Raw genomic sequence first — 72,089 nt, 5'->3', positions numbered from 1 at the left:
GCTTCGCCTTTCAAAAAAAAATAGTCATAAATTTTTGGACTAGGGGAGAGAATGAATCTGGTTTTGATACCTTAATTATAAAATGGGATAGAATAATAATCTAGAAGCATAAGCTATAGATTAATTGAAATGGTTCCTGGCCATATTATATGAAGTGTTCACTCGTTTCATGCCCCGTGGATTTTGGATTGTATTCCTTAAAAGGATTCTCTTCATGTCCTTAATTTTGGTCCGGATGATTCTTTCTGGCACTTGGAGCCCACCTTCATCACAATAGTTCTCAGATCAAGAGCAGTAGGCGTAGACTTTTCTCTATATATATATATATATATATAGACACACACCAAACCAAAGAAAAACGCGTGATTGAAATTTGAAACTGGAGAAGACTTATGGGGATTTCAATTCTTTGTGTTTTGAAATCAACTCGGTCGTCCAAATTGAGTGGTGTGTCTCAATACCTCAACCACGTACCATACGACTAGATATGTACGGGGACGGGGCTATTTGATGAGCTGACCTTGAACATGCATATTGCCATAGTTTTTTTTTGACAAGGTATCCGAACTAATTTACGTGCATCTCGATTAATCTGATAGACTAATCCCACCATTACTAACGAGGACCCCATTTATAGTCCGAAAAGTCTATGAGTACATACATTCATGTACGTACACCAAGCATATACGTATGCATTTTGGATCCGCTTCAGGTCTCACAAAAGTGATCCGAGTTGTTCATTTTGTTTAAAATAGTTTGTTTTTTTTTTTTTTTGCTCGGAAAATAGTTTGTTTTTTTTTGTTTAAAATAGTTTGTTTGCGGACCATATTAACAAATTAACTCAATTCGATATCGGTAAAGACCTTTACAAAATATCTAACTTTGCTATAGAATTCAGGCATGAATTCTAAAGTAAAGTACTTGGATGTTTCCTTATTAATACACCAAAAGCACTACTGCCACATCACATTTTGCTAATACACACTAAATTTCATAAATGACACACTAAAATTTACTTATGTCACACACCATCTTTTTTGGTTAGAAATGCATAGAAGAAATTAAATAGGCAATGTCCTATCAAAAAACTTATTTAGGTGTTCATCGATCCTAGTGATTTTGAATACTTATGTTCCCATGCTGACTAAAACTTACTTCAATGTCCGGATGATTCACCTTAATCATAATAGTACACAGATCAGTGTTTAGATTAAAACTTACAATAATTCAATAATTGTAGCCCTCCAATTTTAAAGATAAATATGATTAGATCGTGGGTATATGATCATATCGGAGTAGTCGTAGTTTTCTTGAAAAATATTTATTTTCGATTTGCAAGATGAACTGGATTTTCAGATTCAAATAAGGGAATGTACCACTCTTGACCCAAAACAAATTGAAAGAGAAGTCCAAGAAGAGATCATTTACCTTCAACCATGATGCACTTATCTTAAAATATATATTTAGTCATGCCAAAGTTCATACTGATAAGATTTTCATAGATGCATGATCAGAACAAATTTATCTTCTATGTGAGTTAGTTTTTTCTTGTTCTAATAATTTATTTATCGACATTCTATTAAGCATGGGTTTTGATATCATTATTTTTGACATAAATACTTTATATAGTGAACGTTTATTATTATTAAAATGATGGAGCCTAGCTATATGCTAATAAGGCAAATCTTTTGTAATTATTATTATAAGTTTGGCTGTAAAATATATGGTAGTGTGCCTAGATTTCTCTCTCTCTCTCTCTCTCTCTCTCTCTCTGTGCCTAGATTTCTCTCTCTCTCTCTCTCTCTCTCTCTCTCTCTCTCTCTCTCTCTGCCTAGATTTCTCTCTCTCTCTCTCTCTCTCTCTCTCTCTCTCTCTCTCTCTCTCTCTTACAATTATCATTTTTCAGTGCCGCATGTTACTATTAGTGGTGGTGGAGCGAACTTTGAATAATAGCCACAAGAGGAAAGCGTGCAAGAGGACAACATGTTACGTGTTGGGTGAATTTGAGCCGTCCATGCTCGATAATGGATACTGTCATGACGGGGCCAACACGCATACTGTCATGCACCCACCAGTTCAATTTGAATTAGAGGGCTAAAAGACTGGACCAGTTCCCTAGGCTAGAAGGTTTACCAAAAAAAATACATATTGCACGCGCCCCCTTCTTTTTTTGCAGAGAAAATTTTTGATTAGCCTAGTTTCCATATATACTTGGATTTCATGTGAGACAACAGGATAAATTAAAGTTGAGTTCTTCCTTAATTAATCTGTCTTAAATACAGTACGAACTATTTACTTCTCGTAACATTTTGTGTCATTTCGGATAATTTTTTTTAGGAGTAGTACTATATATCATTGATCAGCTCACCGAAATGAATCATAAAACTATAAGAAATTATAAATTAATTTGAAAAAAAAGTTCAGATTGGATTACACTGACGAAGACAGAAAGTAATTGTTGTCTATGGGAAAAAGTAGTTGTTTCAAACTTTTTTTTAACTCGATTTTGCTTTTGGTCCTTTTTTTTTTTTACTTTTTATACTCATGTCGTCGAGATGAATAATTAAGCAAAACATTGACATAAGGGTAACTAAAATTTGGAAAGGATGACCAGAAATACCAAATCAATAATTCAGAAGCAACGGGCCCTTATTGTATTACAGACCTCGTTTGGATCGTTCTTTCATAAAAATCATCTCGTTAAATATTTTTTTTATAGATAAATTGTTTTTGCTAAATAGAGTCCGTGACATCAACTATTTCAAACCACAATTGTGCAATTGGACTCAACCATGCTTCACAAAAGTCACATACAACTTAATTTATTTGTACATTTTCACCCGATAGAAGCAGAATTAAAAAAGAAAAAACAGTATAGTAGCCTGCAGTACTAAGATTCGAATACCAACTTCGGGACATTGCATCAGTCACGCCAACCTCTTTGTCTCGAATTCAGCTTGAATTTGTGAGACAGAATCATCGATGTCAAGGATTGTGGCCGGTAACCCATGGGTCATCATATGGCGAAACTTCCAACTTCTTCATCGTATGATCTGTTTGAATAACACAAATAACATGTTAGTCAAACAATAGCCATGTTAATTTGAAAGCCTGATTTTTCAAATGAGGTATCTCTTGGCCTCATGCCACTAAATCTTGGATATGGTACTAATTGGACAAGTATATTCTTTATGTTTGGGGTATAACGTGGATTTGATCAAATGTTGTCATGTTGGCACCTCGACTAATTTGTAGGAGACCAATTTCACCGTTAGTGGTGGCCGATTTAAAATCGGGTAAGTTATCCGTAAACTGACCCCACAAAAATTAATGGAGACACCTGAAGGTTTCGAACTTGAATTGGAAAGGGAGCAAATCCTTAATCCTAGGTTGTTGACCGCCAAGCCAATACGTTTGGTTTCTAAGCTATATATGTAAACTTACAATGATTTAGAGCGCTGGAAGTCTCCACCAGTTCCCTAGCAACCACCTGAAATGCCAAGAGAATGATAGAGATCAAAAGGACTTGCAAAACAACAACAATCTTACTTGAAGCCATCTTTCTAGCTAAATACAAGAAAAGTGGCAATTAGGGTTCACCCATTTTATAGCCAAAAACATTCTGTAGGACTGGCATTCATTTTCTACCAAGATACCATAATATCTTTGGCATTAACAAGACTTGGACTTTTAGGTCATCGCCAGAGTGCAAGACAGGTGACAAGAGCGACTTAACAATATTATGGAGAAGAGAGCCAACAATATATTAGGTGAAGAGAGCCAACAATATATTAGGTGATCACTAACTCTTTGTGTAAGCAATGTGCATGGTATTGTTTCAATTCATAAAGCGAAAAATAATACTTTAAAAATAAGAATCTTAATTAGCGGAATTAATATTATTCCTCTGGTAAAAAAAACAATGAGAATAATATTGACATTAGATGGTATCATTTTAAAGATAAATGTGATTAAGTCGTGGGTATATGATCATCGGATTAGTCGTAGTTATTTCAAGAATATTTATTTTCGATTTGCAAGATGAACTGGGTCCTCAAATTCAAATAAGGGAATGTTGACATTTGACCCAAAACAAATTGAAAGAGAGGTCCAAGGAGTGGGCATTACTACTTCAAATGGTTTGGCCAAGTGGTTGTGAGAAAACAATAAATGTTTCTTCATGGAGTCACGGGTTTCATTCTCACGGAAGCCAAACATTACAAACGTAGCTTGGGGCCATTGGAAGTTATACCCGGTCATTACCTCTAGGGCCCTGGAATTAGTCAAAGTGCGTGCAAGTTGGCCTTGACATCCGGTTATAAAAAAAAAAAATGGTAGTGTGCCAAGATTTTCCTCTCTCTCCCTTATTTTTTATGTATCTTCTTGTTAGTGGTGGCCGTTGAGGTTAAGGTTGCCCTATGCATTGAATTGACCAAAGAAACACAAGTGATTGCAATTTGAAACCTCAGTTAAAGACTTATATGGAGTTCGGAATCAACTCCACCAAAATCGACTTTAATATTTTTCTCCATCTTCGACAAAAACAACTTTTTGATTCAACTGTGGCTGCGGAATACTAGTAAGGATTAGGCCAACTTTGAAAAGATCTTCTCCACAAGCTCGCTTTCCAAAAATAATAATAATAATGTTCTGCATAAGCTCATGATCAATCCCCCAAGTTAGTGGTGGGGGAACGAACTTAATTTGAATGGAGTACTAATAACTACAAGAGGAAAAGGTACAAGGATTTAGAGGGTTCAAAGACTGGACCAGTTCCCTAGCAGACACCTCAAAAGCCAAGAAAGTTTTACTTAATGTTTAGGAAAGAAAGTTTTACAGAATGTTTAGCACTTTTCGTGCTTAGCGAAAATCCTCAAGGCGTGAGGTGTGAATGCGGGTTAGTTCCTGCGACCGCCACTGAGTGTTGGGTATTTCTCCAATTTTACTGCCAAAACTAGCTAGGACTAGCATCCATTCTCTACTAATTCAATTGTCTTCAGTCCTAACAAGACTTGAACTTTTTGATGGCTCGATGCCGCCAGTGTGGAATCGATGACAAGACATCCAGCCCGTAGAGCATCTCTGACCCATCTCTCACTCTTTCTCTATTTTGGAGAATCAAAAAGACATAATTTATTTATGGAAAAATCTACAATACACATTTCTTAAAAGGGTTTACCATATGGATCTATTTTATGGTTCATTCATAACATTTTAGTGTTGCTTCGTTCGCTCCGATATAAAGAATAACGTCTCAATCGTAGGGCTTAATACGTCAATTGAAGCATAATAATTCGGAAGATCGGAATCGTACCCACGGGAATAATTAATACGGCTTTGCTGGATTTGTAAATGTAAGCTCAGATTTTCGGCTTTTAGACAGCCAACTTGGTTTTATGTTTGTAGTGGAAGGCAAAATTGAAAAGCGAATAAACTAAGATAAAAAGCAGGTTAGATCTAGGAATTATTAATACTCACGACTCAAGTTAAACTACATTTCTCACCCAATTACGCGGTTCAGGATACACAATTAAGGTTCCCAAATCGGAAAATAGGATGGTTCGATTACCAAGCTAGCTCAAGAATTTATTTAGCAAATGCCTCGTGCGACAGAGCTCCAAGCATCATGTGTGGTAAGGAGGCGATGCTCTTACCTACACATGATCAAGGAGATTAACACCTTAGCGATTTGACAAATAAACTCGAACCTCACATCGATTCTCGAACCAAAGGTTTAAACTTTATAGTGAAAAATGCAATTCTACTTGAGCCATGAGGTGTTAGTCACCTCATGACCTAACCTTGAAAAACTACTCACACATATCTATTGAAATAAGAGCAAACAAAAATTTACTTAGCATAATTGAAATAACAACGCTAGAAGAAAATTAGATTAAGCGATAGATCGAGGGATTCGCTACAACTTTTATGAAGACAAGAGTAACAAAAACTAACTAATTAAGACAGAAAAATAAAAATTTAATCTGAAAAATGAAGAACAACCAAGAATAATTCAAAATCTAGATCTAGATCTAAAAATTAATGTAATCAAATCTATTCCACTTTTTTGTACAAAGTGACATCATAGCTTTTATATCTTCCAAGTACGAGCACAGAATATTCTCCAAGATGCTCCAAAGTCACTCTCCTAAAGCCATCGGCATCGATGGAGAAAGGCTTAAAGCTGCTGCTAAAAGTCTCGGCATCGATGTAATGTGAAACTTCCCATCGATGCCGAGATAGGTAAGGAACTGGTCACTAAGTACTTCGGCATTGATGTAACATGATACTTTCCATCGATGCCGAAGTGCTTAACTACAGCAATTGGTCTTGCTCGCTGCTTTGTCTTGCTTTGGCAAGTCGTCAGGTCGCCTTCGGGTCTTGACATGGCTTGGACCTTAAAAACACCTGTTAATAGGCAAATTCCTACAAAACAAGGCTACGCTACCTCATGAGCAAACGCAATTAAAAACCACTAAATTAACGAAAGAAATAACTAAAACTAGACAACTAGCGCACCCTTAATTGTAATATCGGGTGCTTATCAAGTGTGTTTCTTAACTTTTGTTCTAAATTTATAATCTTTCAGTAGTACGATTTGTAACATTTTCATTACGATTTATAATATTTTGGTGTATCTCGTAACCTTTATAAAATTCATAACTTTTTAGCAATACGATTCGTAACATTTTCTCTACAATTCATAATATTTTGGGAGGTCCCAGATAGGAGGTGTGTATTGTAGTCTTTGTTTATAAACGGTACTGTTTGGAGCACAACACTATTTACACACACACACTATAATATTCCCAATTCTCCAAGATTTTTCAAATACACATTCATTTCGTTTTAAAACCACAAGTTTCCCTCCAAATTTGTAGTTTTTTATTGGGATAGATTTTGATATATCAAAGATGGTCGCATTCTGAAGCTATTGTCGTTACCCTTTAAACGGTATCATTTTTCATACTCCATCGAATCTATAGGTATATTGAGCTATTTGCAATTTACATAAATCCATTTTGTGAGAGTGTTTTCCACATATGGTACTCAATCTTCAGTCTCCGTTTTGGAGCCTTTGCATTTTATATTGTCACATCCATTCTTTCCTTTTGAAGTTTCGGTCTTTTGGAGATGGGTTCGAGATGCTCTTAGAGTTTCACAATTGTATATTGGGATCTTTACATATATGCAAGTGTGATTACTTGACCTACAGATCCTTAGATATATACTACTCCCTCCGTCCCTTTTTAAGTGTCCTGCTTCGTAACTCTAACTTATTAAAAAGACATCATCATTACACCTTTCACATCAACTTTTTCCTCCACTTTCCCTACTTACCCATCATTATTACACTTTTACTCACTAACTTTTCAAAATAAAATCTACTTTTAGGGACAAAATAGACAATACACCAACTTTTACCCCCCTAACTTTACAAAATGGACACTTATTAAGGGACAGCCCAAAATGGAATACTGGACACAAAAAAAGGGACGGAGGGAGTAGCGTTTATGCCCGTTCAATAGACGGAAAAAAGGAAGAAGTTACATTGGTATTTTTCAATTTTGTGTATTGAAAGTGCAGAACGATAGCTGATGAAAAACGTAGTGATTTTTTTTTTCACGGTCCCATGCTTGAAGAGAAAGGGTAGTTGAAAACATGGGTAAGCCAGACGTGGAGTGCCAGTTTTACCTTGCCATGGTCCCATGGAGTTCCTATTTGGAACCGTCACAACTCTGCTTCAGAGAACAGGTAACTGTCGGAAGTGAGCACGTGGGTTTGTTGCGGCTAAGGTATTTTACTCTGTTGCCCATACAGTTATTGGGCGCTAAGGGGAAGTGAATCAATCATTCTACCTCCACGTCCAAACACACACCCATTTACACACCCTCACTTACAAAAGAGGTGGAGCCCGCACACACTACACAACCAGTGTGTATGAGCCCCACCTCTATTTTGAGTGAGTGTGTGTAAATGGGTGTATATTTTGGTGAGGAGTTAGAATTTTTGAACTGGAATAACCCTTTTTTTTTATGAGGGGTGATTTTGTCACTTTCCTTTTTGTTAATGTCACTTTCCTTTATGTCTTTATTAAATAATTTATTTTGTGAGAGAATGGAGTGACATTAACAAAAAAAGGAGTGGCAAAATCAATTCTTTTTTTATCTAATAAAATTTATTTCCTAAAATCTCTCTTCATAGACATTGGTATTTTTTTTCGGCTTATCGGACAGGCACAATGCTATGTAATAAAAAAGATAGTTTAATTTTTTTTTTCACGATCCCATATTCCATGCACGCGTGGTAGCATTTTTTCCATTATATCTATATGATAACATATAATGGTGTGCTCGCTTGCACGGGATAAAAAATACATTGTGATTTTTTCTGCTCTCGTGTATTGAACGGGCACATCGCTAGTTGATAGAATAAAACTTTAATGAGAATTTGTTATCTCGTGCATCAAACAGTCACAACTCTAATTAGTACAATATATAATTTTAAAAAACATCGATATAGATTTTGAAAAATAAAAAAAGTACGATTTTTATTTATCATTACTTTGTTGTACTACTCTTTAAAACTCAACTCCTGTTCATTTAAAAAAAAAAACCTCAATTCCTTCCTTCCCCTAAAATATCTCCCCCACCCCACCCTATATTCTCTCCCCCCCTCCCCCACGTTTTTTTCTACTCTCTCACACACACACACACACGTCTCTCTCTCTCTCTCTCTCTCTCTCTCTCTCTCTCTCATATTTTTGTTGTTAGACGTATCTCATATTGCTTATCTAAGCCACCCAAGCTTGGTTAATAAATTCTAAAGGTTACTTCACCAATTGCCAATTGATTTTATGTTGGAACTCTCCAAGAAATCTAACATAGTATCAGATCGAGCTAGGTCTTAGGTGGCCTTACATCTCGTGGTAAAGTCTCTGTTGCCCGACTCAGTCAGTCACCTCCACGTGCATCCGAGCTGCATGTGAGGGAGAGTGTTAAATTTGTCCCACATCGCTCATCTAAGTCACCAAAGCTTGGTTAATAAATTCTAGAGGCTATTCCACCTATTGCCAATTTGTTGTAGGTTGGAACCTCCAAGAAATCTAACATTTGTAAATTAAAAAAAAATAGGAAAAAAAACTGAAATAGTCCCTGTAGTTAAGTGTTTGTGTCAATTTGGTCCCTGTAGTTATAATTGGCTCGATTTACACTCTGTACTTTCCATTTTGTTTCAATTTGGTCCAATTACTAACTTCCGTTAGTCCGCCGTTAGTCCTTTAAACAGCAAAATCATCTGGCCCCCTTTTTTTGGGTTAAAACAGACTCGTTCCGCTAAATAAGCCAACTGGCTTTTTTTTTTAATCCTTATTCAAGTTTTTTCGTATTTGTTAGTTTTTTGGGGGTTATTGCATCGTCATGACGAGAGAAATATAAAAAGTAAAAAATTATTATCGAAATTCAATTTTTTTTGAGTAAAGACGAAAAAATTAACTTATTGGCTTATTTTTGTCTTTATTTAAAAAAATTAGGTTTCGATCGTAATTTTTTACTTTTTAGATTCCTCTTGTCATGAAGATGCAATAATCCCTAAAAAATGACAAAAAACTAACAAATACGAAAAATATTTGAATAAGAACAAAAAAATAAGCCAGTTGGCTTATTTAGTTGAACAGGGTTATTCATTCCCCTCTTGCCCTAACATATCTCTAAATCAAAACACAGCTCATTTTTCCATTCTCCATTGATAAGGAGGCACCTGAGAAGAAATTTGATTATAATTTTCTGCAAAAAATTGCCCTCAAATTCATCATTTTCATGATCAGCTATGAAGTATCATAACCACTGGTATTGTCTACCTGTTCAACTTGTGGACAAATACTAAGATGCCTTATTTTTCTGCATAGTACTAAAAATGCATATAGAACCATGTCCAAAAGTCACAACATGATATACAACATGATATAGATTCAAAAGTCACAATATGATAAAGAACCATGTCCAAAAGTCAGAGTATTACATAAACTCAGTTCCAAATTTAGTAAGTCATAACCTAATACATAGACATAGCAAATCACTCAACTAAGTTACAATAAACCTAACTTAACAGCCCAAGTGGTTACAAAGAATAGGGCCATGTCATTCCATTCATTTTTCTATACTTGGCTCATGCACTGATTCTTGACTAGGAATGTTGAAAAATAAACCTAAGCCAATTTTTTCGTCTTTATTAAAAAAATTGAATTTCGATCATAATTTTTTACTTTTTAGATTTCTCTCATCATGATGATGCAAAAACCTCCAAAAAATTGACGAAAAACTAAAAAATACGAAAAAAAATTGAATAAGGATAAAAAAATAAGCTAGTTGGCTTATTTAGCCGAACGGGTCTGTTTTAACCCCCAAAAAAGGGGGCCATATGATTTTGCTGTTTAAAAGACTAACGGCAGACTAACGGAAGTTAGTAATTGGACCAAATTGGAACAAAATGGAAAGTACAGAGTGTAAATCGAGCCAATTACAACTACAGGGACCAAATTGACACAAATACTTAACTACAGGGACTATTTCAGTTTTTTTCCCAAAAAAATATATCGAAACTCTAGAAAATCAGGGATGAAGGTTTGGAGGATTTTTTTTGATAACCGAGAAATATCCCTACAGACGAGCCACAATTGAACCCGACTGCGCAACCCATTGGTAGTATAATTGGATATTGATAGATAGATGTACACACTCATTCAAATCCACGGTATATATATATATCCACACTAGATTTACTTAATTCAACCCATTGGTAGTATAATTTTCTGTCAACTATAGCTTTGGTGATACATGTCCCTAATTGAAGAGCTCTTTTGGATGAGTTTAAATTGTTTCCACCACACGTGGAAAAGGTGGGTTTTGCACTACTGCTGCTATTTGTGGATCCCATCTGTGGATCCCATCGTACATTTATTGTACAAATCAGAATCGTTTATCTTGCAGCATATTGATCGGACTTCAATCAATATGTCAAAAATTGAATTTTGGTTTATAAAATAGACAACTATAGACAGTTTGACTTTAAAATAATCTACCGTCCATTTTATAAATCAAAATTTAATTTTTGATATATCTATCAACGTCCAATCAAACTAATTTTCTGCAGATATACTGATTTGCGGGCTATACAAGATGAACGATTCATATTAGAACAAAAAATGTTCGGTGGGGCCTACAAGTGGTGGCGGAAACACCATGGTTTCCACCTATGGCGGATGGAATTTAATCCCCTTTTGGATAAGTCTTTTCAATAAAACTCATCTAGTTATATCTTTATTTGTATCACATCATAATTCTTTGTAAATTTAGTTACATGACTATTACTACAAGTTCCAAACCACAAGGGTGCAATATTAATTTGGAGCACTAAAGTATGCATGTTTCGCAACAATTCATAAAGAACATTATTTTAATTCCACGTTTTTACAACTGATAGGAGGAGAATCAAAAAAAAAAAGAAAAAGAAAAGAAAAATAGTAGTATTAGCTAGCTTGCAATAGTGAGATTCAAGTGCGAGCATCGCCTCGGGACATCTTAATCACCAAGTCAACCCCTTTTGTCTTGAATTATGCTCGAGTCGTTGAGGCAAATCATCCATGTCTAGGGATTGTGGGGCCATGGATTATCCGCTCTATTGCCCGTGATCAGCTCTCTGTCCATCTTATGGTCTGTTAATTGGAAAACACAAACTACATGTTAATCTTAGTCACACAATATTCGTAGTAATTTAAAGGCTTTCACAGAGGTCAGGAGGTGCTGCTACGAGAAAGGAGGTTAGTAATTCAACTCCTCCTCTCATGTGTTAATTTAATTATTCTAACAAACTGACTTTCGCCGATCCAAAAGAAGTAAATTTAAATGCTTGATTAATCACCGAGGTATTGCCATGAAATTTGGCACATTGTTATAAAAAATGCTAATAGCAACCCAATGGACTGTCAATAAGATAAGAAAATGACCACAAAAAAAAAAAAAAAACCAGTATTCTATGTGTTTGCCTTGAAAAATGTTAAAAATATTGTATCGGAAATTAACTATGGTTTTTTAAATATTCTTCTTTTCTTTTTGACAACCTAATGGGCTGTGAATAGTGTAATCAATATTACTCCCTCTATCCTACAAAGTTGTACGAAACTGCATGTAATTTTTAAACTCAAAAATAATATGTATATATACTAAAATAATTCCAAAATAGATGAAACTAACTCAAAAATAATGTTGGAGGTTTCGAACGTAAAACCTAAGAGGGGTCAAGATCCTAAGTTTTAGACCTTAACCACTAATCGGGCAACTTGTGGGTTATGTAAACTTACAAGAATTTAGAGCGCTGGAAGTCTCGACCAGTTCCCTAGCAGCCACCTGAAAAGCCAAGAGAATGATAGATATCAAAAGCACTTGCAAAACAACAAAAAGCTTACTAAAGCCCATTTTTTCTGAGTCTAAGGAAATGGCAAGTAGGGTTCACCCTTTTACAGCCCCAAAAATGTATGGCATTCATTTTCTTCGAATTTGTTGTATTTGGTACCAAGAAGACTTGGACTTTTGGGTCAACGCCCAAGTTCAATGGGTGATAAGAGCCATAGAAAAAAATGGCAAGTAGGGTTCACCCTTTTATAGCCCCAAAAATGTATGGCATTCATTTTCTTCAAATTTGTTGTATTTGGTCCCAAGAAGACTTGGACTTTTGGGTCAACGCCCAAGTTCAATGGGTGATAAGAGCCATAGAAAACAATGTTTAAAAAGAGAATGCTAAAATGCTAGGCTCGTTTATCTAGCGAGCCGAGTTTTCAACAGCTCGAGCTCGAGCACGTTTATCTAACGAGCTAATATGCTAGGCTCAAGCTCGTTTGTTTAGCATCCGAGTTAAGCTTGAACGAGCTTTCTTGACTCGAGCGGCTCGGGTCGCGAGCCTCTCAGCTCGTTTGCTGCCCTGGTTGTGGAGAAATAGTACTGTAGATTTTCGGTTTGCAGAATTTTCTACTCATTTGGACCTCTGAAAAAAAGTTTGATCATATCCTGGAAGGCACTTTCAGAAAACATCTCTTGTAACAAAACCTTATTTTCAAACGTGAATGTGATCATTGAATGCGTCATATATACCCTTGTCCTTTTATTTCCAGTCTTGTTTTTATATCTTCTTTACTTCTTGTTTGGTTGTTGGGCATGCCGGTTGCCCATATGGCATTGAACACGCCAAAGAAGTAGACTCATGGCATGGGGCTCATCAAACTGGCTTCTTTTCTCCTCCATCTTTTACAAACAATTTTGCTTCATTTCAAGGTTATGGTCCCATATATATTGACAAGATCTTCCCCATAAGCTCGTCAAACTCCAACCTAAGTCACATATAGCGCAGGCGGGAGCATGAGAGCGTCCCTCAAAAATCTTCAAAACAACTAAAAAATCCGTCCACGCAAGGATTGAGAGCCGAGCGCAGAGCTGTGTGATTGAGAGCTCAAACGTAGGCCATTTTAAAAGATTACGTGACTAGGCATCAAACACACAATTATTGGTGGTGGAATGATCAGTGCCAAAATATACATATTTTGACCCTCCAATCTATATTTACTAGTCTTTAATATTTGTTAATTGGTATTTATTTTGCGTTTTTATGTTTACAGGTTGTTCGAGCTCAATTTTCATGATTTTTGGGTAAAGATGGAAGTTAACAAAAGTTTTGAATTGAAGTGCGAAGTGCGTTAGAACTTTAGTGGTCAATTTAATATTAGATAAAATCCTAAGGGACCATTATGTAATTAATGCATGCAGTTCCTATAAAATCAAAACCTAATACCTACTGACTAAAAAGCAGCTTTTGAAAAAGGTTTTGACTGCGGCAGCTTGGAAAAAAGGGAATTAATTCCCGTAGAAAAGAAGAAAGAACGGGGTTGTTGTGAGACCGTTCCAGAAATTTTTTTAAAAAATAAGTAACTTATTTTATATTTTCAAACTCAAAAATAAAGTAAATAAAAATTTTGTTTTTTATTTTTTTTTGCACCGTATAAAAGATCTTGATGAGATCTATCAAACAAGATCTATATTGATGGGAAAATTATTTGCGTAAATATTTTATTTTTGAGCTTAAAATTACCTTCTTAAAAAATAAGTACTTATTTATAATTCCGGAACGGAGCCTGATTCTTCTTGGGATCACGCGACCGAGGAGGCTGCTGCCGTGGAAAAGAAAGAAAAGTTACAGACGAAGGCTACGCAGAAACGAAGAACGGGGCTGTCAGAGCCGTGACTTGTGTTCCAATTTTCTTTTTCCTTTCAACTTTTATTTGAAGCTTTGTTCAATTATTCGTACTTTCGTAACTCGTTTTTAATTCTTGTTCTTTATAAAAGTTATTCACTAGTTTTTGATTAGTTGATATTTCTTATTTATTTTTCATTCCAAGCAATAGAAGCATGATGCAATCTAGGGTTTCTTTTCTTTCTTTCTTAATTATGAGTGAGTAGTCGTAAAGGTAGGGTCGCAGAGTGATTAGCATACCGTGGTCAGGTCGGACACGTTCTGCTCCTGTTTTGGAATAATAATGCAAAAGCAATTTTAGGTTACTAGAGAACATTCGTTGGACGAACCCGGGCATCTTCGGAGCCCATGTGAACGGGAGAATGGAGGTCCAAAACTCATTCTCCGCTGCGCATGGGTAAACGGCGACCATAAAGGTTCGCATCTTTCGGTGTATCTTTTTCTCTCTAAAGTCGAATATTTTTAAGAATACTGAATGGAGCAGATAAGTCCAAAACTGGTTGCGAGAGCTATGAATCCTACGACCGTACCTCTTTTTTAATTATTTGAAAAGTTCAATTATTTTGTAAGTTTAGTTAATCTTAGCATCAAACTACAAGGGGTGGCTACCTATGAGCCAGTTTTAATTATAGCAATATAGGCCTGGCATGATACTTGCGACTTTCCTTGAGAAAATACAAGTAGTTGATTCGTGCAATACATGAGACTTTCACTTGTTTTTATGTAAAATTGCTGGTAGTGTTAGAGAAAATCATATAAACGTACATGCATTTATAATGAACATTTGAACACACACACACAAAATTCCTTATTCTTTTTAATATATATGCAGTTACAAATTAGTAAATCACAAAAAGGATAATTGATTGAAAATGTAATGATGAAAAACTAAACTTTAAGTAGTAAAAGGTGCTCGGTTACATGTATATTATAGATTTGAATGCCGAGTTGTTAGAGAGTGTCTCGACGTGAACATATGTATATAGAATGCAATTTTGAAAGCTTGGTTCAGTCAGTGAAAGATATTGAATCGAGCATGGTCTTTACTTATGAAGTGCACTTTGTCATTAAATGTATTTCGGATATAACTTTTTACTGAAAACTCTGATTGAGATAATTCAAATTGGGTTTGAACAATAATCAATTGCTTATAATTTTCATGTTTATCAAAATTGCTAATTTTAATGTTTAAAGGTTCAAAATTACATTCGAAATATATTTTCATGTTAAACATATGTGTTATATATTAGATATTTCAACTATTTATTGAAAAGTGTGTGTGGTGCAGTTGGTTTGAACTTGCGTGAAAAACTCAAAGGACTCGGGTTCGAAACACAGCAAGACGAAGAAAGAAAGATTTTTTTCCCCATATGAAAACGTCTCCCAATTGAATTTTTCTTGTAGCGTGATTCCTGGTGGCATATGATTGTCAGAGTTCTTTTTTGCTCTGCTTGACGCCTCATGCTTTGAATCCAAAACACTTTTGGACGATCCGAATGGGGGACAACACACATGGGTCAGCGGGATCCCCCTTCGTAAATTAAGGCAGCAACTTTCCATATATACTTGCATTTCATGTGAGACACAACAGGATAAATTAAGGCTGAAGTTCTTTCTAAATTAATTTGTCATAAATACAGCAAGTACTATTTACTTATCGTAACTTTTTGTGTACTTTTGCATAAAACATTTTAGGATCGAGGAATCATTCGGCTCAAAAAATGAATCGTGCAACTATTAGAAACGACTAGGTTTTTCCCGTCGTGCAAGCACGAAGATTTCGTGCCTGTGGATTCTGTTAAAAAAGAGAAATTGTAGCCGTAAATAATCTGAAAGTGCTTTATATACAGATTAAGAGGTATTGAATATAAGCCAAGTCAAAGCAGCTGTTTGTGCTAATCAAAATATCTGTGTACTAAGCAGACAATATTGCAAATCACTTACATCAAAAGATTTGTTATACCATCCTGCAACACCCCAATTTTCTTAGTAATTTAGGGCGCATTACCCTTAAAATACATTGAATTTACAAACTTCTCGGTCCCTATTTGTCTTTATACAAAAATTACAACCTCACAATAATACAAAAATCTACACGAATAGAGTGTTTAAATTAAGCACCCTACACACATCGAATGCCGTTGATTCCCGAGATAGGCCCCCTCGCTTTTTTGTTTTTTAGAATTTTTGGACGGTATGTATATCATTTTCGAAAAATAAACAAGATTAGAAACTTACTTGACCAATTTTAGGCGTCCGAAAATTGGCAATCAAGACTAGTATTTGTATAGAGAATATTATATCCTTAAAGCAAATTCGTCCCCCACACTGGTGCTCTTAGGTCTCTTGAACGTTTGCCTCCCAAGATTATCCGATTTTCGAAGAACAGAAGTAGCACTACAATCTGTTCAACAGGCGAACCAGGAAACTATGCAGAACTCTCTCAGAATATGTATGTTATGAGTGCATGAATTTTCATAACTGAAATAGGAGAAGATGGGTCCTATTTATAGAGAAGTAGGCACCCCAACGAAGAAGAACGGTGACTATTCTAAATGGTGTTAAAAAAGATGCAACTTTTCGAAATGGTCTCAGCCGAAGAGACACCACTGTTCGAACTTGTTTTGGCCGAACAAACACAACACTTTCCTATCAGCAATGCTACACACAGCAAAAGTGCACATAGTTTGTGCACAGATTTTTTGTGGGGCCCACTACGGGTCTCATACAAATAATTCGAGCCGTTCATTAAATGTAAAATATTTTTTCAAGGGCCCCCGAGAAAAATCAGCTCAATCCGATACTCATAGGTGCTCGATTCAATCATTTAACTTTTCATTCGAATTTCAGGATAATGAAAAGTTAAATGATTGAATCGAGCACTTATAGGTGTTGGATTAAGCAAATTTTTTGTGGAGGCCCTTGAAAAAATGTTTTACATTTAATGAACGGCTTAGATTATTTGTAAGGGACCTGTAGTGGGCCCCACAAAAAATCTGTGCACAAAATCTGTGCACTTTTGTTGTGTGTAACATTTATGCTTTCCTATTTTCCCAAGGCGCACATTGCCAAGGAAAATGAAGTGTTGGCACCCATTGGTTTAGTTGCCACATGTTGGTTTATAACCAACTCTAAATTTAATTCAAAAGCTTTAATAAATGAAGTAACAAATTTAATTAAGGGTTAATTTCAGATACACCCTCTGTACTTTGGTCGTTTCTCAACTACACCCACTCTACTTCATTTTTAAACACTCGCACCCCTTGTACTTAAGACTGGTTTGGAACTGTTAGTATTTCTGTCAAAAGTAACGAAAAGACTAAAATACCCCATCGTATACCTCTTCCTTATTTCTTTTTTCTCATTCGCGTATTTCTCTCTCTCTCTCTAGAAGCTCTGGTTCTTCAATGGCAGAGAGAGAAACTTAGGTACGTTGATAGCGAAAAGAAATCTGCTTCAAAGAACGTGAATCATTTCAAAGAACTCATTTTCTAGGGTTTTCAGATCGTAAGGTATGTTGATAGCCCGAAAACTCATCGTCTAGGGTTTTGAGTAACGTTTTTTATTTTATTTTTTATACTGGTGTTGAGGTGAGTTTGTCGGCCAATAAGGGAAAATTATTTCTGATTTTCACATAAAGGGAGACATAATGCTTTGAAAACAAAGAACTTTTCATGATTTGAGGAAGCGTTGAAGTTGTAACGCTTTTCTGGTACAATTTTAAATTTGTTTCGATTTTAGGGTTTTTGTTCAAACTTTCCCCTATTGTTTTGTTCTTTAATGGAAATTTTCATGATTTAGGGAAGGCACATCATTGTAACCCTTTTCTGGTACAGTTTTAAATTTTTTTCGAATTTAGGGTTTTTATCCTAACTTTCCACTATTGTTTTGTTCTTTAATGGAACTTTTTACTGTTCGTTTCTTCTTTAATGGTTGTGGTCCCATACCCAAATACATGTCTGTTGTTCTTTAATGGTTTTTTGTGAGCTGCGTTGTTCTTTAATGCTTGCATGTGGTCCCTTAGGTTTGTAAAGTTGGGTTTTTTAATCATAAATGCAGGATGACTATATATGTCACCCTTCAATTGCATCATGGGAGGTATTTCAAGCATACCCCATTGGCCACTATGTATTTGGGTGGGACAGTGGAAATGGTTGACGAAATGGACCCTGATTTGATTTGTTACTTTGACTTGAAGAAAGTAATTATGTCATATGGTTATCCCACCACAAGTACTATGTATTACGTGATTCCTAGTGTTGGTTTGACTAAGGGACTTAGGGTTATAAATTCTGACATAGAGGTTAGAGAAATGTTGGATGTTTACAAAGGTCTTCCAGTCATTAGTTTGTATTGTGAAAGAGGTCATGAGCCCCTTCAAATCATTTACCCTGATGATGATGTGGATGTTCCCCCTGTGGAAACAAATGTTATGGAGTTAGATGATGAAAGTCATAAGGCCAATGAGGGCAATCATGAGGTGGTGGATGATATACCAATGGATAAAGGAGTTGGTGAGGATGAAGATGAAGAAGATGACCCTGATTATGAAGTAGATGAAGATGAAGATGAATATGAAGATGAAGAGAATGAGGATGATGAGGATGGCTCAGATGTAAGTTCTGCCCCTAGCTGGATGTTTGAGAATCTGGAAGGGCCTAGTGATGATGACATTTTTGCTGCAAAGCAACAACCAAATCAAGCAAAAGGTGATAAAGAGCAACCACAAGCAGAAGATTGGTACTCAGATGGGGGGATTCTAATGAGTTACTTAGTCTGTATGGATCAGATGAAGATGAAGAGGGAAGAATGAACTCCAGTAGTAAGAAGTGTCGTGAGTTTAATGAGGATGTGGACATGATTAAACCAGCTTTGGAGGAGGGAATGAAATTCACTAATGTGGTAGTATTTAGGAAGGCACTAAGGGAGTGGCAAGTTCAACAAGGGTTTGACTACAAATTTGTGAAGAATGAAAGTAGCAGGGTCACAGTGAAATGTAAGGAGGAAGAATGTGGTTTTAGAGTTCATGCTTCAAGAATGCAGGGTGAAAAAACTTTTCAAATCAAAACAATGACTCATGATCATAGTTGTTTAAGAACTTACAATAACCATTTAGTGACTTCACAGTACATTGCAGACAAGTACTTGGACAAGTTGAGGGATGATCCATGGATGGAAGTTGATGCATTTCAAAAACAGATAAGAAGGGAATTGACAGTTGATGTAAGCAAGAGCCAATTGTACAGAGCCAAGAACAAGGCTAAGGAAATGATTGAGGGAGACCACTCTGTGCAATATGGTAGGTTAAATGACTACATGGAAACTGTTCTAAAATTCAATCCTTCAAGTTGGATTAAGATACAGTCAGATAAGCCTGGTCCAGACCTACCCCCAACTTTCTGCAAAATGTATGTTAGATATGATACACAATTAAAGGGCTTACTAGCTGGTTGTAGGCCTATGATTGGATTTGATGGAGCTTTTCTGAAGGGTTTATATGGGGGACAAATTCTTAGTGCAATTGGGATGGATGGTAACAACAACATGTTTCCTATAGCTATAGCTGTGCTAGAGGTAGAGACTAAGGAGTCTTGGACTTGGTTCTTGAACATATTGTTGGAAGATATTGGGAGTGTGGAGGAGAGGGGATGGACATTTATCTCAGATAGGTAGAAGGGCTTGGTAGAGACATTCAAAGAGCTAATGCCAAATGTAGAACATAGATTTTGCCTTAGGCATTTGTATGCAAATTACAGAAAGAAATTCAAAGGTAAGGAATTGAAAGATTTGATGTGGAGGGCAGCCTCTGCAACCACAGTTTGGGCACATAACCATCACATGAAGACACTTGAGGGTTTGGATAAGGGGGCACACAAGTGGTTAAAGGACATTCCAGCTGAGCAATGGTGTAGGTCCCATTTCAGCCCCAGAAGCAAGTGTGACTATTTGGTGAATAATCTCAGTGAGTCATTCAATAACTACATTTTAGAAGCAAGGGATAAACCCATAATTTCCATGCTGGAATGGATAAGGAGGAAGGTTATGAACAGGTTTCAAATTAAAAGGATGGGAATGGAGAAATATAATCAAGCCATATGTCCAAGGATCATGGCCAAATTAGATGTAATGAACAAGGATTCAAAGGACAGTTTTTCACACTTTTGTGGTGAGTACAAGTTTGAAGTGGACTGCCATGACACAACCTACACTGTGGATTTAAAGGAAAAGACATGTGGATGCAGACAATGGGATCTAACAGGAATACCTTGTAAACATGCATGTGCTGCTATTGGGCTCAACAAGCAGAAGGTAGAGGAATATGTGCATCCTTGTTACAGCAGAGACACATATTTGGGGGTATACCAACATATGATTCAGCCAATTCCTGGCAAACATGATTGGGTGAAGTCCAACAATGAGGAAGTCCTTCCTCCCTTCATGAAAAGGCCAAGTGGCAGGCCAAAAAAAGTAAGAAGAAAGGCTGCAGAGGAGGCTGAGGATGCAGGGGCAGGTCTGTCTAGAACAGGAAGGTATATGTCATGTTCAAAATGTTTGCAAAAGGGTCACAATCTCAGATCATGCAAGAATCCAATCCACCCAAATTCTAAGCTGCTAAAGAAAAAGAATCCATCACAATCTCAGGTATGTAAAGTAACAATATTCAAATTCTAAGTTGCTAATTTTTTAAAGTAAAAGCATACTGACCAATATTTGGCAGGCACAACAAGGTCAACCAAAGCAGAAGAAATCAAGAATAAGGATTACACCACAAACTTCAACTCAGCCTTCTGTGGATGCTGGTTTCTACACTAAACCAGCACAGTTATTTGAACCAATTAACCCTGGTTTCTACACTCAACCTAGCCAAGGCAATGTTAATTCTGTCAATCCTGGTTTTTCCTCACAGGTATAAGTAATGTTTAATTATGGTATATTCTGCATTTTTTGGTTTATAGCACTATTTAACTAAGGTTTTATGGGTGTAGCCATCTAAATTGCAATGTATTGGTGGAAAGTTTGGAGGAAATGGTCCTCGATTCAGTGTGGGGGTTGCTAACACAGAAGGACAAGCAGGTGGTGCTCAAAGAGGTGGTGGAAGGGCAGGTGCTCCAAGAGGAGGACAAACAGGTGGTGCTCAAAGAGGCGGTGGCAGGGGAGGTGCTTCAAGAGGTGGTGGAAGGACAGGTGCTAGCAGAGGTGCTGAAAGGTCAAGTGTTACCAGAGGTGGTGGAAGGGCAGGTGCTGCAAGAGGTCGTGGAAGGGCAAGTGCAACCAGAGGTGGTGGAAGGGCAAGTGCTCCAAGAGGTGATACACAGTTAGGGAATGGAGAAACAGGTGATAGAGAAGGAGATTGGTGGTGGTAATTTACATATGCAACCTTTTATTGGCCAAGTTATGTAGTAATCTTATGATAAGTGTCAAAGTAATTGTCCAAGTTATGGTACTTTGACACTTATTTCTGCAGTTTTTTTGTCCAAGTTATGGTACTTTGACACTCATTCTGCAGTTTTTTTTGTTGGCCAGTTACTCCTATAATTTCTTTTGTTGGGCAAGTAATTGTCGTAGTCTTATGGTACTTTGTGTGGACAAGTTTGTGGTAGCTATGGTTTCTTGGACCAGTAATGCTATGCTCGTGTATATTGCTTTCTGGTTCTATGGGTTTTGACAAGTTTGTGGTTGACAAGTTTGTGATAATGCTACATGGTTGACATTCCCTTGTGGTTTTTGTTAGACCATTTAGTAGTTGTTCTAGTATGAAGTTCTCAATATGATTTGCATTGAATCAGATTACAAGGGCTTGCATTTCATAATAGCATAAACAAAACACTGCATATATTTTTTCAGTTCATTACAAGGGATAGACATATTTTCTGAATTACATAACCCTTGACAAAAAAGTGCAATACATGAACATTCTACTTAGTTAAACACAACACCATAAAGCAGAAAATGGCAACCCAAGTTGCCACAAACATCCCCTTCTGCCTTCTCTCCTCAGCCTTGCTTTTCTCCAACTCTCTCTCTAAGCGGTCAATGGTCTGCAATAGCTCGTCCCTTCTGCAATCACAAGGTGGAGGGTCAACCCACACAAAAAATTTGCATTTCGTGAACTGCATAAAAAAAATACATTACAATTCATTTTACAATATTTTTTAGTGTGTATAACTACCTTAAACTTACTGAATACCTTCCATACCCGTAAAACCGTCTTCCCATGGATGATGGTATGTTAGACGTACGCAGAGGAGCTACTTCGCCACAATGGCAAATGGGGACTTGGTTAGATGAGGGGGAACGAGAGGGAGTACGGGAAAAAGAAGAAGAGGCCATGGTGGGTGGGTGATGCTCTGTTTTCTATTCCCACCTGTGGAGAAATGATATATATAGGATGTAAATGGCTTATGGGGGCAATTTGGTCTTGTAAAAGATGTTTAGGAGGGAAAATTCCCGTCAACAAGCCATTACTTGCTTTTTCGTTACTTTTGACGGAAATACTAACAGTTCCAAACCAGTCTTAAGTACAAGGGGTGCGAGTGTTTAAAAATGAAGTAGAGGGGGTGTAGTAGAGAAACGACCAAAGTACAGGGAGTGTATCTGAAATTAATCCCCTAAATTAATTACTACAAGTACCCAGGGCCAGCCCAAGGGCAAGGCCCAAGAGGCTGCAGCCTTGGGCCTCTACATTTTGGCAAAAAATGGGGCACCCCTTCCTAGATAAATATATATATATATATATATATATATATATATATATATATATATATATATATATATATATATATATATATATATATATTCTGTGGGCAATTATAATACCGACTCCTTTGGTGATACAATGGTAAAGTATTTGCTCTTTCACATAAGATGGTTAGGTTAAAATTTGGGTAGGGTATTTTTTTGAAGTGTCTTTTTGCCAAAAAAAAATTCCCTTGTCGCATAAATTGGGATTGCTGTGATATATGGATAAGTATTTCTATTTATTATTTTTAAATTAGAAAATTTATGTAAGGCACTATTCCACCACTTGGCCAAGGCATCCAAATATTTTGGGCCAGCCTTGCAAGTCAAGTACCCAACAAATTTTAAGCCTTAGAATCTTATGAACCCGCTGCCACACTCGGTCCGGTTCAGCAGCAAACTAAATTATTCTAAGTACTCCAAATATATTTATTTATCCACCGTAGGAAAAATAAACTACAACCAACTTAAATGATTTTTTTTTTATTTGAGTCAATAGTTTGGATATTTGTGACTTCAAATATATTTTTTCCTTGGCATATTCACGCTAAGTTATTGGTTGGTAGATGGACTTTGAAAATTCTCTAGGTTAAAGTCAGAATGAAATATATTTGTTTTTCTTGGACAATGAAAGCAGTAGATTCGTTAAAGGACCACAAAGGGAACAATAACCTGAACGAAACCGGGTTTGGCTAATTGGGCATTAAAAAACAAATACTCCGTAAAAGGCTTTGTCCTTAAAGATGTCGCAAGTTCAAATCTTAAGAAAGTCAAACATTCCAAACATTTGAGCCTTTGAAAGATTGCCCATCCGTTAGTTTTAGGGCCCCAAGAATAGGCGAGCTTCGCACAAGTCGGCCCGAATGTCCCACTATAAAAATATATATATATAAAGGACAAAAATGGAACAATATGCCTTTATGCCGAAATTTCAAAGTCTTCCATTTCTTAGTTGGAAGTCATTTTGGACAAGTGAGATCAGATAACGCGGTCACGACCATCAAAAACTATAGGACTTGGATTACCCCGTTTAGTTGCACGAAAAAGATGAAAAAATCAACTTTTACATCGGAAAACATGCACTTTCTTCCGACATAGGTCTTGCCAAATGGAAGGATCTTTAGTTTTTATGCAAGGTTTCTTGTCAAAAGAACCCACGCAACCAAATAAATTTTATTTGCTTTCACTTTACCTCACTTCAGCTTTTTTGGGAATTCCTACACAATATTTCCGCAAATGAACGGAACCTCTGCATGGTTTTGCTCAGCCTCTTCTGGATCTTTCTCGAGCTCACTTCGATGATTGAGATTGTACGTTTCTTAAATTTAGTTGAGAAAATTAACTACCCTGAAGATAATGTGGACCGGAATTTTTTTTTTTGAACGGCGAATTTTTTTTATTAATTTCTGAACAAGGTACAAAGATTAACAGGATTAGGAGAATAGCACATATGCCAAGTCCGAGACCCAATTCCTTAATTAATTGGCAAAATGCCAACCAAAGAACAACCCAATAAGACAAGCCCAAACTCCTAAAGGCCTAAAAACCCAAATAAAATGAGATAAACCCAAACAATTAAGTCCAAATCAAACCCTAACAAACCCCTAGACTGCCAGCAGCCGCCCCATCCGAACAACATCAACCTGGATCCGAAACGTCGCCGCCGTGAGAACCGCCGTGAACCCGCCGTATGTCGCCGGATATTGTAATGTGCTTTTAAAATTAACCCGTATTTGTTAACAAAAACAAGCTTCCGATCAATCTAGCTAATATTGCAATAATTTTCTTCAAGTTAGAGATGTTCTGAAATTTTACGGTATCCAGTCAATATAATTTTTGACATGCCATAAGTACCAGACAAGGTCCTAAACATGAATGGTCCTGATTATTAAATTGAATCCGAGAAGGGCCACAAATATATAGACGAAATGGACCGTTCCGTCCCTTTGAGAAACTGAAGAGAGACAAGAGACTCCAATTCCTATTTTTACATCGTCCAAGCACTTCCATTGAAATCTTGAACATTTTTTTTTTTTTGAAAAAAAGGGTTATTTCATTCAATATATATATATAAAGGTACGAGAACACTTGGTGATAAACCCGTTGAGACAAACTCTATTTCATCTTCTTATATAGCTTCATTGTTTGTCTCCTAAGTGGCATGGGTAATTCGAAGGATAAAGAGAAATCGACAACAATCAGATGTTCGTTATTCAATATCTCCACTGATAAAGAGGGTGGGCCGAGCTGAAAAACCGGGTGGGAGTAGACGCTTCTCTTTCAATCCTTCCTTCTCTCATTCTAACCTATCTGCAGCAATCAGTATTCCGGGGGCTCCCGTAAGTTCGATAATAAAGGACTAGCATATCTCAAGTGTTGATTCCGATTTTCCTACCACACCTGCTCCGATTAAAGAATTCTACCCAAATCTCAACTTGAGAAATAATACTGTAAATCCAAACCTCCCATTGGTACTTATAACCTTATTTTGGTAGACCGGACTTGCCCTATATATGTTTTAAGCAAGCTTATTGTCTATTCACTTTTCTAACACATATGGCCACCTTTTGCATAATATAGCGCGTGCCGCTTCTGTCTCAGGACCTACATTAATATTGAGCATCGATCAATACATGGCTGTGCATCGCTCCTCATCCATTTTATTTAGGGTGGCTTTTTTTTTTTTTTTTTTGGGTTTGGTCGGCCTTAGGGCCTAGCTAGGTGTTGGGGTTTTTGGTTGGCATCTTGCCACACTTTTAATCTCTGTTCTTATTTTTCGAGATCAATACAATTCTCTTTTGCTGTTAAACAAAATTATATAGAGTAACATCACTATCAGTTGAAGTACTATCATCCCCAATGGTGAAATTGGACTAAACCATACTTCCTGACATATGATTTCGGTTGGTATCTTGCCAACTTGTAATCGCTCTTGGGTCTCGAGTGGCATATGATCGTCATGAGATGGGGTGCCAACATAGTTGGGATGTCATCCTTCGGTTGCAATGTCTCTCGCTTACCCGTTTAATCATTGTAACCATTTACATTTGATAATTAATAAAAAAATTCGCTGTTCAAAAAAAAAAAAACTTCCCGACAATTCTCAAAAATATACAAACAACGTTATTCATACTTTTTGTTTTCTATAATCAATATAGGAGAATAATTTCAAAAAAGAAAAGTAATAGTTTGCAGTAAAGAGAAACAAATTCGAAAATCAGGTCATCTTCTACAGCAAGCACGCCAACCTCTTCGTCTTCAATTCGTGAGATAAAATCACTGAATTTAAGGATCGGAGGGCCATGGTTTATCCAAAGCGCCCGAACTAGCGAGCTCCCTCTCCATCTTATGATCATCTGTTTGAACAAAAACAAAAGCTTAAACATGTTTAATTCAAGTAAATTAACAAAAAAAATTCTAAAATCAGCCAAATGGGCTAACAATAGTGAGTGTGTGAATCTGTATTAAAGGATATAAAAAGTACATAGAAATGCATATTTTTCTTGTCTTCTAATGTGTTTATCGTCAGCCCAGTGGGCTAACAATAGTAAGACCGAATTAAGAATTAAACAAAAAGCTCAGTTCATTTGTCTTCCCTAGGTACACGTAAAAATGATCCGAACAGTCGCTTGTACAAAAACTAAAGTAAATAAACATGGTAAACTTACAAGGATTTAGAGGGCTCGGATATTGTTGGAGAAGTTCCCTGGTAGCCACCTCGAAAGCTAAGAGAAGGATGGAGATGATCAAAAGGACTTGCACACCAACAAAAAGCTTTCTTGGATAAGGGGGTGGGGGTGGGGGTGGTGGTGGTGGTTTGGTGTTCGGTTCACCTTTTATAGGCCAAAAACAGGCTAGGACTTGGATCCATTTTCTAGCAAGACTTGGACTTTTTAATTTGGATGGTAAACGCCACCAGAGTGCAACTGGTGAACCAATATCCGGTCTTAAGATTTGGGGAGAATATTTGCGAAATTTTCTTGAGCAGGAATAGGAATATAATTAGTAGGTATACAATACTAGAAGTAATTGCGTCCCGGTGGTTGGGCTAAATCAGTAATCTTACACAAAAATAAATTATTTTAGAAATTTATCAGAGTCAACATTTACTTCTTTTTATTAATTGAGCCATCTAAGATTTCCATGAGTAAATGATGAATCAGATTCCTACTCAATCTAGTAATGTGATTTTTGATTAGATGTGTCAGTAAGAATCACAATCCTATTCATATTTTTTCCAAACATGAGAATTCTAAAAGTATGACATCAAATTCCTATTGTTGTCATTCCAAATGTCGGAATTATTGAAGTATGATGTTACATTATCATTCTTCCTCAAGATTTCTGCCATCCAAATTGGATTGAATGCACAATATGTAGCAGGCCGAGCAAAATGGCTCGGGCCGTTCCGAGCGTGATCTAGTATTCCTCTCAACTCCAATACATCTTTCTTTGGACGTTCGGATCAGCAACCGTAGCCGAGGGTCCATGTAGCCGAGGGCCCCTCTAATTATTACTTCCTTTAATGCTCCATTCCCTACACCTGCTCGGGTTGGAGGATACGTTCGTTGGATAGCTGCCGAAGGTCCCACAACATGCTCGGTGCCGAGCATAGCCTGGCCGACGGTCCAGCTCATCCGTATCAAAACAGTAACTATGGCAATGATGATGGTCGTGAAGTCATCCGAACGGTTATGAGGACATTGATGGTGGCACGTGAAGGTGCCAGCTCATCATGAAAACGATTGCAAAACCCTAAACGTGATGCAACAGTGACATCAGCCGACGCGTGTTGAGCGTTGGTGCAATCTTGGAGACCAAGCTAAGGGTTCCCTATAAATATCCCATTATGCTTTCTTGGAGGAGGTACGCTCAAACAAAACCCTAGCTCCCAATCTTTAACTCTTCCTGGCAAGCAAACTGACTCTTGCACCGGAGGGCCATTCCAGAGAACCTCCGGTGTGGTCTCTTAGTCGTGCTTCGTTTTGCAGGACTGGGCAAAGGAGACAGGAGCTAACCCCGAACCACCATTCAAAAAGTACGAACCATACGGAACGGAGCCCCCACAATTTGGTGAACCCGACGTGAAACTTGATTCTCAGATCCACGGCGGCTCCCCCACCTCGACCACTTCTTTCGTACCTTAAAACCTCACCCCTCAAAATCTCCACCAGTCTCCTCCAAAGAAAAATGGGCGGAGCACCACCACCTCCTCTCTTTCAACCCCTCAGTTCCTCTTTGCACATCACCTCTGAAACTGGTATCAACGTTGCCTCCCCATCTCACCCTCCTGGATTTACTCCACCAGGCGTGAGCTCTTCCATCCAACGTCCAGTGGGCCTGAGTGAAGATGCTTTAGCATACGTACAAATGCTAGAACAGCAACAAGAACAGACCAACGCTGATGTAGCCGTCCTTAGAATGGAGATCGAAAAAATTAAGGCCAAAGAATTTCCTACAGCATCCCACTCTGGATCTCAGGGTCGGCGCCGGAGAGGAAATCTGCCACCCCCTCTTCCTTTGGGTATTGATGCGCGGCCAAAAAGAATCTCAGTCCACGACCGCCTGGACCCACCATTGACTGACCATCGAACTGGGGATAGCGCTCGCCTTAGGCAGCAGCTCTCACCAGTTCATAAACGTCTCGGCAATGGTGCGGGACATAGAGGACGAGAAGGACGGCGAGAGGGGAGCCCGCACACTGTTTTCTCAAGTTCATCGGCTGGAGATGAATACTCCCAGGGCTCCCAAAGCTATGATACCGTGAAATTTCAAGACAACGATCAGGCTCTCATCCCATACAAATCCGAACGGCAAAGAAGCCGGACGCCAAGAAGAAAAGGGAAAGATCCCCAGAGCCATCGGATCGAACATGATGAAGTCCCTCGGGAAAAAGCCTACGAAGGACGAGCAACAAATTCAGTAAGCGCTCGGAGGCTAAACCGTGAAAGGAGTGTAAGTGTCGTCGTTCGGCAAGACGATCGCCCTAGCCAACGAAGGGTTTACCATTCCGAAAATCTTCCAGAAGAAGACTACAGAAAGGTCCCCATAGAGAAGAGGGGGAGGTGATTTCAACGTCGGCAGGATGAGAACGAAGGAAAACAAAGGGAACAAGAATGCCGAGCATTAAAGAAGTCTCGAAATGCTCGGGAAGGTCTTCCCCCTCGGCCAACCCACGAGTACCAATTGAAAAAGCTGACAGAATCACCCTTCTCGGCCAAGATCCAAGCCACGTTGCCGAAGCTAGGTCTCCACCTCCCGAAGTTCCAGAAGTTTGACCCCAGCACAACCGAGGCATACACCCATCTCATCAGTTACAGAAGCACCATCTCATGCGTCACCGACGACGATGCCATTATGTGCAAAGCATTCCCCTCGAGTCTTGGGCGCCTCGGCTTGCTTTGGTTCAACCAATTACAGGCTGGATCGATCCACAGTTTTAAAGAGCTTGAAAGAGCTTTTAACTATCGGATCATCACTAGCAACAAGCAAGCCAAGGAAGAAGATGCCTTGGCACAGATGAGGAAGAGGCTCGGCGAGACGCTTCGGAAGTATGCCGAACGTTACTGGCAATTGTTTAATGAGATACCCGGAGTTGATCAATACTGGGCGGCAAGGAACTTCAAGAATTGGTTGGAAACAGGAAGCAAGATCTTGGATGAGCTGGTAATAAGGGCGCCTCATGGAATGAACGAGCTAATGAGGACGGTAGAACAGTTCTGCTCCTACGAAGAGTTCCTCGCCGAGCGAGAACTCCAAGGAGGACAAAACTCAATCGTACCTCAAAGCCTTCATGTTCCCACGCCCCAAATCGCACCACCAAAGCCTGTGGTCGCTGTCCAGCCGAAGAAGCAGGTCAACACAGTCAAGGTGGCAGACAAAAAGGGGCCGAAAGCTCATGACTATATAGCTGAAACCACAGTTTTCAAAGAGCCAATTTATTTCCTCCTCCGTACGATAGAGAAGGAACCGTTCTTTGTTTGGCCGAACCCTCCCAAACTGAACACAGAAGAAGGCAATAACAACAATCGGAAGAGATGCTTGTACCATAACGAGCTCGGGCATTACACCACGGCTTGCGCTCCCTATAAGGCACTTTTGGAAAATCTTGCAGCACAAGGACTTCTTGATAATCATATCGATTGGACAAAGACGCCGAGGAGACAGCCGAACGCTGGTGGACAAAACCTTATTCCACGTCCAGTCGGAGTAATCAACGTTATTCATGGGTCAACAACAAAGGAGGCAGCAAAACAGCTTCGTCAAGAGCTTGTCAAAGCTGAGAAAGTTACCCAAATTTTTTCCATCGGTCGTGCTCCAAAAAGAGTCAAAATGCTCGAGCGTCCCTGGTCAATCACCTTCACCGAACAAGATCTTCAACACATCCAAACCCCCCATAGCGACGCTCTGGTGGTCACAATCCAAATCTCAACTCACTCGGTCAAAAGGGTGCTTATTGATCAAGGAAGCTCGGCAGAAGTGATGTATTTATCTCTCTTCAACGAGCTCAAAATCCCACAGTCGTGCCTTTTACCAGCAGAAGTCCCTTTAATTGGTTTCAGTGGCACTCCAGTTTGGCCTTTCGGAAGGATTACCCTCCCTGTTGTTATGGGCTCGGTCGCCTCTAATCATGAATTTGTCGTTGTGGAGGCACCAAGCCCATACAACGCAATCCTTGGCCGAAATTGGCTCCATTCAATCAAGGCCGTCGCCTCAACCTACCACCAAGTGGTCAGGTACATCGGCACTAACGGCAAACAAGAAGACCTATTTGGAGACCAGTTACAAGCCAGACAGTGTTACGTCTCGGCCATTGGAAAGTCATCAAGCTCCAAAAGAGTACATTGGGTTGAAGTCCCTGATAAACCAGTCCTCGAAGACGTCGGATCTCTTCCTGAAGAAAAATCAATTGAGGATCTTATCAAAATCCCACTTAACAAGGATGCATCACGATATTTCATGCTCGGCGCTTGTTTATCCCAAGCCGAGAGTGAAGAAACCTTGCAGTTCCTCAAAAGCAACATCGAAGTTTTTACATGGACGCCGTACGATATGCCAGGCATTGACCCAAAGCTCATCCAGCATTCCCTCAAGGTTTCAAAATCAGCAAAGCCTGTGATTCAGAAGCCTCGGAGGTCTGCCACTATTCATGCCGATGCAGTAAATGAAGAAGTTGGCAAACTCCTCGAGGCTGGCGCCATCAAAGAAGTGCAATACCCCACTTGGCTCGCAAACCCTGTGGTGGTGAAGAAGAAGAATGGAAAATGGAAAGTCTGCGTGGACTACACCAACTTGAATGATGCTTGTCCTAAAGACTGTTTACCCCTTCCAAAGATTGATCAATTGGTAGATGCAACGGCGGGTCATGCTCGGTTGAGTTTTTTGGATGCTTACCGAGGTTACCACCAGATAGCCATGGATCCCGACGATATGGAAAAGACGGCATTCATCACACCCAGAGACCTCTTCTGCTACCTGGTTATGCCGTTCGGCCTTAAGAATGCAGGGGCTACATTTCAGAGAATGGTATACCTCTTGTTCGGAATTCTCATCAGCGAAATCATGGAAGCTTATATTGACGATATGGTCGTCAAAAGTCTCAAAGCCGAGAACCACCTCTCTCATCTTGCTGAGGTCTTTGCAATATTGAAGAAGCACAAGCTACGGCTTAACGCCGACAAATGCGCCTTTGGAGTTAGCTCCGGGAAGTTCCTCGGCTATTTGGTTACTCGGCGTGGTATCGAAGCAGATCCGAACCAGATCTCAGCTATTCAGCAATTGAAACCACCATCCACCCCTCGGGAAATTCAGAAGTTAACCGGGATGGCAGCGGCTCTCAACAGGTTTATTAGCCGCTCGTCAGATAAATGCCATGTCTTTTTCCAAACTCTTAAGAAGCAAAGCCGACGAAGTTTCAAGTGGACGGAAGATTGTGATGCAGCCCTCACCGAGCTAAAATCCTATCTTTGTTCGGCTCCTCTTCTTGTCAAACCAGTAGCTTTTGAAACCCTCCACCTCTATTTAGCTGTCTCTCCACATGCCGTGAGCTCGGCACTTGTCCGACAGGAAGGCCTTGAGGACCAACCAATCTACTTTTCTAGCCGAACCTTGCTCCCAGCACAGACTAGGTATCTGCCACTGGAGAAGCTTCTTCTAGCATTGGTTACAGCCGCTCGGAAATTGCTCCCTTATTTTCAAGAGCACCCCATCATAGTTCTCACGGAGTTTCCACTTAAAAATCTCTTGAAGAAGGCTGATCTATCAAGCAGAGTATCTCAATGGGCGGTCGAATTAGCAAATTTTGATATCCACTTTGAGCCTCGAACTGCAATCAAGGCACAAGTATTAGCAGACTTTATTGCTGAATTCACCCCTGGAAGCCCGGTCGAGGAAACATTGGTCAAGCCTAATTATGGGATGCTAGAACAACAAGAGGCTCAGAAAGTTTGGAACTTATTTAGCGGAGACGTTTGGAAGTTGCACATTGACGGGGCATCAAACAGCAACGGCTCGGGTGCAGGGGTCGTTCTTGTAAACCCTTGTGGCGTCCTTCATGAAAGTGCTATCACAATCAACTTCCATGCCACAAACAACGAAGCCGAATATGAAGCTCTGCTTGCTGGTCTCCGAGCCGCGGCAAGTTTACAAGTTGAAGACCTACAAGTGTTCTGCGACTCTCAGCTGATCGTCAATCAATTAAAAGGTGATTATGAAGCTCGGGACCCAAGAATGATTCAGTATCAAGCTACTACTCTAGAGTTAATCCGAGGGTTCAAAGGATTCCAAATCGAACAGATCAACAGAGAGAACAACGCTCATGCCGATGCTCTCGCAAGTTTGGCCTCGACAAGCAAAGCATCTGAATTCCGACACATCAGCTTCGGCGAAATTCACCAGCCAAGCTTCGAAGTCTCGGAAGAAGTATTCAACATTTCCCTCGGCCCAAGTTGGATGGATGAAATCGTCTCGTTCTTCAAAGATGATACTCTACCCTCTGACAAAAAGGAGGCCCACCGTGTACGCAGCAAAGTAGCCTACTACTGGATCTCTGAGCTCGGCCAACTATACAGGAAAAGCTTCACTGGGCCATATCTTCGAGTTGTTCACCCAACCGAGGTCCCAATTATTTTAACCGAGCTCCACTCTGGCAGCTGCGGATGTCACTCTGGCAGCCGTTCCCTATGTCAAAGAGCTCTAAGTCAGGGATACTTTTGGAAAGGAATGAAGAAGGATTGTGAAGAAGTGGTCAAAAAGTGCAAGCCTTGCCAACTTTTCTCCCCCATACCAAGGCAGCCCGCTCAATCTCTCAAACCTATCACTAGTCCATGGCCCTTTGCTCAGTGGGGCTTGGATATAGTTGGCAAACTTCCAACTGCCCTTGGGGGCTTCAAGTTTTTGATCACTGCAACGGATTACTTTTCAAAGTGGGTGGAAGCCGAGCCTTTAGTCACAACGACTGAAGCATACGTTTGGCGATTCGTTTGGAGGAACATCGTCACAAGGTTCGGCGTGCCTTATGCAATTGTGTCGGATAATGGCTCCCAATTCATCGGAAAAGAGTTAACTGGACTCTGCGCTGAGTTCGGAATTAGATTCTTCAATTCAACCCCTGCTTGCGACCTTAATGTGTCCTAGTAAAGAGTGCCCCAAGCGTAGGGCTAGGTCGGTTGCAGCATAATAAACTCGGAAGTCCGAGATCGAATCCACAGGGAGCCAATGGAGCTAGGCCGGAGGTTTGATTTACGAAGGGTTTTTAGCGTTAGGACCGCCAACCTTTAGGTTCGGCTTTGAGACGGCCAACTTTTGAGTGATTGAAATTCTCTCTACCTCCTAACTTGATTGAAAATGAAGTTTGACTAGAAATTAAAAGCGGCAAGGTCTAGGGGTTTATTCCGCCCATAACTTAGGTCGTTCAACGCTTCTCTTCGATAACTCAAGTGAGAGTCATTGTCATTTGATCTTACTCGGAAGATTTAACCATGAAAATCAAGTTTAACTCATACAATAAGGTTTGAAGATGGAAAGGAACTCATTTAGGCATTTTATCAAACACCTAGAGTGACAGAGTTCCAAGCATGCCGTGTGCCAAGGAGACTTGTCGACACGGCATCAAAGAAGTTAACAACCCTAAGTTTAGACCAAAGATTAGAGTTTAACAAGTTCTTTGAGGCATTTTGGCAAACACTTAGAGTGACATAGCTCCAAGCATTATATGTGGCAAGAGATCAAGTCATTGCCTACACATAATCAAAGAGGTTAACAACCCTAGGTTTTGTTACATAAAAATGAACTTAATCCATTCACAAACCACATTAAGTACAAGAAATGAAAGAAGCCATTAAACTACCCAAGTCACGAGATAGAAATCACCCCATGACCAAGCCTTTATCACTACTCAACCATAAAACAAGAATGAAGAACAAGCATAAAAAGATAAAAACGATTCATGGATAAAAACGAAAATAAACTTAAGATTACGAAAGATCTCAACCGTACCTACAACATTAATGAAGATGAAATACCTCAAAACCCAACTCTTCAATCTCCTTTGAAGAGAGATGAAGAGTTTGAGAGGAGAGGGAGGTAGAGAGAGAAGGAGCAGGTCTTGAATGCCCTGAAATCGGGCTTAAGTTGGTATATATACCCCCTTTACAAAATAATTACAAAAATGCCATTAAAAAGTTCGCGCGCAGACACCGGGTATTGATACCTCTAAAAGAGGTATCGATACCTCTGTCCTCTCTGGACAGCATGCTTCCTGGTATTGATACCCAGAGTTGGGGGTATTGATACCCCATGTTTCTCTGGCCTGTTTTGACTATTTTCTTCATTCTTTCGGTCTTTGAGAGCCCCGAACCTTTCTTTCATGCTTTGATCACTTCGTTTGAGACTCGGGGAGCGATTCCCAATGAACCACACGTACTCGAATGCTTCCGGATTCCTCCGAGGATTATTGGGAGCCTTGGAAACGTCCTTTTCGCTCCGATTACCTACTTTTTAACAAAAACACAACTTGCGCGCAAAATCAAATAGAAATAAGTAAAAAGCGCTTGCAAGAGTAGAAAAACGGGATAGATAAGCCCCATTATTTACACTATTTAGGGCTTATCAACCCCATCCTACCCCGAGGGCAACGGCCAGGCCGAAGCCACTAACAAGACTGTCTGCGCTGGCATTAAACGTCGGCTAGACTCAAAACGAGGAAAATGGGCCGAGGAACTCCCTAGGGTCCTTTGGGCCTATCGCTCCACTCCCAGACGCTCCACTGGCCAAACTCCTTTTGCAATGGCCTTCGGCATGGAGGCCGTCATCCCACTGGAATCAAGGTTCCCGACCCTACGCACCGAAACTTTTGATCTTGAATCCAACAATGATGCAGTGGCAACTGAGCTTATTTTAGCCGAAGAAAAGCGAGACGATGCCCAGCTCAAGTTAGCCAACTATCAGCAGGAAGTCGCTCGGGGCTACAATCGAAGCGTAAGGCTCAAGAAGTTCAGAGCCGACGACTGGGTATGGCGGAAGGTTGTCCGAGCCAACCAGAAGACAAAATTCAAACCGAATTGGGAAGGACCCTATAGGGTGATTAAAGAGGTCGGTAACGGCTCGTACAAGTTAGAAGACAAAGAAGGAAGGGAAATTGAGAATCCCTGAAATGCTCTGAACCTCAGAAAGGCCTACCTTTGAAGTCTCTCGTCGGTCTCAATCTATCACACCACCTCTCAAGTCTATTACTTTTCTCTTACCAAAGTGCTGTACTTGTTTTGGCAATCTTTTATTTAATGAAAAGTATCTCCTACTTCTGAAGCATCAGTGTTCTCTATATTTGATTACAATGATTCAAACATCAATCGCTATAAGCTCGGTATTCTGACAATTACAGCTACGTTCGGATTTCTTTACTGAAAACATGATTATGGCTCGGACAATTCGATTTCCAGCTACAACTCGATTAAACGTATTGGTTCGGCTATGTTCATAATTTGACTTGAACTAAATGGCCACATCAAACAATTACTCTACCTATTACCTTGGCATAAGACTGGCATTTTGAGCCGAGCCTTACACCAAAGTAGGGGCTATCATGAGTAACTATCAAAACCTTGAAAACAAGCCAAGGTTGCTTAACCTTCGGCAGCCAAAATCAGAAAATATTTCTAAGGCATGGAGAAAAATTCAGTGCAGTAACAAAGTTGAGAATTCCTTCTAAGTCATCATTTAAACATAAACTTGGAATTCAAAAACTCCTACGAAGAGGGCTCGGCTTAGTGAAACGTTTGATGCCGACTCCCTTAAAACTATTACATCTAGCATGGCAAAATCCCAAACGTTCGGCGCCATCCAGTCCAAAGAAGCAAAGTTCAAAATATTCAAAAACAAAATACTTAAGGAAAATCCTAAATTGGGGTGTCTTCGACGACCTTGTCTTGAGCCTGAGGATGGCTCTCACCTTCACCAACCTTCTGCTGTTGATCGACGGCAAGCACATCAATCATCTCTTCATCATCATCCTCAGGAGGAAAAGGCTGACACTCCTCCTCGGTGTATGGAAGGTCAAGGTCAGGCACAGCCGGCTCGGGAAGTTGCTTCAGAAAACCTGACTCAAGTTGAATCGCCATAACACCAGCCATGGCGTCGGCACCGGCAGCATATCCCAGCTTGAAGAAGTCAGGTAACCGAGCTTCAAGTTCGTCGTTGACCATTTTATGAGCAACCTGGGTGTACTCTAGGGCAGCTCTTTGGATCCCGGCCTCATAACCACGGGCGTCGGCAGCTGTAATCTTCTCTTTCTCCTCCCCCTTCAGCTTTATCACCTCGGCCTCAGCAGTCTCGGCAGCGACTCTAGCTTCAGCAAGCTCCTTCTTCAACCTCTCCATCTCGACCTCCTCGTCCTTGACCTGTTGCTCCGAGATCCTAAACTTGGTTCGCCAAGAATCTCGGTCAGACCTATACCTCTCTCGTTCGGCAAAGACCTTGGAAGCTTTGTCATACGCCTTCAGCGCAGCCTGCCCAGCCTAATCAAAAGAGCAAAGTAAAAAAAAAGAGAGGAGGAGAGAGGAAATAAATAGGGAAAAGATAAAGGAGAGAAAAAAAGGAACAAACCTGAACAAGATGAGAACACATCTCACCAAGCCCTGGAAGAAGCTCGGTTGGAACCTGATCATAATCCCTCGGCAGGGCCAGCCCCCTCAGAAGCGTGATGGCAAGGTTCGGCTCTTCTTTTACTGAGTCGTTCTGAAGGAGAACCCTGCCATCAGGCATCATGTACGAAGGGCTGAACTGGCGACGGACGGCGGCCTCGGTGGCTGGATCTGTAAGGTCGATATGTGGTTCAACAAGATTCCCCTGACCCTTTGGTAGAGGGGCTGGAACCGTGTGAAGAGGCACAGATTGAGAAACGGTCGGCAGAACAACATCCTCGGACGTTTTCTGTCTCTTCTCCTTCTGACCCTGCTGCTCAGAAATGCTTCGGCTTCGGCCAAGATTTGCCGACTTTGTTGGGATCACAGGCCTTGGAATGTTCCTTCTTGACATATCTTCGAAGGAGGGCTGGAAAAATTCGGCAGAATCAAACGGAGTAAGCCACTCCTCTGCTGTAAATCCGATCCTCGGCAATTTCACCCCTCCTTGTTGCCTCTTCTTTCGGATTCCGACGGCGTTGGAATTTCCCTTCTTCTTTTGTACAGCCTCGGCAGCTGGAGCACTGGGTGTCTTTTTCTTGCTCTGAGCGACCTCTTTCCCTTTCTTCCTCAGCACACCTTTGTAAGAGGGACGGTAGTCAATAAGGGTCGGAGCGTGACGGCAAACCTGGGCCAGAAGCGTCTCGCTCGCCTTCTCTCGAGAGTTTGTGTTAAGCCCCTTGGAAATAGGGCCGAGCTCTGCAAAAAGAACAGAAATTCAAGAAATGCTTTCAGCGGAAAAGAAGACAAAAGTAGGACGTAATAAATAACTTAAACACGTTCGGTCTTATCACCTCTCGTATCAGCCACTTTTGGAACGGTGAATCGACGGAGACCGTCGCCGAACTCGAAGTTTCCATGCACTTCAAGGTAAAAATCAGCCCATTTGTCCGTGTCCGAAAGTCCGTCTACCAGAGGCTCCTTTTTGGGACGCGTCGACAAATACCGACGGCCAGATTTCCCATGTCTGGACATGGTGTATGTGTAAAAGAGGTCCGTCGGCGTGAAGTCCAAATCTTGACTCTCGATCAAAGCAATTACCGACATGATGATTCGGTAACTGTTGATCGCGAGTTGATGGGGTGCTAAACTGAATTTCCAAAGAATTTCCCTGAGGAAGGGGTGAATTGGGAACCGAAGCCCGGCCTCGCAAATGGCCATTAGGGGCACGATTATATGCTCAGGACGGTGACCCCTATGGTCTTTTATGTCGGTGCTCTTGACTCTATGAATCAGAACATCCTCGGGAATATTGTATTTCGTTCGGAAGGCTTCGTACTCCCCAGGGCTGCCGCTGAAATAGTGAGCGTAGGGACACAGCAAGCCCTTGTCAAAAAGGTCGGCGTTGCTCGGGGCCGATGTCGAAGCTTCGGCTCCTGACACGAGCCTTGACCTGGCTTCTTTCCCCATCTGTGGCTCGGTTTCGGATTGTGTTTCTGGGGAGAAACTTATCTCGAGCTCCGTAAGGAAGTCGTCGGCGGCATACTCATAATCGCGCTCGGCGTTAGAATCGTCAGACACAGGAGAGGTCGCTGACATTCTCGTGGAAGCAGAATTAATCGCTCGGCTACTCCTCAGCCTACGCCACTCGATAAGTTCGCTGATGAATTGACGATCGGATTCGGTTTCCGAGCAATCCGAGTCTGAAGACACGTCGATAACCTCGTGAGCCAGACCTAGGAAAAGAACAAAGGGGTATTAAGCTATTAAAATCTGCGTCGGCAAAGAAGATCGTTTAGAAGTTCGGTTAATCTTATCAGCTCACGAGTCACATGCTAACCTATAATGGGCTCGATACTTCTTAAAAGAATCCCTACGTTCGGCAAACAAAAGAGTTGGGGATCGTTCGGTTATTTATCCCCATCAGTAGAAATCGTTCGGTCAGCCCCAGACATCTTATGGGGGCTCGGAAGAACAAGTTGAGTTCAGGGATGAACATCATCGTTCATCCCAGTACTCTACTGTTCATACAGTGCAGAAACCCCCAAAAATCGCCCCAGAAACCCAGAAAATAAGCATGAAAAGCAAGAGAAAAAGTAAAACGATAAGAATCGATGACATACCTGAAGATTTCTGTTGGAATGGGGCTTGAAGTTGAGGATCTGGATTCGAGCAGAGTTCTGGAACGGAATTGTAGAGAGAGAAACTCCAGACGCTAGAGAGAGAGAGTGCAGAAGAGCTTTCTCTCTCCTCACTCACCACTATTTATAAACGGAGCGGGCCTTTTCGAATTTCCCGCCCATCATTTCATCGCCGAACCCCTCGCCAACCTCTACGCAACACGTGGCGACTGAAGTCCTTGCCCATGCCAGCCGTCTCCACGTCTGCCAAGACGTCCTTTCAACTGACACACCCGTTCAAATACTCGACAGCTGTTGCCTTATGTGGGGCTCGGATTTATCTGCCGAAGGTTCAAGCTCGGCCAAGTCTTAAATCAACCCATACCGAGTGAAGAGCTTCGGCATGGGTTGAGGGGGTATTGTAGCAGGCCGAGCAAAATGGCTCGGGCTGTTCCGAGCGTGATCTAGTATTCCTCTCAACTCCAATACATCTTTTTTTGGACGTTCGGATCAGCAACCGTAGCCGAGGGTCCATGTAGCCGAGGGCCCCTCTAATTATTACTTCCTTTAATGCTCCATTCCTTACACCTGCTCGGGTTGGAGGATACGTTCGTTGGATAGCTGCTGAAGGTCCCACAACATGCTCGGTGCCGAGCATAGCCTGGCCGACGGTCCAACTCATCCGTATCAGAACAGTAACTATGGCAATGATGATGGTCGTGACGTCATCCGAACGGTTATGAGGACATTGATGGTGGCACGTGAAGGTGCCAGCTCATCATGAAAACGGTTGCAAAACCCTAAACGTGATGCAACAGTGACATCAGCCGACGCATGTTGAGCGTTGGTGCAATCTTGGAGACCAAGCTAAGGATTCCCTATAAATATCCCATTATGCCTTCTTGGAGGAGGTACGCTCAAACAAAACCCTAGCTCCTAATCTTTAACTCTTCCTGGCAAACAAACTGACTCTTGCACCGGAGGGCCATTCCGGAGAACCTCCGGTGTGGTCTCTTAGTCGTGCTTCGTTTTGCAGGACTGGGCAAAGGAGACATGAGCTAACCCCGAACCACCATTCAAAAAGTACGAACCATACGGAACGGAGCCCCCACACAATACGTTATCTATACGAGTTGCCATTACTTCTAAATATCAGTTCAAACAAAAATTAATACTTCTAAATAGATAGACTAACACAGGGATGCAATTGGACTAAACAGTGTTTTTCCAATAGATTTACAAACAACTAATTTTTATTATTTCACATTTTTTTTACAATATAAAAGAGAAAATAGTACAGTATAGTAGTGGCTTGCAATAGTGAGATTCTCCAAACAGATTTACAAACAACTTATTTTCATAATTTTACTTCTTTTTTTACAATAAAAGAGAAAATAGTACAATACAGTAGCGAGATTCGAACGCAAACATCGGGAAATCTTGTCCACCAACCTCTTTGGCCCAAATTAAGCTTTTAATTTGTGAGACAAAATAATCCATTTAGAGGGTTGTGGCCCCAAGGATCATCCGAGTTAACAAGTTCGCTCTCCATCTTATGATCTGTTTGAACGACACAAATGCTTGTTAGTCACACAATATTATGAATTGTACAGTAATTTAGTAATTAATGGCCATGATTAATCATGACGTATCTCTTGGCCTCATGTGCCATGAATTTTTGGCAGAGAAGAACAGATTTTTAGTAGTTTTTTTACAAAACAAATATCAATTCAATCGAACGTAAGTTGTCCTGTAAAGAACGAGAATGTGACAAATATATATATATATGTATATATATATAGTTATATATATAGTTATTTTCAAATGAAACCAACTAAAAGAAATATACCCACTGAACCAACTAAAAGAAATATACCCACTGAACATACTAACTAGAGAGAGTAAAATTCAAAGTTTTACTGTCAGGACAGTTTCTCAACTATGTAAACTTTCTTTAATTTTTTTTAATAACTAGGTCTCCGGACCACATTACGTGCACCTCAGGTCCTCAACTAATTCTCAACTACGTAAACTTACAAGGATTTAGAGCGCTAGAAATCTCGACCAGTTCTCTAGCAGCCACCTGAAAAGCCAGGAGAATGATACAGATCGAAATGACTTGCAAAACAACAAGAAGCTTACTTGAAGCCATTTTTCTCTCGGTAAAAGGAAAGGGCATTATGGTTCACCCATTTTATAGCCAAAAAGGGAAAGGATTGGCATTCATTTTCTACTACTAATTTAATGTCTTTGGCCCCAGCAAGACTTGGACTTTTGGGTCCACGCCAGAGTTTAACTAGGGACATGACTTATGAGGGATATAACATTATTTTAAAAGGATTCTCTTAGGTCCTTAGAAATACGGATTCATTCGTGCCGCGTGGAGCTCATCCTGATCATATTTCGCAAAATCTAAATTGTAGATTTTTTCGGCCATAGTGTGTAATCAGCGTTAGAAACTAGAATAAAGCTCCGTTTGCAGGGTCTATTTGAAACTAGAATAAAACTCCGTTTTAACTGATCTCATACGAGTTTGATAACACCTAAAGTGTTTCGAATAATAAACTCTACTAAACTCTCAAGTCGTGTCAACCCCTAGGGCTACTGGGTTCACAAGATGAACAATCCTCCGAATTTAAAATAAAGGAAGTGGAAACGAAATTGAAAGAGAAGTCCAAGTAGAGGGCCATTACCTGCAACAAGTGGCAATTCTAAAATGGATGTGGATTTGACTCGTGAGTATGCACAGGATATACCAAACCAAAGAAAAACTTTTCGAACTTGAGATTGAGTAGGGTGAAAAAAAAGCGGCGTAAGCTTTCCTATGCACAGGATATACCAAACCAAAGAAAAACGCGTGATTGAAATTTGAAACTGGAGAAGACTTATGGGGTTTCCTTGTCCTTGTGTTTTGAAATCAACTCGATCGTCCAAATAATTGAATGGTCCAGTGTCTCAATACCTCAACCACCACACGACTATATATATTTATATATTTGGGCCTATTTGATGAGCTGACCTTGAAAACCAATGGCTTTGACCTGTTCGTTTAAAGTTTTTGGATTTTGGATTATAATCATTATTCTATTTCTTTTCAATCTATCATTACTTTCATTTTTTTTTATTTCTTTCCATTTATTATCCTTATTTTCAATCATTACTCATTTCTCTCTACACTCATTATCTACAAATCCAAAATCCCAAAACAAACGGAGTCGATTTTAGGATTCGTCTCTCATCGCATGCTATCTATTCATGTGTGTGGTTAGTCTACATGGGCCTTTGCTCGGTTTTAGTTGGAATCCTAGCTAGTCGACTATTTTTAGAATTACCCTTCCGTGTAAAAAAAATACAAATGGTCTTGGCCCGCCTCCGTGCTGGAGCTAGATCCAGGTCCCAAGCCTGTTAGTCCGACCATTATAATTTTGTCAGTATGTGGGTAAGACTCTTGGGCCTGTGATCTAGGGTGGCTCTCACATCGGGAGTTTGGGTTAAGTGTGTGTGTGTTTAAGAGGCTTTGGTTGGCTTCTTGCCATCCAAAGGTGGTTAATTCTTTCCTTCTGATTCCTCGCGGCATATGATTGTCGGAGTTCTTTTTCGTTCTGTTTGATGCCTCGTGATTTGAATCCTTTAAATCTTTATAATTTATTTCCAAAGATTAATAAATTTTCTTTGTTCTACAAAAAAATAAAAAATAAAACAATTGCCTAGTAAATGTGGTAAGTAGAATTACTCTCTTGCCCTTCTGTATAAAAAAAGAGAGACTATTTTCAGAATTAGTTGATCCATTAGGTCAGAAAGTGTTTTAGAAAAAAAGTTATATGCTGAATATTCAGGCCAGAAGGTTTACCAAAACATTACATACTGCGCCCCCTGCATTTTTCGCAAATTTTGACAACCTAATTTCCATATATACATGCATTTCACGTGAGACAACAGGATAAATTAAGCAACCCGGGGATCCTGCTGACCTCAAAGGTTAGCATGTGTGTTGCCCCCTATCTCGGCCATTCATATCAGTAATTAATGGTCCGGATTTTAGGAAATCTTTTTCTAGGAAGAGTCTAACTCTTGAAAAAGAAAATCTAGACCATCCAAAATACTTTTGAACGTTCCGAATAGGAAACAACACACAAACCTTCAAAGGTCAGCAGGATCCCCATTTGTAAATTAAGGTTGCAAATTTCCATATATTCCTGCATTTCATGTGAGACAACAGGATACATTAAGGCTGAAGTTCTTCCTAAATTAATTTTTATAAAATACAGCAAGTACTATTTACTTATCGTAACTTTTTGTGTACTTTTGCATAAAACCTTTTAGGAGGAATCATTCGGCTCAGCAAATTAATGAATCGTACAACTACTTGGACAGATAAATTGATTTGAAAAAAAGTTCAAATTGGACGACACTAAAGACAAAAAATAGTTATTTCAAACTTTTCGTCTTCAGTGAACTCATTTTTATTTTGGTCCATTTTTTTTTAAACTTTTTGTAGTCCTCTCAACGAGACAAATAATTAATCAAAATACTGACGTAAATCTAACTAAAATTCAGAAAGGACGACTAGACATACCAAAGCATTAATTCAAGAACAATGGGACCTAAATTAATATTAAATAGTACCTCGTTTGGATAAGTCTTTCATTTAATCAACTCATTAAATATTTTTGTTTTTATTACATCAATTAAATATTTACGGTTTTGCCATTCTAGGCTTAAAATGCCTAAGATACTCCTCGGTCGTGGCATCCACATTACCATCCAAACGTACTCACCACCCGTTTGAAACCCTATCTTCAATGTAAAGCTGCCGACTAAGGGCTTGTTTGATAACTTAAATTCAGCACTTAAAACTCATTCAATTAAGTAATAAGTGATTCAGTAGTTTTGATATACCTACATTTTACATTGCTTAACAAATTAAGTACCACTTAAAATATAGGCTAAAAAGTTGAAAAAAATTAAGTAGCTTTGAGCTACTTAATTCTGGCTGAATTTTTGTGAACTTACATTCAACTATCATACCATCACTCCTCCACCACCACCACCACCACCACCACTCCACCACCACCACCACCACCACAACTCTACCACCACCACTACCACCACTCCACCACCACCACTACCATCGCTACACCATGACCACCGCTCCTACCACCACTACACCACTTCCACCACCTACACCACTCCACCACCACCACCACCACATCACCACCACCAGCTCCACCACAACCACCACCACCATTACCACTACCATCACTACACCACCACCATCGTTCCTACCACCACTCCACCACCATCACCACCACTCCACCACCACTACCATCACTACACCGCCACCACCACCACCACGTACTCCCACGTACCACTCCACCATACCACTCCACCACCACCACCACTCTATCACCTCCACCACTCCACCACCTCCGCCACCATCGACACCACCATCGCCACCACCACCTCCACCACTCCTCCACCATTACAATAAGTATATTATGACTGTTAGTAAATTAAAAGAGAATTGGAACAAAATTAATTCATCATTTTTTTAATTCAGTACTTAATATATTTATCAAACAGCTTTTCAGCTTAAAGATTTCAGCATTTAGTTTTCAGTACTTAATTTTTCAGCTTTCAGTTTCAGTTTTATCAAACAGCCCCTAAGTTTAACTCAACTCATTTGCAGAGTCGTATTAGAGGTCTCAACAAGTACTCTTTGTTCTAGAGTTCAACTATCACCGCGTGCTAACAATTTCCTGTTTGGGGTCGCGTGGACGTAGCTTTCCCTCGGCTTTAATTGCAGTCGTCAGTCCTAGCGGATGCTCCCAGAGTATTCGGTTCATTTGGTTGCGACTATATATTGCATATATAAAAGAACATTATAATAAGATATTCAGGCTAGCTAAATCTCCATTCAAAGTGAGACAAATAGCTATAACTTAAGTTTCTTGTGTCGTGTGCAAGCCTTGAAATAGAGCTGCCGGGCGAGTTTGCCAATCGGATTGATTTCCTTGACGCGGTCGGCCGGCTCCTTTTGATCACGATGCACGTGCCAATACATGATTGGGGCAAAATTTTCCAAAACCTCTTTTGGATACGTTATTTATACGAGTCACTATTACTTCTAAATATCAGTTCAAACAAAAATTACCTCTAAATAGATTAACTCGGCTCTGCTGGAGCAAGAAGCGAGAGGGTAAATTTCCTATCCCTTTGGTGCCTACTGCTTTCGGTTTCCATAGTTTTTATGCTGATCTTATCATGGAACATTAGAGATTCGGGGAGTTTTGTTAAAAAGAGATTTGTGTCTAAGCTTATTAAAAAAAGAAAGCCTGATTTGATTTTCATTCAATAAATGAAACTGGAGAGTTTAGCTAGAATTGATGTTCAGAAATTATGGGACTGTGGTGATTTTGAGTTTGCTATATCTAGTTCTATCGGGGCATCCGGGGGCTTACTATCTATCTGGAACAAAGAATTTATTAAAGTTGACAATATTGTCTCCCACAGATCTTTCATTATTTTACACGGTGTGCTATATAATTATTTCCCTTGTTGAGTGGTGAATGTATATGCTCCTAATGAGGCGGGAAGTAGGAGAGTTTTATGGGATGAATTATTAGGATTGAAAAGGAACTCACCTGTCCCGTGGTGTATGGGGGGAGATTTTAACGAAATTACCTCTATCAGTGAAAGGAAAGGGTGTCAACGGGTGGAAAGAGGAATGAAGGATTTTGTGAATTTTTGCAATTCTATAGAGCTAATAGACATACTGATGATTGGGAGGAAATTTACTTGGACCAACTACCAAGATAATGCCATCCTTAGTCGTTTGGACAGATTTCTGCTCTCTCAACAATGGCTAGACAGATTCAAAGTTCTTCAATGGGGGCTACATAGGCCCATATCTGATCATTGTCCTATTATGCTGCTTGATGATGGAAGAGATTGGGGCCCTAGACCGTTTAAATTCATGGATATCTGGCTATCAAATCCTAAGTGTATGGCTATTACTAAGGAAACATGGGAGAATACACATGTGAGTGGATGGGCTGGCTTTATTATTTTGTAGAAACTGAGAGCAATCAAAGACAAGCTCAAGGTATGGAACAAAGAGGAATTTGGGGATGTCAATGCGGCTTTACAAGATAAGGAAGTAGAAATTCATCGATTTGATCTTTTGGTGGAGGAGAGAACGCTCAATTCTGAGGAGAATGCCTTGAGATGTAAGGCTAAAACTGAATTTTGGAGGCTATCTCGACTGGCTGAAACTATGTGGAGACAAAAATCAAGGTTGACTTGGATGAAATTGGGGGATAAAAACACGAGATATTTTCAAGCCATTGCAAATAATAGATTTCGGAGGAATATGATGGGTTCGGTAAAGGTGAATGAGAGAGTGCTTGAGGATCCCCTGGAAATAAAGGCTGCTGTCGTTGATTACTTTAGTGATAACTTTAAAGAGGAGAGAAAGCTTAAACCAATGTTGGGGAGTGTGCTAGGGAGCTCTTAATCCGGACATCTCTAGTCAGTTAGATAAAGTTTTTGAGGAGGGGGAAATCCTTGCAGCTTTGAAGGAATGCAGCAGCATCAAGGTTCCGGGTCCAGATGGTTTCAATTTCTCGTTAGTTAAAAAAGGGTGGGATTTTATGAAGGAACTACTGGTGCAATTCTTCTCTGAGTTCCACTCTAATTGCAAGCTCACTAGAGGTATCAACTCTTCTTTTGTAACTTTAATTCCGAAAGTAAATTGCCCCAGGTCATTTAAAGAATTTCGACCCATAAGTATGGTAGGTTGGATTTATAAGCTGCTAGTTAAAGTTCTAGCTAATAGACTCAAATGCCATCTACCTCCTCTTATTGGTGAATCCCAAGTTGCGTTTATTGAGGACAAACAGCTATTGGATGGTGTTCTTATCGCAAACGAGGTTATTCATGGGTGGAAAAATAGCTCTCAAGGAGGTTTGATCTTGAAAATTGATTTCGAGAGAGCCTATGATTGTGTCAATTGGGGATTTTTACTTGACTTATCCGCAAAATTGGGCTTCGGGGAGAAATGGTGTGCTTGGATTAAGGAATGTTTGTCCTCGGTGACTATGTCTATTCTGATAAATGGCTCTGCATCTAAGGAATTCCAAATTCAGAAGGGCATTCGACAGGGGGATCCGTTATCTCCCTTTCTATTCAATATTGTGGTTGAAGGGCTAAACATTCTGCTAGAAAGGGCGAGGGAGCTGAACTTCATTAAAGGGGCTAGAATTGGACCGATTGGAGCAAATGGGATAGTGGTTTCTCCCCTCCAATTTGCTGACGACACGATTATTTTCTGCAATAATGATAGAGAGGAGTTGGTTAATATCAAAAGAATTCTGTGATGTTTTCAACTTATGTCAGGATTAAAGATAAACTATTCCAAAAGTTCTTTGTGTGGGATTAAGGTGAACCACCAGGATGTTACCACCCGTGCTATGGTCATGGGATGCAAAATTGATCATTTGCCAATCAAGTACTTGGGGTTGTCATTGGGAGCTAATCCAAACATAATCAAAACATGGGATTTGGTGATTGAAAGAATGGAAAAAAGGCTTAGTGTATGGCAAAGGAGATTCAAGACTTCCGGGGGTAGACTTACTTTAATGAACTCATCCCTTGGAAGCTTTGCCTATATACTTCATGTCGTTATTCAAAATGCTATTGTCAGTTGCCAAGGCATTAGCAAAAATCCAGAGACAATTTTTTTGGGGTGATACAGTGGATAAGAGAAAGTTACACCTGGTCAAATGGATGTGATTTCCAAAAAGAAAAAGTATGGAGGGTTAGGAGTCAAGAATTTGATGATCCAAAACCTTGCTCTCCTGGCCAGGTGATGGTGGAGATTCTACAAGGACAGCAATTCTCTATGGGTGAAGGTGATCAAATGCAGATACAATTTGGAGCCAAGATGTTGGTTACCTCGGTTACCCTCTTCTAGTAAGGCCTCTATTATTTCGAAGGACATATATTTGGTAGGGGAGACCAATGGTTGTATCGGATCCACTCTCCAGGAAGGTTTTAAATTAGAGGTTCACTCGGGGCAGAAAAATCTCCTTCTGGAACCAAGTCTGGTTAGGGAACTCATCCCTTAAAGAGGAGTTCCTCGCCTCTATCTTATCTCTACTCAAAAAGAGATGGTAATTAGTGATATTAAAGATGATAGATGGAACTTACTATTCCAGAGAGGGCTACGGGATTCGAAAATTCAGCAATTTGAGGATCTGCTTTTGAAACTACAACCGGTGCTTTTGGATCCAACCAAGTGTGATCTGTTTGAGGTGGAAATAGACTCTTGATAATTACTTTTCTGTAAAATCTGTGTATAATAGATGGGAACAAGTGGGCCTTACAACGAATAGGGTGTTGGGTTCGATTTGGAAAAGCATTTCCCCACCCAAAGTGGAAATTTTTTCCTGGTTGGCACTCCAGGACAAAGTGGCTACGAAGTCAGCTCTTCTCTACCGCAATGTATTACCTGAGGGCCAATCGGTGATGTGTCCGTTCTACTCTTTGACTGTAGAAACACTGGAGCACCTCTTTCTCCATTGTCAATTTGCATGGGATGTTTGGTCATTGATTTTAGACTGGTGGCATGTCAGTTGGGTTTGTCCGGCCTCCTTGTTAAACCTCCGGCCTCCTTGTTAAACCTCTTTACATGGTGGTTAGATTTTGGTTTCAAAAATCTGGAAAAGTTCATGTGGGAAACAACTTTCCATGCTACTATTTGGTCTGTATGGCTGGTAAGAAATGATATTGTCTTCAACAATGCTTCTTGGCGAGTGTAGGACCTTTGGGAGCTAATTAAAACCAGAGTTGCTATGTGGATCAAAGTGAAGTTTGATATTAAGGTGCACTCGGTGGAGGATTTTAAGGGTTATCTTAATGGAATGAGGAAGATCAAAGTGTAGGTTCTTTTTTCGTGAGGATGGATTCGATCCAACTTTCTGTTGGAGGGTCATACCCTTCTTCCTTTTGTTTTGTTTTGTATCTGCTGCACTTTAAGCGTTTGTTGCTTATTGAATGCTCTCTCGATGTACCCTTTTCAAGCCAATAAAGTTTTCATTTTGCCGAGCAAAAAAAAAAACATCACTATCACTAGAGAGCACTCAAACGACAGCGATGCGATTGGACTAAGCAGTGCTTCCCAACAGATTTACAAACGACTTATTTTCATTTTTTTACTTTTTTTACTACAGTAAAAGAGAAAACAGTACAGAAGAGTAGTAGTTTGCAGTAGAGAGATTCGAACGCAAACATCAGGAAATCTTGTCCACCATGCCAACCTCTTTGGCCCAAATTAAGCTTTTAGTTTGTGAGACTTGCAAAATCATTCATGTCGAGGGTTGTGGCCCCAAGGATCGTCCACCACCATCTTACGATCTGTTTGAACAACACAAACATGCTTGTCAGTCATGCAATATTTTGGCAGAGATGAACAGATTTTTATTTTTTTAGAAAACAAATATCAGTGATTGATTACTTCAGTGTGGTGAAACCAACTTAAAGAAATACACCCACTGAGCATACTAACTAGAGAGTAGGGTAATCTCCACTGAATTCCAAAGTGAAAGTAGATGAAGAAATATAGGAATCCATTTCTTTTTATATTGTATGGAAAAACATCTATAAATTTACGATTCAAATACAGCTAGGAGGACTAATTAACCCTACGGGAATCGATATCACTGCGGAGGTTTCAAACCAAGCGAGAGCAAAATTCTAAGTTTTACCACCAGGGCAGTTTCTTAACTATGTAAACTTTCTTTTAACTTTTTTAATAACTAGGTATCCGGTTTACGCGCACCTATATATGAAAACTTACGAGGATTTAGAGCGCTAAAAGCCTCGATCAGTTCTCTAGCAGCCACCTGAAAAGCCAGGAGAATGATAGAGATCAAAAGGACTTGCAAAACTACAAAAAGCTTGCTTGAAGCCATTTTTCTCTCAGTATAAGGAAGGGACGTTAGGGTTCACCCTTTTTATAGCCAAAAAAGGGAAAGGATTGGCATTTTGGGTCAACGCCAGAGTTAAACTAAGGACATGACTCATGAAATATATAACATTATTTTAAAAGGATTCTCTCATGCACCTTAATTTGGAACGAAGGGCTCATTCATGCTGCGTGGAGCTATCTTGCCGATCGTATTTCGAAAATCTGAATTGTAGATTTTGCCGGCCATAGTGTGTAATCGTTTGAAAATCTCACTCTGATTCGATAATCGTAACCCTCTAAAAATAAAGCTTCATCTTGAGAAAAAGTGGACTGCGAGAATGATGTTAGGGCATGGGCGAACGATTTTTGAATCAATTTAAGTTTTTAAAGAGTATCTATAGTGGGCTTACAGGATTGTTTTTTTATTTGTATATCTCAATGTCTAGACAAACTAATTATGCGCTTCTCAATCGACTAATCATTGAGCGACCCATTACACTATCAATTTGCAGGGTCTGTTCAAAACTAGAATAAAGCTCCGTTTTAACTAATTTCATACGAGTTGATAACACCTAAAATGTTTCGAATAAAAACCTCTTAGAGGGACTAGACTCACTAGTAATGCCAACCCCTAGGGCTACTGGGTTCACAAGATGAACAATCCTCCGAATTTAAAAGAAGGAAGTGAAACGAATTTGAAGAGAAGTCCAAGCACTGGGCCATTGCCTGCAACAAGTGTCAGTTCTAGAATGGACGTGGATTCGGCTCACTTTTACCGCTCCTCTAATCTCACCGTTCGTCTCAGCAATCAATGGTCTAGATTTTTAAAAAATTCTTCGAGAGAAGAGGAAAGAGTTTACCTGAAAGAATTTTTAAATTCCAAATCATCCAAAATACTTTTGAACAGTAAGATTAAGTGCAGTGGGGGAGGGATGAAAATGAACCATAGGCGTAGACTTTCCCATGCATAGGATATACCAAATCTAACCAAAGCAAAACGCGTGATTGAAATTTGAAACTGGAGAAGACTTATGGGGTTTCCTTGTCCTTGTGTATTGAAATCAACTCGATCGTCCAAATAATTGAGTGGTCCAGTGTCTCAATACCTCAACCACCATACGACTATATACATAGGGGTGGCGATTTGATGAGCTGACCTTGACAACCAATGGCGGCCCCGTTCCGGATTGGATACTTAAAAAATAAGTACTTATTTACAATTTTCAAGTTTTAAAATATTAGGCTTACTGAAATAAAAAAAAATACAATATGGATCTTATTTGATAGATTTCGATGAGTTCTATCAAACTTTGCTAGAAAAAAATTAAAAAAATATTTTTATAAGTTCATTATTTTTATGTTTGAAAATAGGTCATTATTTTTTAAGCACTTTTTTTAGAAAACGGAACGGGGCCTAATTTTATGGTTTATCTCTCACCGCATGTTGGTGTGTGGTCTGTCTACACGGGCCTTTCTCGGTTTTAGTTGGAATCCTAGCTAGTGGACGTACTATTTTCAGAATTAGTTAATCCATTAGGTCGAAGGGCGGGTTTGACGCAATGGTAGAGTCGCTCCCTTGTGACCTGAAAGAGGTCACGGGTTCGAGTCGCAGAATTGAATAGTCTCTTTGCTTACAGGGATAAGGTTGCGTACATCAACCATTCTCCAAACTCCGCAATGGCGGGAGTCTTGTGCACTGAATTTGCCTTTTCTTAGATGATCCATTAGGTCGGATAGTGTGTTACAAAAAAAATTATATGCTGAATATTCAGGCTAGAAGGTTTACCAAAAAGTTACATACTGCGGCCCCTTCTTTTTTTGCAGGGCAAAATTTTCACATGAGACAACAGGGTAAATTATGCAACCCGGGGATCCTGCTGACCTTTGAGGTCAGTATATGTGTTGTCCCCCATTTAGACCGGCTATGTCGATAATTAATGGCTCGGATTTTAGGAAAACATGTTCTCTTTCAATTCTTGAAAGAGTTTTTTATTTAAATACAGACAATCCAAATTAAAAACACTTTTTAATTAACGGTCTGGATGGGGCCGGGAACAAAACACAATGCTGACCTTTGAGGGTCAACAGGATCCCCATTTGTAAATTAACGCTGCAAATTTCCATATATACTTGCATTTCATGTGAGACAACAGAATACATTAAGGCTGAAGTTCTTCCTAAATTAATTTGTCTTAAATACAACAAGTACTAGTATTTACTTATCGTAATTCTTCGTGTACTTTTGCATAAAACCTTTTAGGAGGAATCATGCGGCTCAGCATACAACTATTGGAAAAGATAAATTGATTTGAAAAAAAGTTCAGATTGGACGACACTGAAGACAAAAAATAATTATTTCTAACTTTTTCGTCTTTAGTGAAATCATTTTTATTTTGGTCCTATTTTTTTAAAAACATTTTGTAGTCCTCTCAGCGAGACAAATAATTAATCGAAAGATTGACATAAATCTAACTAAAATTCAGAAAGGACGACTAGAAATACCAAAACATTAATTCAGGAACAATGGGTCCTAAATTAATGTTATCCAGACCTCGTTTGGATAAGTCTTTCATTTAATCAACTCATTAAATATTTTTGTTTAGACTACATCAATTATTTTTTTCTAAATAGAGCAACATCAAATATTCAAAACACAATGGTGCATTTTGACTAAACCATGCTTCACAAAAGTCACATACAACTTAATTTATTTTTACATTTTCACCCAATTGAAGCAGAATTTAAAAAAAAAAAAAAAAAACCCAGTATAGTAGCCTGCAGTACTAAGATTCAATGCCAACTTCGGGAGATCGCTTACGCCAACCTCTTCGTCTTGAATTCTGCTTGAATTTGTGAAACAGAATCATCGACATCAAGGATTGTGGCCTTTAGACCATGGGTGATCATATGGCGAAACGTTCAACTTCTTCATCTGATGATCTGCTTGAATAACCCAAATTACATGTAACTATGTTGGTCGAACAACATGTTAATTATTTAAAAGCCTGGATTTTCTAATTAACCCCAATGTTCCAGAAACCTTCTTAAAAAGTAAACAACTTATTTCACATTTTTCAAACTAAAAAATAATGTAAATGAAAAATAAATTTTTGATTTTTTTTTCATCGTTTAAAAAATCTCAATGAGATCTATCAAATAAAATCTATAATGCTAAGAAAATTATTTGCGTAAACACCTGATTTTTGAGCTTGAAATTGCCTTCTTAAAAAATCAGTACTTATTTGGGTTTCTGGAACGGTTCTTCTTCTTCTTTTTGTTTAAATATGGATTTTATCAAATGTAGTCACATTTTGACACCTCAACGAATTCATAGGAGACCAATTTCACTATCTACCATTGGTGGCCACAGTTTAAAATCAGGTAAATTCCTTATAAACTAGCCCCACAAAAATCAATGGCACCTGAAGGTCTGGAACGCGAAATTTAATTGTAAGGGAACAAATTCCTATTCTGAGTTTCTTGACGTCGGGTTTCTAAGTTACGTAAACTTACAATGATTTTGATCGCTGAAAGTCTCGACTAGTTCCCTAGCAACCACCTGTAAAGCCAAGAGAATGATCGAAATCAAAAGGACTTGCAAAACAGCAACAATCTTACTTGAAGCCATCTTTCTATCTAACTATAAGAAAAGTGGCAATTAGGGTTCACCCTTTTTATAGCCAAAAATATACTATAAGGCTGGGATTCATTTCCTACCAATATAATGTTAGAAATTCTATATTCAACGAAAAAGTTTAATAAGTTATTAGGCAGAGAGAGCCAACAATTAATATAATAGGTACGAGAGAGAGAGAGAGAGAGAGAGAGAGAGAGATCATTCATTCTTTGTCTCTAAGGCATGTGGTATTGTATATGTGACATTCCCCTCACGTACCGCTGCAATGCGGTTTTGTAACATCTTTTTAGTTTATCATCGTTCAACTTTATAAATATTTGGATTGTTACCGTGGATGTTAGTAATAGTCATAAATTTTTGGAATAGGGGATAGAATGAGTCTGGTTTTGATACCTTAATTATAAAATGGGATAGAATAATAATCTAGAAGCTTAAGCTGTATATTAATTGAAAAGGTTCCTGGCCATATTATATGAAGTGTTCACTCGTTTCATGCCCCGTGGATTTGGGATTGTATTCCTTGGAAGGATTCTCTCCATGTCCTTAATTTTGGTCCGGATGATTATTTAGCTCTCAAAGTTATTTTTATTTAAAACTAGCCATGGAAATAAAAATAAAGAAGTTTCTCAGAAGTGTATTTTCCCGGCAAATGAACAATTAAACTTTAGTTTTTCTACAAAATTCTTTTGCCAAATGAACATTCGTAGGAAAATAGATTTCATTTTCTTTTACTTTACTTTTTCTGAGAATAACTTTCTTGTACAATATTCTTGGCAACTAAACGGAGCCATAGGGAAAGGGATGGATCAGATTCTCGCTCAATCTAGTATATAATATGATTTCTGGTTGCAAGTGTCAACCTGAATCACAATCCTATTCATGTCCCTTCCGAACGTAGGAATCCCGAAAGTATGGCATCAAATTCTTGTTGCCGTCACTTCCAAACATCGAAATCATTGAAATATGGCGTCACATTGTCATTCCTTCTCTAAGCGTTCTGCCATCCAAATTGAGCCTTACATGTATGTTTGCTTTTTCTTTTGGATGACCTTCATATATATGTATGTTTTGATGTTGAGGGTATGGGCCGATGGGAAACAGCTTTTGCTGGTACTTGGGCTGTTAAAATCTCTGGCTAAATATTGGGGAGTGCAATAGGTTGTTCTAGCGGAAAATTCTTGGCCGGTCCCATTATTTGCATGCTATTCCATTCAGATCATTTTTTGTAGTGCTATCCCATCCACCCTTTCAACTCATCACCACGTGCCAACAATTTTCCGTGTGGGGTCAGTGTGGACGTAGTTTTTCCTCGGCTTTAATTAATTGCAGTACACAAACAACTTATTTTCATTATTTAACTTTTTTTATACAATAAAAGAGAAAACAGTACAGTACAGTAGCAGCTTCCAGTAGCGAGATTCGAACGCGAACATTGGGAAATCTTGTCCACCATGCCAACCTCTTTGGCCCAAATTAAGCTTTTAATTTGTGAGACAAAATCATCCATGTCGAGGGTTGTGGCCCTTGCTCCAAGGATCATCCGAGTTAACAAGTTCCCTCTCCATCTTATGATCTGTTTGAACAACACAAATGCTTGCCAGTCACACAATATTATGGATTGTAATTTTGTAATTTTGTAATTAATGGTCATGATTAATCATGACGTATCTCTTGGCCTCATGCCGTGAATTTTTGGTAGAGAAGAACAGATTTTTAGTCTTTTACAGAACAAATATCAATTCAATCGAACGTAAGTTGTCGTGTAAGGAACGAGAATATGACAAAATATATATATATATATATATATATATATATATATATCACTTAAAATACGAGTCTGATTTTGTTCACTAGTTCTAAAGGTACGAGAACATTACCCACCTCTATGATTGATTACTTCAGTGTAGTGAAACCAACTTAAAGAAATATACCCACTGAACATACGAACTAGAGAGAGCAAAATTCCCAACTATTTAAATTTTCTTTAATAACCAGGTTTCCGAACCACTTTACCTGCAACTCAGGTCCTCAACTAATCTTTAAGTATGTAAACTTACAAAGATTTAGAGCGCTAGAAGCCTCAACCAATTCTCTAGCAGCCACCTGAAAAGCCAGGAGAATGATAGAGATCAAAATGACTTGCAAAACAACAAAAAGCTTACTTGAAGCCATATTTCCCTCGGTATAAGGAAAGTGCATTATGGTTCACCTTTTTTATAGCCAAAAAAGGGAAAGGATTGGCATTCATTTTCTACTACTAATTTAATGCCTTTGGCCCCAACAAGACTTGGACTTTTGGGTCTACGCCAGAGTTTAACTAGGGACATGACTCATGAGGGATATAACATTATTTTAATTAAAGGATTCTCTTAGGTCCTTAATTTGGAAATAAGGATTCATTTGTGCCGCGTGGAGCTCATCCTGATCGTACTTCGCAAAATCTAAATTGTAGATTTTTTCGGCCATAGTGTGTAATCAGCGTTATAAACTAGAATAAAGCTCCGTTTGAAAGGTCTGATTGAAACTAGAATAAAGCTCCATTTTAACTGATCCCATACGCAGGGCCGGCTAATGGGATAGGTCAAGGAAGCATGTGCTTTGGACCCTCGAAAATGTTAAAAACGAGGGCCTTCAAAATTTTAGGATCCCAATATATATGTATGTATAAATGGCCCCCAAAAGTTTTTGCACTGAGCCTCATTTACACAAAATAGGCCCAAATGGTGGAATTACTCATTAGAAACACTGGGACGATAAAAAAAGAAGAAAAAAAACACCCGAGGAGTAATTGGTTTTTTAATGGTTGTTTTTTTATAATGGTAGAATTACTCTTTTGTAATGGTTTTTTTATGAGACTTTTTGTAGACCACTTTTATATGAAAAATATACGGAGGTCTCATTTAAGAGGTTCGCTTCCGACCTCAAAAACTTATGAACCGGCTTTACCCATACGAGTTGATAGCACCTAAAATGTTTCGAATAATAAACTCTACTAAACTCTCAAAGTCATGCCAACCCGTAGGGCTACTGGGTTCACAAGATGAACAATCCTCCGAATTTAAAATAAAGGAAGTGGAAACGAAATTGAAAGAGAAGTCCAAGTAGAGGGCCATTACCTGCAACAAGTGGCAGTTCTAAAATGGATGTGGATTTGACTCATGAGAATGCAAAGTATGGTCCTGTTTTCTGTCATTTTCTATTTTTCAATACTAAATTTGGCTTCTCTCCGGTCCATCTCGGGTCCGATCTTGCAGTACCTATATTGCCACGTACGTCGATATATTTTCCTTTATAACTAAGAGTGTCCGACCATTTTAAGTTCATCTTAACCAATCTATCGAATTGAATCCTATTATGCTAATTGAGATTCATGTAATTAATTTCCTGTTAATTGATCGATATAGTAGTAAAACTTTTGTAGTTTAATTTGGATCTTATTTTATTGATTGTTCATTGTGTAACATTTTCCGAAAACAGAAGACATGTTAAATCACGCATCTTTTTTTTTCCCCACATTAATGTGATCATTTAGTACGTCATACCTTTTCCTTTGATTTTTTGGGCATGAGTGGTTCTACGTCCACCGCTCATTTTCACTGCTTCCCCAATCTCACCGCCTGTCTCAACAATTAATGGTCCGGATTTAAAAACAAAAAAAACTCTTGTCCTTGTGAAACTTGAACTAGAATAAAACCAAAGTAAAAAAACTCCCTCGAAGAGTTTTTTAAAATCCGAATCGTTCAAAATACTTTTGAAACTTGAAATTGAGTATGAGAGAGGTGATCAAAAGGAGCGGCAGGCGTACCAAACCAAAGTAAAACGCGTGATTGAAATTTGAAACTTGAGAAGACTTATGGGATTTCCTTGTCCTTGTGTTTTGAAACATGAGAAGATTTCCATAGGTGTAAGCATTCCTATGGGGTTACCTTGTCCTTGTGTTTTGAAATCAACTCGTGTAGTGCGGAAGCGTTAACAAACTCAGAAACGGACGTGATTAATTGCTTTGTAATTGAACAAACCACAGAAAAGAGAGAGAGAGAAAGAGCAATCACAGAGAACACAGAGATATACGTGGTTCGGTAATGAATACCTACTCCACGGGCAGTCAGACGATCAAGGGTTTCACTATACGGAAGTAATCGGATGCTCAAAGGGCTACAGATGAGATCTCTCAGAGTTCCTCTCTTTGCCTCTCGCAGAAAAGCTGCTGTGAATGCAATACTATAAGCAAAAAACCCTAAAATATGCTTATATACTAATCTGTCTTGTCCACGCTGGTCCGGACCACCAAGGCTTTGGACCGGACCACGGAGGCCAAGACGTCCAAAACGAGCCAAAAACTACAAATCTCCACCTTGGCAAGATATTGGACTACGAACCAAAAAATCAGACATGCAGCAACCAGAAAATCAGATAACCAGAATACCCAAACGAATCGTGCTCTGACTGCCATCAGAGCGCCCTATGGCGCATGCACCCGAAGGTGCTCAGATTTGCTGCATATGGATCAAGTCCACGCAACGCTGGAACTTGACCCCAGTGACAACCTTAGTCATCATATCAGCCGGATTGTCCGCAGTACCAATTTTCTCTAATAGAATATCCCCCTCATCAATGATCTCACGAACAAAGTGAAAGCGAACATCAATATGTTTGGTCCGAGCATGATGCACCTGATTCTTCGCAAGATGAATTGCACTCTGACTGTCACAATGAACGACAACGTGATCTTGCCCAATGCCCAAATCAGCCATCAACCCATGCAACCAGATCGCCTCCTTTATGGCTTCAGTCACAGCCATATATTCGGCCTTAGTAGTGGACAGTGCAACCGTCGACCGCAAAGTACATCGCCAACTCACCGGCCCACCAGCCATGGTAAACACATACCCAGTTGTTGAACGACGCTTATCCAGATCACCCGCATAATCCGAGTCCACAAAACCAGAAACCAGATCACAAACTGATGCGCACCTCTCGAACTTCAAACCCAAATTCACGGTTCCCAGAACATACCGCAAAATCCTCTTAGCCGCTTGCCAATGCACCTTACCAGGATCGTGCATGTAACAACTAACCATACTGACGGCCTGTGCCAAATCAGGCCTCGTGCAGACCATGGCGTACATCAGACTTCCAACCAAGCTCGCATAAGGAACGGTCGCCATGTATTTTCGTTCCTCATCTGTAGTGGGAGATAGCGAAGCACTAAGCTTATAATGGGGAGCCAGTGGTACGCTCACCGGTTTTGAGCTACCACCTATACCGAACCGCTCAAGCACCTTCTTCAAATATTGCTGCTGAGTTAGATGAACGGTGCCCTTCACCCTATCCCGAGTAATCTCCATCCCCAAAATCTTACATGCCTCTGATAAGCACCCAATAATGCATATTCTTGGTGCTTAAGTCCTTTAGTATGTTGTGTTTGTACATATATATTGTCGTTTTTATGCGATATTGCACGTAAGGTACCTTTTTGTGTATTTCAGGTAAAACGTGCTAATAAGGCGGTTTTGATCGCCAATAAACGTTCCGGGATGAGCCAAGTGTCCAAATGCCCGCCGGTACTCATTTCATTGTCACCGAAGCCTAACGGTGCCACAAGAAGCCACGGAGATTGGCCGGAGGTCAAGGTTGGCAAGGAACGTGCCAAAGTGGTTTAAGCAAGGCATATGCATCGAGGATGGCCCTCGAGGGTATCCGAGACTCCAAGGCCACTAGGCATACCTCCGCCAAGTCTCGTTGATCATGTAATGAAGCATTGGAAGGCCGTCGGGGCACGACAAGGCATGATGGCCCAAGCTGACCCTGTTCTGCAGTTTTCACACAGAGGTACCAATACCTCATTTTTTAGGTATTGGTACCATCATGCCGAATTAGAAGACAGTTGGATTGGTACCAATACCTCATTTTTTAGGTATTGGTACCAATGCCCTTCGGCCAGCACATTTTTTGCTGAACATTTCAACCTTCCATAAATGGAAAGTTTCTACTTCTAGTATGTTTTTGGGATATTTTGGGGGCCTTTTTGTCCATTGTAAGGCTGATTTTGTAAGGCCTATAAATAGTCTTGTATGCCATTTATGGAAGATATGGCCATTAGTTAGTTTTTTAGGCCTAAGTCTTTTTCTTGCTTTCTAGGATTTTCATGTTGTGTTCATAGCTTTTCAAGCTTTCAATCTTCAAGAACTCAAGTAAGTTTAAGTGTTTTGATGTTTTCTCATGTATTAATGTTGTAGCTACTTGTTAGATCTTCTTATAAATCAAGTTTATTTTCGTTTTTATCGGTTAATCATGTTTTCATTTCTTAGCATGTTTTCTAGTCTTTTTATTATGAGTGAGTAGTTAATCGGTTCGGTCATGGGGTGAGGTTCACCCTATGGATTAGTCCATTAAATGGTTTCTCTTAACTTTAGCTTAATCTCAAGGTTTTGAATGAATTAAACCCATGATTTCTAGTTTTGATCATGGGGTTGGTGGTTTCTTTGATCAATGAAGTTTATCGCCTTGTGCTACGAGCTTGATAATCCTACGCGTGCGAACGATCTTTTTTCGTCTCTCACTTGCGTTAAATGAGTTCAATTTGAATTAGAGCTTTGAATTAAGTTATAAGTAGTCTTCAGCTTTTAATTCGTCTAGTGGATCCGGACGGTTTCGGTTCATTCATGAGTTAGATGAAGAAACCGTTTGATGGCTAAGTCGTGGGTAAATCAATCCCTTTGACTCGACCATCTTAACCTAGTTTATTTCCAAGTTTAATTTCGTCAATCGAATCCAAACTCCAAAGTTGGCTGCTTGAACGCCGCAATCTTTAAGCAACTTCTATTCCAAATTCGCTAAAGAAGATTTCTCTGTGGGAACGATCCGGTCTTCCGGTTTATATGCTATCAACGACCTAGCCCTACGCTTGGGGTGTGAACCTTTCTAAGAGGTTAGGTTGCCGACGAAGCAGCCTCCCCGAGGTCCTTCATCTCGAATTCCCGACTTAGCTGAATCTTTAACTTGTCTATCTCCACCTGACTTTTATATGTTTTACATGCGATCAGCATATCATTGACATATAAAAGCAAATAAATAAAGGACTTATCCGCAAGCTTTCTGAAATATACACAATGATCAAATTGGCTCTGAGTGTATTTCTGACTCAACATGAAGCTATCAAAACGTTTATACCACTGACGCGGCGACTGTTTTAACCCGTAGAGAGACTTATGTAATCGACAAACCAACTTCTCCTTACCAGCAATACGAAAACCATCAGGTTGAGACATATAAATCTCTTCCTCCAAATCACCATGTAGGAATGCAGTTTTAACATCTAATTGAGCCAACTCCAAATCAAACTGAGCTACCAAAGCTAGTAAAATGCGAATTGAAGCTTGCTTCACAACAGGAGAAAATACCTCATTGTAGTCGATTCCCTCCTTTTGTGCGTAGCCCTTAGCTACCAGCCTAGCTTTGAAACGAATACCACCCTTCTTTGTTGACTCTTCCTTCTTGGTGTAGACCCATTTGCAACCAATCTCCTTCTTGCCTTTCGGAAGCGAAACCAAATCCCATGTCTGATTCTTGTGAAGAGAAGTCATCTCCTCACCTATTGCTTTCTTCCACTCCATAGTTTCTGGACTACCCATAGCTTCTTTGAAAGTGGACGGGATGTCAGCATCTATAACCGGCAATGCATAGGCAACCATATCAACATACCTTGCGGGTACACGGATGACCCTTTTGGGTCGAGATGTTGCAATGGAATCTTTCTGCTGCTGCTGTTGCGAAGAACTGTGTACTGGAACTTCACCCTCAACCGTATCACTATCATTTGATTCAACCCCACTGTCTTCTTCAACTAACTGAATCGGATCTTGAGGAACCACCTAGGTCTCTAACTCCACCTATTTCTGAGCAACTTTATTACCCACAACCTGCACAGGCGGCTTGATCATCTCAGATTCATTGAAGGTCACGTCACGGCTAATGATCGCCTTCTTTGAATCGAGACACCACAACTTGTATCCCTTAACACCTTCCATAAAACCCAAGAACAATGCCTTCTTGGCTCTAGGATCCAGCTTTGATTCCCTAACATGATAATAAGCAGGGCAACCAAAAATATGTAAGGAATCATAATCTGATGCAGGTTTACCTGACCATACCTCCAATGGCGTTTTACCCTCAAGTGCAACAGATGGCAAACGGTTGACCAAATGACATGCATACATCACTGCTTCAGCCCAGTACTGTCTACCCAAACCAGAAGTCGATAGCATACACCGCACTTTGTCCAGTAAAGTACGGTTCATCCTCTCTGCCACACCATTTTGCTGTGGTGTGCCTCTCACCGTAAAGTGCCGCGCTATACCAAATTTTTCACAAATATCGAAGAGAGGATCAGATCGATACTCTCCCCCATTGTCTGATCTGAGGCGCTTGACCTGTCTACCTGTCTGGGTCTCAATCAACTTTTTCCACTTAAGGAAAATATCACGCACCTCATCTTTATGTTTCATGATATAAATCCAAACACGGCGAGAGTAATCATCAACGACTGAAACAAAATAATATTTACCACTCAAAGAAGCAACCCTAGCTGGCCCCCAGACATCCGAATGAATGTAGTCAAGTGTACCCTTCGTTTGGTGAATAGCAGTGCCGAACTTGACTCTAGTCTGCTTCCCCAGAACACAATGTTCACAGAAATCCATCTTGCAGGTCTTGGCACCTTTCAGCAAATTCTGCTTCAGCAGGCCTTGCATGGCCTTTTCGCCAGCATGACCCAAACGCATGTGCCACAGTCTAGTAGTGTCCGAATCATCCTCCCCGACGTTGCTACAGACGGCGGCTAACCCACCTACAACTGCAATACCCTGCAGGTAATACAAATTGTTCTGTCGAATGCCCTTCATCACAACCATAGCACCTTTCGAAACCTTTAGAGCTCCACCTTCAATGGTAATCCGGTAACCTGTGGAGTCTAAAGTACCCAGCGATATCAGATTCTTCTTTAAGTCCGGTACATACCGAACATCAGACAAAATACGAACGGACCCATCATGTAGCTTCAGCTTGATCTTCCCTACCCCGATTGTCTTACAGGCATGATCATTACCCATAAACACTGCTCCACCATCAACCATGTCAATGCTGGAAAACCAATCCTTGTTAGGACACATATGGTAGGTACAGCCGGAATCCAAAATCCATTGATCAGACTGACAAACTAGCGACGAACCCAACAGAGCAAAATTAGAATCATCATCTTGATCAGAATGTACTATGTTGGCCTTGGAACTATCCTTGCCCTTTTTCTTGGGACAATCTTTCTTCCAATGGCCCTTCTCACAACAATAGGCGCATTCATCCTTAGCAACTCTACCAGAAGTTGAGGTCCCTCTCCCCTTAGAGTTGGAGCGACCCCGATTACCGCTATTCTTCCTATTTTGAGACCTGCCCCTGACAGATAAGGCTTCTCCAGAATCTCCATGTGCCTGCATATCCCTTTTGCGATACTCATTGTTCACAAGAGCATTGGGGACATCATCAAATTTAATGGTATCCTTCCCATACATTAAAGTGGTAGACAGATGATCATAATCTTTGGGCAAGGAATTTAACAAAAGCAGGGCTTTATCCTCATCTAGAATTTCAACATCTAGATTCAACAAATCAGCAAGTATTTTATTATAATCATTCAAGTGCTCGGTCATTGATATACCTGAACGATACTGAAATCTGAAGAGTTTCTTCTTCAGATAAAGGCGATTCTCCACGCTCTTGGTCATGTACTTGTCCTCGAGCTTTTTCCACAGGACCTTCGCATTCGTTTCCCGCATAACAAAATACTTATGATCTTTGGCAAGACACATCCTGATAAAACCGCACGCCTGACGGTTGATCCGATCCCAATCCCTTGCATTAAGGTCCTCAGGCTTGTCTTCCAAAGTAAAATCCAACTCCTGTTGGATCAGAACATCCATAACTTCGCACTGCCACATACCGAAGTTATTTTTGCCATCAAATTTTTCCACATCAAACTTCGCACTCGACATAATCGGCCTCGAAGCCCCAGGCTGATAACTCGATTCAGTTTTGGTGGATTCTCCATCTTTTGGAGTTTTACCAGATTTACCGGATTCTTCAGACATCGCTCTTCAATAACAAAGCAAAAATCACCAGAAACAAACCCTAGATCGAAAACCTAGGGCTTTGATACCAGTTTGTAGTGCGGAAGCGTTAACAAACTCAGAAACGGACGTGATTAATTGCTTTGTAATTGAACAAACCACAGAAAAGAGAGAGAGAGAGAGAGAAAGAGCAATCACAGAGAACACAGAGATATACGTGGTTCGGTAATGAATACCTACTCCACGGGCAGTCAGACGATCAAGGGTTTCACTATACGGAAGTAATCGGATGCCCAAAGGGCTACAGATGAGATCTCTCAGAGTTCCTCTCTTTGCCTCTCGCAGAAAAGCTGCTGTGAATGCAATACTATAAGCAAAAAACCCTAAAATATGCTTATATACTAATCTGTCCTGTCCACGCTGGTCCGGACCACCAAGGCTTTGGACCGGACCACGGAGGCCAAGACGTCCAAAACAAGCCAAAAACAACAACTCGATCGTCCAAGTAATTGAATGGTCCAGTGTCTCAGACCGCGTTCTCGAAAATGAAATAAGTACTTATTTTTAAGAAGGCAATTTTAAATTTAAAAATTATGTGATTACACAAATAATTTTTGATGCAGAAAAGCGTACAAGAAATTGAAAACGGAGCAGCAAGGTCGATCACAAACACAGTAGTTTTAGAGAAACTCTCTCTAGACTCTTTTCAATATTCAATAATCAACTCCTTAGCCCTGAGGAGAACAACTGAATATAAAGGAAGCAACTCTAACCCTAGAAAGCGTAAATTAGAGGGAAAAACAAGAGTTCTGAAAAAAGAACAGGCTAAAACGGAGTTTCCTACGAAAAATTATAAGCAAAACAAAAATAGCCCAAAAACAGTTCGAAGGCCCTGTCGGAGGCCCAAATGGCCTCAGAAGGCTAAAAAACACACGGCACATGGCCTTATGGTCGGGCCATTTCAGATCGAACCCAAGTGAGCCCAAAACCAAATTCTCCAGTCAGTTATTCATGAAAATACCTATTAGTAGAAAAAGGCCTAGGAATGCTTAAAGTAGTACTCCTCCTCTTTGGCTACTGTATCAATTTTTCTATCAATATGGATTTTATATCATATTTTTCATTGAGATCTTTCATATGGTGCAAAAAAAAAATAGAAAAATTATATTTCTTTTACATTATTTTTGAGTTTAAAAATATGAAATAAGTATTTATTTTTTAAGAAGGTGTTCTTGAACGGGGTCTCAGTACCTCAACCACCATACAACTATATACATAGGGGGGGCTATTTGATGAGCTGACCTTGACAACCAATGGCTTTGACCCGCTCGTTTAAAGTTTTTGGATTTTGGATTATAATCATTATCATATTTCTTTTCAATCATGACTTTTATTTTTTTCTTTATCTCTTTCCATTCTTTACTCTTATTTTCAATTATTATTCTATTTCTCTCTACATTCATTATCTACAATTTTAAATCCAAAGTCCCAGAACAAATGGGGTCGATTTTAGGATTCGTCTCTCACGGCATGCTATCAATTCATGCACGTGGTCAGTCTACACAGGCCTTTGCTGGGTTTTAGTTGGAATCATAGCTAGTCGACTATTTTCAGAATCACCCTTCCGTGTAAAAAAAATACAAATGGTCTTGGCTCGCCTCCATGCGGGAGCTAGATCCAGGTCCCAGGCCTGTTAGCCCGACCATTATAATCCTGTCAGTATGCGGGTAAGACTCTTGGGCCTGTGATCTAAAGTGTCTCCCACGTCGGGAGTTTGGGTTAAGTGTGTCTGTGTTTAAGAGGCTTTGGTTGGCTTCTTGCCATCCGAAGGTGGTTAATTCTTTTCTTCTGATTCCTCGCGGCATATGATTGTCGAAGTTCTTTTTCACTCTGCTTGACGCCTCGTGTTTTGGATCCTTTAAATCTTTATAATTTATTTCCAAAGATTAATAAATTTTCTTCGTTGTACAAAAAAAATATAAAACAATTGCTTAGTAAATGTGGTAAGTGGAATTACTCTCTAACCCTTCTGTGTAAAAAAAGAGAGACTATTTTCAGAATTAGTTGATCCATTAGGTCGGAAAATGTTTTACAAAAAAAGTTATATGCTGAATATTCAGGCCAGAAGGTTTACCAAAACATTACATAGTACTGCGCCCCCTGCATTTTTCGCAGCGCAAAATTTTGACAACCTAATTTCCATATATACATGCATTTCACGTGAGACAACAGGATAAATTAAGCAACCCGGAGATCCTGCTGACCTCAAAGGTTAGCATGCGTGTTGTCCCCAATCTCAACCATTTATATCAGTAATTAATGGTCCGGATTATAGAAAATCTTCTTCCGGAAAGAGTCTAACTATTCCTTGGAAGAAAAAATCCAGACAATTCAAAACACTTTTGGACGATCTGAATAGGGGACAACACACATGCTGAACTTCAAAGGTCAACAGGATCCCCCATTTGTAAATTAAGGTTTCAAATTTCCATATATACTTGCATTTCATGTGAGACAACAGGATAAATTAAGGCTGAAGTTCTTCCTAAATTAATTTGTCTAAAATACAGAAAGTACTATTTACTTATCGTAACTTTTTGTGTACTTTTGCATAAAACCTTTTATTTTCAAGACAAAAAATAGTTATTTCAAACTTTTCGTTTTTAGTGAACTCATTATTATTTTGGTCCTATTTTTTGTTTTTTAAACTTTTTGTAGTCCTCTCAGCGAGACAAATAATTAATCGAAAGATTGACGTAAATCTAACTAAAATTCAGAAAGGACGACTAGATATACCAAAACATTAATTCAGGAACAATGGGGCCTAAATTAATGTTATACAGACCTCGTTTGGATAAGTCTTTCATTTAATCAACTCATTAAATATTTTTGTTTATACTACATCAATTAAATATTTATGGTTTTGCCATCTCAAGCTTAAAATGCCTAAGATACTCCTCCGCTATGGCTCTGCATCACCATCCAAACATACTCACCACCCGTTTGAAACCCTGTCTTCAATGTAAAGCTGCCGACTAAGGTTAACTGAACTCATTTGCAGAGTCGTATTAGAGGTCTCAAGAAGTACTCCTTGTTCTAGAGTTCAACTCATCACCGCGTGCTAACAATTTTCTGTTTGTGGTCAGCGTGGACGTAGTTTTCCTTCGGCTTTAATTGCAGTCGTCAGTCCTAGCAGATGCTCCCAGAGTGTTCGGTTCATTTGGTCGCGACTATATATTAATGTATATATAAAAGAACATTATAATTGGATATTCAGGCTAGCTAAATCTCCATTCCATGTGAGACAAATGGCTATAACTTAAGTTTCTTGTGTCCTGTGCAGGCCTTGAAATAAAGCTGCCGAGCGAGTTTGCCAATACGATGCATCATGAACGCGCCAATACATGATCGAGGCGAAATTTTCCAAACCACTTTTGGATACGTTATTTATACGAGTCAACATTACTTCTAAATATCAGTTCAAACAAAAATTACCTCTAAATAAATTAACATCACTATCACTAGAGAGCACTCAAACGACAGTGATGCGATTGGACTAAGCAGTGCTTCCCAACAGATTTACAAACGACTTATTTTCATTTTTTTACTTTTTTTTTACTACAATGAAATGATAGAGAAAACAGTAGAGTAGAGTAGCAGCTTGCAGTAGCGAGATTCGAACACAAAAATCCGGAAAATCTTGTCCACCATGCCAACCTCTTTGGCCCAAATTAAACTTTTAGTTTGTGAGACTTGCTAAATCATCCATGTCGAGGGTTGTGGCCCCAAGGATTGTCCGCCTGATCTGTTTGAACAACACAAATATACTTGTCAGTCATGTAATATTTTGGCAGAGAAGAACAGATTTTTATTTTTTAGGAAACAAATATTAGTGATTGATAAGTACTTCAGTGTGGTGAAACCAACACTTAAAGAAATACACCCACCGAGCATACTAACTAGAGAGTAGTAGGGTAATCTCCACTGAATTCCAAAGTGAAAGTAGATGAAGAAATATAAGAATCCATTTCTTTTTATATTTTATGGAAAAACATCTATAAATTTACAATTCAAATACAGCCAGGAGGACTAATTAACCCCACAAGAATCGATGTCACTGCAGAGGTTTCAAACCATGCAAGAGAGAGCAAAATTCTAAGTTTTACCTCCAGGACAGTTTCTTAACTATGTAAACTTTCTTTTAACTTTTTTAATAACTAGGTGTCCAGATCGATTTAAACGCATCTCAACTATATAAACTTACGAGGATTTAGAGCCCTAGAAGTCTCGACCAGTTCTCTAGCAGCCACCTGAAAAGCCAAGAGAATGATAGAGATCAAAAGGACTTGCAAAAGTACAAAAAGCTTACTTGAAGCCATTTTTCTCTCAGTATAAGGAAAGGGTGTTAGGGTTCACCCATTTTATAGCCAAAAACGGGCAAGGATTGGGATTCATTTTCTACTACTAGGGACATGACTCATGAAGTATATAACATTATTTTAAAAGGATTCTCTCAGTTCCTTAATTTGGAACGAAGGGTTCATTCATGCAGCGTGGAGCTATCTTGCCGATCGTATTTTGAAAATCTAAATTGTAGATTTTGCCGGCAATCGTGTGTAATCGTTTGAAAATCTCACTCTGATTCGATAATCGTAACCCTCTAAAAATAAAAAGCTTCATCTTGAGAAAAAGTGGACTGCGAGAATGATGTTAGGGCATGGGCGAATGATTTTCGAATCAATTTAAGTTTTAAAGAGTATCTATAGTGGGTTTATGGGATTGTCTTTTTATTTGTATATCTCAATGTCTGGACAAACTAATTATGCGCTTCTCGATCGACTAATCATTGAGCGACCCATTACACTATCAATTTGCATGGTCTGTTCAAAACTAGAATAAAGCTCCGTTTTAACTAATTTCATACGAGTTGATAACACCTAAAATGTTTCAAATAATAAACTCTAAGGCAGACTAGACTCACTAGTCATGCCAACCCCTGGGGCTACTGGGTTCACAAGATGAACAATCCTCCAAATTTAAAATAAGGAAGTGGAAACGAATTTGAAGAGAAGTCCAAGCAGAGGGCCATTACCTGCAACAAGTGTCAGTTCTAGAATGGACGTGGATTTGGCTCACTTTTACCGCTCCTCTAATCTCACCGTCCGTCTCGGCAATCAATGGTCTGGATTTTAAAAAAACTCTATTAGGGAAGAGGAAAGAGTTTACCTGGAAGAATTTTTAAATTCCAAATCGTTCAAAGTGCTTTTGAACAGTAAGATTAAGTGCGGTGGGGGAGGGATGAAAATGAACCATAGGCGTTCCCATGCATAGGATATACCAAATCTAACCAAAGCAAAACGCGTGATTGAAATTTGAAACTGGAGAAGACTTATGGGGTTTCCTTGTCCTTGTGTATTGAAATCAACTCGATCGTCCAAATAATTGAGTGGTCCAGTGTCTCAATACCTCAACCACCATACGACTATATACATGGGGGGGCAATTTGATGAGCTGACCTTGACAACCAATGGCGGCCCCGTTCCGGATTGGGTCCCAAAAATTAAGTAGTTATTTATAATTTTCAAGCTTTAAAATAATAGGCTTACTGAAATCAAAAAGTATAAAATATGAATTTTGTTTGATAGATTTCGATAAGATCTATCAAACCCTGTAAAAAAAAATTAAAATACATTTAGTGACATGAAAGTTGTAGGCAATTGAGTTATTGTTAAAACCCAATTTGAATTATCTCAATCGGAGTTTTTAGTAAAGAGTTATGTTTGAAATACATTTAGTGACAAAGCACAATTCATAAATTTCATCACGAAAAGTACCCATTTGACGACGAAATATATTTTTCGTCGCTAAAAGAGTTAAAATGGTGACAAAATTATTTTTCGTCACCAAAGTTAAGCATTTGTTGACGAAATAAATATTTCGTTACTAAATTGCTCTCATTTGGCGGTGAAATATATTTTTTGTCACCAAATGGGTACCTTTCGTGATGAATTTTTTTTTTCGTCGCTAAATAGGTATAATTGGTGACGAAATTATTTTGTCACGGAAGTTGTCAAAATAGTGACGAATTTATTTTTTCGTCGCCACTTCTTTGTCACCAATTTTCATTTTTCTTGTAGTGACTTTAAAATAATCTACCGTCCATTTTATAAATCAAAATTCAATTTTTGATATACCTATCAACGTACAATCAAACTAATTTTTTGCAGATATACTAATTTGCGGGCTATACAAGATGAACGATTTATATTAGAACAAAAAATGTTCGGTGGGGCCTACAAGTGGTGGCGGAAACACCATGGTTTCCACCTATGGCGGATAGAATTTAATCCCCTTTTGGATAAGTCTTTTCAATAAAACTCATCTAGTTATATCTTTATTTGTATCACATCATAATTCTTTGTAAATTTAGTTACATGACTATCACTACAAGTTCCAAACCGCAAGGGTGCAATATTAATTTGGAGCACTAAAGTATGCATGTTTCGCAACAGTTCACAAAGAACATTATTTTAATTCGCCGTTCTTACAACTGATAGGAGGAGAATTGAAAAGAAAAAAAAAATAGTAGCTAGCTTGCATTAGTGAGATTCAAGTGCGAGCATCGTCTTGGGACATCTTAATCACCAAGTCAATCCCTTTTTTCTCGAATTGAGCTCGAGTTGTTGAGGCAAATCATCCATGTCTAGGGATTGTGGGGCCATGGATTATCCGGTTTATTGCCCGTGATCAGCTCTCTGTCCATCTTATGGTCTGTTAATTGGAAAACACAAACTACATGTTAATCTTAGTCACACAATATTCGTAGTAATTGAAAGGCTTTTTCACAGAGGTCAGGAGGTGCTGCTACGAGAAAGGAGTTAAGTAATTCAACTTCTCCTCTCATGCATGTGTTAATTTAACTATTTTAACAAACTGACTTTCGCCGATCCAAAATAAGTAAATTTAAATGCTTGATTAATCACCGAGGTATTGCCATGAAATTTGGCACATCGTAATAAAAAAATGCTAATAGCAACCCAATGGGCTGTCAATAAAATAAGAAAATAACACACACAAAAAACAATATTCTATGTGTTTGCCTTGAAAAATGTTACTCCCTTCGTCTTTTTTTAAGTATCCTGCTTCGTAACTTCAACTTATTAAAAAGACATCATCATTATACCTTTCACATCAACTTTTTCCTCTACTTTTCCTACTTACCATCATCATTACACTTTTATTCACTAACTTTTCAAAATGGAATCACTTTTATGGACAAAATAAACAATGCACCAACTTTTACCCACTAACTTCATAAAATGGACCCTTATTAAGGAACAACCTAAAATGGAATACTGGACTCTAAATAAGGCACGGAGGGAGTAAAAATATTGCATCGGAAACAATGTTTTTTTCAAATATTCTTCTTGCCTTTTTGAAAACCTAATGGACCGTGAATAGCGTAATCAATATTACTCTCTCCGTCTCACAAAGTTGTACGAAATTGCGTGTAATTTTTAAACTCAAAAATAATATGTATATTTACTAAAATAATTCCAAAGAAGATGAAACCAACTAAAAAATAATGTTGGAGGTTTCAAATGTAAAACCTAAGAGGGGTCAAGATCTTAAGTTTTAGACCTTAATCACTGATCGGCCAACTTGTGGGTTATGTAAACTTACAAGGATTTAAAGCGTTGGAAGTCTCGACCAGTTGCCGAGCAGCCACCTGAGAAACCAAGAGAATGATAGAGATCAAAAGCACTTGCAAAACAACAAAAAGCTTACTAAAACCCATTTTTTCTGAGTATAAGGAAATGGCAAGTAGGGTTCACCCTTTTATAGCCCAAAAAATGTATGGCATTCATTTTCTACGAATTTATTGTATTTGGTCCAAAAGAAGAATTGGACTTTTGGGTCAACGCCCAAGTTCAATGGGTGATAAGAGCCATAGAAAACAGTGTTTAAGAAGAGAATTCTAAAATGCTAGGCTCGTTTATCTAACGAGCCGAGTTTTCAACAGCTCGATCTCGTTTATCTAATGATCTAATATGCTAGGCTTGAGTTTGTTTGTTTAGTATCCGAGTC

General features: G+C 39.3%; 2 protein-coding genes and 6 long non-coding RNA genes across 8 annotated transcripts; 2 read left to right on the top strand and 6 right to left on the bottom strand.

Annotated features, from left to right (window-relative positions):
• Positions 1-11,425: 11,425 nt before the first annotated feature.
• Positions 11,426-12,494, bottom strand: LOC131318129 (uncharacterized). Its single transcript, XR_009197499.1, has 2 exons — positions 12,359-12,494; positions 11,426-11,713 (listed from the first exon to the last, which is right to left on the bottom strand). It is a non-coding gene; the product is annotated as an uncharacterized LOC131318129 (long non-coding RNA).
• A 7,507-nt stretch (positions 12,495-20,001) lies between these two features.
• Positions 20,002-20,970, top strand: LOC131317045 (uncharacterized). The gene has a single exon (XM_058346625.1). The coding sequence runs from the start codon at positions 20,002-20,004 to the stop codon at positions 20,968-20,970; it is 969 nt and encodes a 322-aa protein (XP_058202608.1).
• Positions 20,971-21,045: 75 nt separating this feature from the next.
• On the top strand, positions 21,046-21,618 carry LOC131317044 (uncharacterized). The gene is made up of 2 exons (XM_058346624.1): positions 21,046-21,205; positions 21,285-21,618. The coding sequence occupies exons 1-2, from the start codon at positions 21,093-21,095 to the stop codon at positions 21,616-21,618; spliced, it is 447 nt and encodes a 148-aa protein (XP_058202607.1). The 5' UTR covers positions 21,046-21,092.
• An 18,856-nt stretch (positions 21,619-40,474) lies between these two features.
• On the bottom strand, positions 40,475-41,850 carry LOC131318145 (uncharacterized). Its single transcript, XR_009197517.1, has 2 exons — positions 41,312-41,850; positions 40,475-40,834 (listed from the first exon to the last, which is right to left on the bottom strand). It is a non-coding gene; the product is annotated as an uncharacterized LOC131318145 (long non-coding RNA).
• A 7,556-nt stretch (positions 41,851-49,406) lies between these two features.
• LOC131318132 (uncharacterized) lies at positions 49,407-50,273 on the bottom strand. Its single transcript, XR_009197503.1, has 2 exons — positions 50,133-50,273; positions 49,407-49,690 (listed from the first exon to the last, which is right to left on the bottom strand). It is a non-coding gene; the product is annotated as an uncharacterized LOC131318132 (long non-coding RNA).
• Positions 50,274-52,992: 2,719 nt separating this feature from the next.
• Positions 52,993-53,863, bottom strand: LOC131318140 (uncharacterized). Its single transcript, XR_009197512.1, has 2 exons — positions 53,757-53,863; positions 52,993-53,183 (listed from the first exon to the last, which is right to left on the bottom strand). It is a non-coding gene; the product is annotated as an uncharacterized LOC131318140 (long non-coding RNA).
• A 1,340-nt stretch (positions 53,864-55,203) lies between these two features.
• On the bottom strand, positions 55,204-56,066 carry LOC131318142 (uncharacterized). The gene is made up of 2 exons (XR_009197514.1): positions 55,938-56,066; positions 55,204-55,453 (listed from the first exon to the last, which is right to left on the bottom strand). It is a non-coding gene; the product is annotated as an uncharacterized LOC131318142 (long non-coding RNA).
• A 14,435-nt stretch (positions 56,067-70,501) lies between these two features.
• LOC131318137 (uncharacterized) lies at positions 70,502-72,037 on the bottom strand. The gene is made up of 2 exons (XR_009197509.1): positions 71,685-72,037; positions 70,502-70,772 (listed from the first exon to the last, which is right to left on the bottom strand). It is a non-coding gene; the product is annotated as an uncharacterized LOC131318137 (long non-coding RNA).
• Positions 72,038-72,089: the final 52 nt, after the last annotated feature.

This window comes from Rhododendron vialii, chromosome 2a, assembly GCF_030253575.1.
Source record: "Rhododendron vialii isolate Sample 1 chromosome 2a, ASM3025357v1".
Taxonomy (NCBI): domain Eukaryota; kingdom Viridiplantae; phylum Streptophyta; class Magnoliopsida; order Ericales; family Ericaceae; genus Rhododendron; species Rhododendron vialii.
The sequence above is the reverse complement of the archived record's forward strand: the minus strand, read 5'-3'. Positions and strand labels throughout refer to the sequence as shown.

Coding starts and splice junctions, on each gene's coding strand:
- LOC131317044 (XM_058346624.1), top strand. CDS start 21,093: ATGCTGGTTTCTACACTAAACCAGCACAGTTATTTGAACCAATTAACC. Junction 21,206..21,284: donor ATCCTGGTTTTTCCTCACAG/GTATAAGTAATG, acceptor TTATGGGTGTAG/CCATCTAAATTGCAATGTAT.
- LOC131317045 (XM_058346625.1), top strand. CDS start 20,002: ATGCCAAATGTAGAACATAGATTTTGCCTTAGGCATTTGTATGCAAAT.